The sequence below is a fragment of the Electrophorus electricus genome, chromosome 22 (assembly GCF_041902795.1).
Source record: "Electrophorus electricus isolate QZ-2024a chromosome 22, ASM4190279v1, whole genome shotgun sequence".
NCBI classification, from domain to species: domain Eukaryota; kingdom Metazoa; phylum Chordata; class Actinopteri; order Gymnotiformes; family Gymnotidae; genus Electrophorus; species Electrophorus electricus.
In genome coordinates, this window is record NC_137518.1 from 18,794,728 (window position 1) to 18,847,500 (window position 52,773).

General features: G+C 41.5%; 1 protein-coding gene, 1 long non-coding RNA gene and 1 pseudogene across 11 annotated transcripts; 1 reads left to right on the plus strand and 2 right to left on the minus strand.

Moving 5' to 3' along the window:
• Positions 1-221: 221 nt before the first annotated feature.
• On the minus strand, positions 222-2,152 carry LOC113590943 (RNA-binding protein 15 pseudogene; annotated as a pseudogene).
• A 9,794-nt stretch (positions 2,153-11,946) lies between these two features.
• LOC145653121 (uncharacterized) lies at positions 11,947-23,355 on the minus strand. Of its 7 annotated transcripts, XR_014119467.1 has the most exons (5): positions 20,164-23,355; positions 14,267-15,687; positions 14,114-14,182; positions 13,636-13,994; positions 12,611-13,447 (listed from the first exon to the last, which is right to left on the minus strand). It is a non-coding gene; the product is annotated as an uncharacterized LOC145653121 (long non-coding RNA). The 7 variants fall into 7 exon arrangements; XR_014119463.1 differs by adding an exon at positions 11,947-12,594 and having other exon boundaries at positions 12,772-12,815; positions 13,636-15,687; XR_014119465.1 differs by having other exon boundaries at positions 13,636-14,182.
• Positions 23,356-24,193: 838 nt separating this feature from the next.
• strip1 (striatin interacting protein 1) lies at positions 24,194-49,199 on the plus strand. 4 transcript variants are annotated; one of them, XM_081705386.1, is made up of 21 exons: positions 24,195-24,630; positions 25,741-25,810; positions 25,893-25,967; positions 28,899-29,033; positions 29,174-29,294; positions 32,621-32,689; positions 32,978-33,084; positions 33,673-33,800; positions 34,369-34,551; positions 34,949-35,169; positions 35,262-35,327; positions 35,619-35,682; positions 35,791-35,832; positions 35,961-36,035; positions 36,152-36,249; positions 36,330-36,456; positions 37,667-37,767; positions 43,014-43,080; positions 43,192-43,296; positions 43,824-44,028; positions 48,133-49,199. In XM_081705386.1, the coding sequence occupies exons 1-21, from the start codon at positions 24,520-24,522 to the stop codon at positions 48,381-48,383; spliced, it is 2,421 nt and encodes an 806-aa protein (XP_081561512.1). In that variant the 5' UTR covers positions 24,195-24,519; the 3' UTR covers positions 48,384-49,199. The 4 variants fall into 4 exon arrangements, with proteins under 4 accessions (XP_081561513.1, XP_081561512.1, XP_026887082.2 ...); XM_027031281.3 differs by having other exon boundaries at positions 24,196-24,630; positions 35,761-35,832; XM_027031282.3 differs by having other exon boundaries at positions 24,198-24,630; positions 35,761-35,832; positions 48,136-49,199.
• The last annotated feature ends 3,574 nt before the right edge of the window (positions 49,200-52,773 follow it).

A 52,773-nucleotide genomic window follows, 5' to 3' on the forward strand; every position in this document is an offset into this window, starting at 1 on the left:
TTATATGTACTGTATTTTAATTAGCAACAATGATTTCCAGTTTCTCACATTTGAGGAAAAAGGCGAGGCTAGGAAAACATATACATTCTGAAAACCAGGACAGCTTGTTCCAGTTCATCATGAAGACCAAGTAAGAATTGTAATAAAGGGGAACATAAACAAGCCATTTATTTCTACTGTATATCTTATGACCCAGTGCACTGTGGTATCAGACACTATAATTACAGGATGTTTTTGTCCTTGACATTTTTAGTGCACTGTGATGCTGCCCGCACAATCACCATGACCAGGAAGTCCTCTGATTTGGCAAGTGCTTTGGCTGTGGAGTCTAGAAACTGCTGGGAGAAATCGCATGGTGGAAATACATGCAGCACCAATACACTCTCCTTGTCTCTGCTGCCCCCTGCTGGTATATCGATAACTCCTGCAGCCTGTTTCTACTTCAGGTAGGACGCCAGGTTCCTGAGTGGCCGTTCAGTCAGGCCGCCTGCCACCTCCTCTCCGCTTGGCATGGCCAGCAACATAATATGGCCGGCAGGACTAGCCGCTGCCGTGTGCAGCAATACCTCATCCAGTTTGCGAGGGTCCAGGCACAGCCTCTGTGTGATGCACAGCTGCGGGGGATGTGTCTGGGCAAGGTTGTGCAGGCTGGCAGCTGCCTGCAGCTCCCCTTGCAGGAGGTGTATGTCTGTGGGAAAACAGCTATTCTTGAGTTGCAGAAGGCCATGCCACACCCTGTGCTGCTCATTTGTGATCAGCCTGAAGCAGGGAGACACCTGCTCTGGCCTTACCCCGTGTCATCACTGGTCCCGTGCTTGCCCTCACATGCCAGAACAAGGCTCAAGTGGAGGTGTCTGCCTGGAGACATCCTGTCCACATGAAGAAGCCACTCACAGTCTCTGGTTTGGCCACTGCTCCCAGAACTGTGCTCGGGCAAGTTGCGAGGGTGCCGACGCACACCCTCGTCTCTTTCTGGTAAGCGGTTTGCTGTCTGGTGCTTCTGGAGGGGGTCATGTACCTGCAGCTCATGCCGCAAAGTCCACGCCCTCTGAGTACTACATTCACGTTCCAACACGGCCCCACCCATTCCCCCAGCCCGAGGCATTGTGGGCCAATCTGCGGGGAACAGCAATGCATCACTGAGATGCAGAGATGGCGGTGTCCTGTCCCTCACTCCCCCGCAGGGCAGTAATGGTTCTGGCAGCAGTTCATAGTGAGGGAAGGGTTGCAAGTTCCGCTGTTCTGCGCCAGCAAAGTCCACTCTTAGGCACCGATTGGGGCCTCCTAGTGGGAAGCCACGCATGTGGACACAGGCTGCCTGCGCTGCATCCAGACTCTCATACTGAATGTAGGCCCAGGGCTCCGCCTTCCGATAGTGGACAGTCTTGACGGTGCCAAAACGGTCAAACTCACGGGCAAGGGTGGCCAGTGGGACCCATGGGCCTAGATCATCTGCCCACAGGCGCGTGGTGGATGTGGCCTTGCCGTAACCAATTTTTATAGGACTGCAGCCCACGACTCTGCCTGCAATGCTAACCTTCGCACGGTGAGCCATGTCTAGATTCTGAAACTTCAGGAAGCCATATGTGCTGTTCTGTACCCTGGTGGGCCATTTGATGTCCACTTCAGTGATTAAACTGAACCTATCAAAAGCCCGACACAGGTAATTTTCCATCACCATGGCATCCAGGTTGCCCAGAAACAGCGTTCTGTTTGCCCTGTGATCATCCTCAGGGGAAATAATGTCCTCCTCACAAAAAGCCATGCGCTCTAGGAGAAAAGGAAAATAGTCCTCATGTCAAACAGAGAGAAATCTCTCTCCCTTTCTGCAGGATGAGGGGGAGCCATGCCAGGGCTAACTGCTGGAGTCTGGAATCCCTGCAGCTAATTCCACTGCGTGACAGCGGTGTCTGGCCATATAACGGCCTCTGACCAGCAACGGCTGCATAGGTGCTACTATCCAAAGTAAGTCTGCCACGATTCCTGCTACCTGGGGCCAAGACGGTGTTATTCCCATGTCGGCATGCCATGGTTTTGTCGAGATCCTGCCCATCCCTCTTTTCACCTAGTAAACTCTTTTCGATACATTCACTTTTGGGTGAGTTATTCCCGCTGCGGGTTGCAGAGGAAACTCCTGTTTCACATGTAGCTCGGTGGCTTCCTCCCTCGTCTCGTTCATCTGGAGCGTTTCTTTATTGGTGAATGTTCCTTACCTTTCATTTTCTTTAAACGTAGCTAACTTAGTTATCCATAATGATTATTGCTAGCAATAATTATCAAAAACTCTAAAAGAAGGTTCCTGGCTTTAACGTTTTTTTTGCACTTTATGCTACACAGTAGCCATTTTGAAATTGGGCAACCTTGGTGTTGGAAGAATGGTACTCAAGATATTGCATGAAACCCTCGGAAATAAATGTACTTATTGTTTATAGCACTTATCATTGTTTAAGATAGACCTTATTTATTTTGCACTTCTAGCTATCAGCATTCATCCCTGTATTCTACAGTATTCTAGTTCATTGGTATGTTTAATTCTAACCTACTATACTGTACTTGGATATATTCTATGAGTAAATGACAAAGCACTTTTGTAAGTCGCTCTGGATAAGACCGTCTGCTAAATGCTGTAAATGTAAATGTAATGTAAATGTAAATGTAAAAAAATGTTTTTGTTGGTTCACCCCAAAATCAAATAAACCTTTTATGTCTAAATTGAATGCATCCACCTCATCTTCTGCTCGCTGATATAATCGAGTCAAAGTCATTTGTGACTATAAAGGTAAAATTGTCTTTTGTCGCTCTATGTAGCAGAGGCCTTCTTTTTAATATGATCAGATTAGACCAGCATTTACAGCTTTGTTATGCACATGATTGGGGAATGTTGAGAGTCAAAACTGGGAGACATTTCATTCCACATGTCTTTGTGCCTGAGCAAGCGACTATAACGTGTACCTTTTATACTGCATTTGGGTGGTAGTGGTACTATGTCATTCCAGCAAATGGTAGAATAGCACCATATAAAACAACATAATACAGTAAGAGCAAAGTCGAAATTTACTTATTAAGTATAAAATTTATAATGTCAAACTCACGAGCAAATGTAAGTTTCTATTGTCAACTACTGTATGCTGTGAGCCACTGGTAGACCAAAGACAACATCCTTGTATGTGCAAACGTACTTGGCCGATAAAGCCTGATTCTGGAAATAATCATTAATCCTGTCTTCGTTGAAGACACAGTTAATAGTGTTTGACATGCAGATATTACCCTTATGCACTATAAATTAAGCTTCAGGTAGTGCATCAATTTTCAAAGCAGTTTCAAAAAGATTGAAACGGTGGAGAAGGTCATTTTTTAGAAACCTCAACCTTCAGCAGTCCTTCCAAAGCCTCTCCCCCAAACACACGGATGTGCACTGCCTGACTACAGACTGGGGGAAGCGAGCTGGGGTCTGTGCTAGGCTAAAAGCTAATCCTAGCAGACCAGCTCTACCATCTCTATTCCTCTCAAATGTCTGCTCCTTGGATAATAAACTGGACTGTATCAAACTCCAGCACACTACACAGCGAGAGTTCAGAGACTGCTGTGTTTTAGTCCTTACTGAAACGTGGCTCAGCGACAGTATTCCAGACGCCACCATTCATCTGGAGGGATTAGTCTCAATCCATGCCAACAGAGACAATGCACTCTCCGGCAAAACATGCGGCGGAGGACTATGCATTTATAGCAATGAGTCCTGGTGTAATAACTCTGTGCTTGTCGTTAAGTACTGCTCACCACTGGTGGAGTTTGTTATTGTCAGATGCAGACCTTCATGTTTATAATCGCGCTGTACATTCACCCAGCACGAACACACGAGAGGCTCTCCAGGAGCTGTATGGAGCGATTAGTGAACTGCAGAACGTTCATCCAGACGGACTGTTTATTGTCGCCGGAGATTTCAACCACGCAGATCTCAAGTCAGTACTGCCTAAATTTCATTAAAATGTGAACTTTGCAACGAGAGGAGTGAACATGCTGGATCTTGTTTACACAAACATCTCCAGTGCGTACCGGACAGAGCCCACCTCGAATACTCTGATCACATGTCTGTAATGTTGATCCCTGCATAAAGACCGATCATCAGACGCTTCTGAAGCAGTTGAGAACCTGGCCAGCAGAAGCCATCTCTGCTCTTCAGGACTGTTTTGAGCAGACGACTTGGATCATATTCAAGGAGGCTGCAACTGATGGTGACACTGTTAACCTGGAGGGGTATACAGGAATCAGTGACTGGCTACATCAGCAAGTGCATTGATGATGTTACTGTCTCCAAGACCATCATCCACGCCCCAACCAGAAGCCATGGATGCTGAGGTGTGCATGCTACTGAGGACCCGTGATTCAGTCTTCAAAGTGGGTGACAGAGTGGCTCTCAGAAAAGCGAGAGCCAAACTGTCACGTGCGATCAGGGAAGCAAAGCATGCACACGCACAGAGGATCCATGGATATCTCAAAGACACTGGTGACACATGGCGCATGTGGAAGGGCATTGAGGCCATTACTAAATACAGGAAAACATCGCCTTCCTGTGACAGTGATGCACTGAATGACTTCTATGCACGGTTTGAAGCACAGAACAACATTACAGCAGAAAAGTCCATCCATCCGCAAAATAACCAGGTGCTGTGCCTGACTGCGGCTGATGTGAGGCATACTCTGCGTGGGGTTAACCCACGGAAAGCTGCTGGACTAGACAACATCCCAGGTAGTGTGCTCAGAGAATGTGCTGACCAGCTTGGAGATGTTCTGACAAACATCTTCAATATCTCTCTGAGTTGCACTGTTGTCCCAACATGCTTCAAGACTTCCACCATCGTCCCGTGCCTAAGAAGCCCACGGTGACTACTTTCCCGTCGCACTCACATCTATCATCATGAAGTGCTTCGAGAGGCTTGTCATGAGACACATCAAGACCCAGCTTCCCCCTTCTCTGGACCCCCTGCAGTTCGCATACTGCTCCAACCGCTCTACAGATGATGCCATCTCCACCACACTCCATCTGGCACTCTGGATAAAAAGAGCACCTACGTAAGAATGCTGTTCATAGACTTCAGTTCAGCATTCAACACCATTGATCTTCAGCATCTGATTGGAAAATTGAGCTTACTGGGCTTGAACACCTCCCTCTGCAACTGGATCCTGGATTTCTTGACTGGTAGACCTCAGTCAGTCCAGATCGGGCGCAACACTTCCAACACCCCCCATTGAGTACTGGTGCACCTCAGGGCAGCGTACTCAGCCCTCTGCTGTTCACACTGCTGACTCATGACTGTGCAGTAATGCACAGTTCGAATCATCAAGTTCGCTGATGACACGACCGAGGTGGATCTCATCAACAAGGACGACAAGTCAGCATATAGAGAAGAGGTGCAAGAACTGGTGAGCTGGTATAAGGTCAACAACTTGTATCTGAATGTTGACAAAAGAAAAGAAATGGTTGTTGACTTCAGGAGAACAAGGCGAGATCACTCCCCGCTTGCCATCAACGGCTCCTCAGTGGAGATCGTCAAGAACATCAAATTCCTTGGTGTTCACTTAGCGGAGAACCTCACCTGGACCCTGAACACCAGTTCCATCATCAAAAGAGCCCAGCAATGTCTTTACTTCCTTCAGAAGCTGAGGAAAGCCTATCTCCCATCACCCATCCTCACTACCTTCTATAGAGGTACTATAGAGAGCATCCTGAGCAGTTGCATCACTACCTGGTTTGGGAACTGCACCGCCTTTGACCACAAGACCCTCCAGAAAATAGTGAGAACAGCTGAGAAGATCATTGGGGTCTCTCTTCCCTCCATCACGGACATCTACACAACACACTGCATCCAAAAAGCCACCAACATTGTGAAAGACCCCTCACATGAACTGTTCACCTTTTTGCCATCTGGAAGAAGGTACCACAGCATCCGGTCCCTCACCTCCAGACTGTGCAACAGCTTCTTCCCAGACGCCATTAGACTCCTGAACTCTGGCTAACTTCAATCCAAATTCAGATTCCAAAAATGGACACTTTTATACACACACACATGCTCATACACAGTCACACACACATACATACATATCCATACACACACTCACACATTGTTTTGCATCGGACTAGAGCTGAAGTTGAACTTCACACAGAGAAAATATGCACTCCTGTTGCAGTCTTGCACATTATCCTACTTGCTACTAGAGTACTGTACTAAACCAGCACTGTACTCTGAACTGTTCTCACTGTTACCTGTGACAGTCATGTTCATTATAGCATGTCACTGACTCCTATGCACAACTCACTTTACATATTCCCAGTACTAAATAATTGCACTGTCTATTCATTTTGTATTGGTCGTGTATTTATTATTGTTTGACATTTTTGCACTTTATTGGATTGTTTGCACTTATGTAGCATGTTGTCTGTTGCACTGTTGTTTTGTGTTGCACCATGGTCCTGGAGCAACATTGTCTTGTTTTCACTGTGTACTTGTATATAGCTGAAATGACAATAAAGCCTCTTTGAACTTTGAACTGGAGTCCATGAGAGAGACTGGAGAGAGGAGCATAACATGCCATTTTCATCATTCTTTCCAAATAGCTAGCTATCTACCTCATATCTCATTCATATGTACTAAAACATCTAACAGCATCAGAATGGCTGTAAATAATAAACATTGCTATTGTTAGTAATCACATCTGTCAAGCTATACAGTATGTTAGCTAGCTAGTATTGGGAAATTTTATTTAAATTTGAGCTTGATATGGGTGCTGTCTTATTCCTTATTATTGGCTAGCTTGCAACAGTTGGTTGTGGTAACTGTAACAATGGTGGGGTGAAGGTAGAATGTACAGAATGACAAAAAGATTGCAGAGAAATCACTTCCCCAATATACCCCCCACCATGGCTTCATGGAGCACTATTCTCTGTCATTTATGTGCTTCACCCACACATAAACAGAGTCTAATAGGCTTGTTCAAGATAGGCCTAAGTTGTGACATGTGTCACGATTGGCCAGTCATCCAGCGCCCACTCCTGGTAGGGATCCCAACAATTACCCGCACCGCTCCCAGTCAGCTGCTTATTAATTGTCTTCACCTGTTCCCAATTGTCAGCTTCACCTATTTAAACCCACAGGTCCCAGAAGAGAGTGCTGCACATTAGCAGACTACAGATCTCAGAATCTAGATATGTCATCATGCTGTCTTCGTGAAGAAAGATTATTCTGGGGTTTTTTTTTTGTTTGTTTCATCAGTGCTTCCCATATTTATTCTCCTATGGATAATAAAGAGCACTTCTTTGCTCTGCTGCCACTGTCACAGAATGTGCAGCCACCTGGAAGCAAGGCGAGTAGCCCTGACTGGGCGCACCGGCTTGCTGCACAGATGGTGGCTCTGGAACAGCAAAATCAGGAAATTGGAGAGATTTGCTCTCTATTTCAGAGCCTCAATCTATGCATGGAACATCTAACCATGAGACCCAAGGATCAAGCCCCCTCTCCTGCTACTCTGCCAGTCTCAGAAGGGGTTAAGTGTTTGATTCCCACCACAAAGACTTCCAGAAGAGACCCGGAAAGCTGTGAGGGGTTCGTCGTTCAGTGCAAACTTTTTTTTGGTTTTCAACCCTGTCTGCCCGATCACGCCAAGGTTTCCGTCATGATCTCCAGACTTACCAGGAAAGCTTGTACCTGGGCAATCACTCTAGTCACCAACTCTTCCCCGCTGATGAACGATTACCGTGTTTTATACCGCATTTCATACAAGAAATTAAGGCCATGTTTTACCATTCACATCAGGGGCAACTCTGCAGCTTTGCTGTGCGTAAGACAGGGACCACAGTCGGCGGCAGAGTATGCCATGGAGTTCCGGATGCGCGCAGCGAGGTCAAGATGGAACGAACCGGCGTTAGTAGATGTGTTCCTAGGCAGCTTGATGGTGGAGCTGCAGGCAGATTTAGCCTGCAAACAGGAGGTGGCGACCCTAAATGAGGCAGTAAATCTTGCCATTACATAGGACCACCTTCTGCAGGAGTGATGTCATCACCTCGATCAAAGGGTGCCACATCAAGAAGGAATGCTGTCGAAGGAACTGGCTAAGCCCCTGAGGAACCAATGCAATTGGGCATGGCCAGAGTATGTCGCAAACCCAGAGAGCAGAGGAGAGGTGACAATTCGGTGAGTTGCTCCCTGGCCCTATGAATGGTTAAAATGCCTGTTAAGGTATCGCACTAGGGTCGTCTCCTTTCTGCCGCAGCCCTGATCGACTCCGGAGCAGTGGACAACGTGATGGACTGGGACTTCACAAGAAAGTTGAGGATAAGCGTGATTCCCCTGCCCTCTCCTCTAAGCGTGCAAGCACTTGATGGAGGACCTGTGGGTTCGGGCTACATCACTCCTCGTAACAAACTGGGAACACTTTGAGCACATTTCCTTTTATCTCCTTTCCTCTCTCTCACCCTCCACATTAGGTTTGCCCTGGCTACGTTTGCACAACCCACACCTGCCATGGACCAAGAATTGTATCCTCGAGTGGGTGGCCTCCTGCGAAGGAAAATGCCTTTCTACCTGTGCCTCTCTGGTCAACCACAATGCAGAGCCCCGAAGCTGACAAAAAAACTTACCGTTCCCCTAGAGTATAGTGACCTGGCACAGGCATTTAGTCCCACGAGGGCCACACAGCGTCCCCCTCACTGTGAGTGGGACGGCACCATCACTCTTAAGGAGGGCGCTGTTCCTCCCAGGTGTAGGATCTATCCTCTCTCACAGAAGGACAATGGGGCAATACATCAAGGAGGCATTGCAGCAGGATTACATTCGGCCCTCCACTTCTACAGTCTCTGCAAGCGTGTTTTATAGAGAAAAAGGATGGAGGATTGAGACCCTGTGTGGACTACAGAGGGCTCAATGAACTGTTTGTACCATATCCTTACCCTCTACCCTTAGTCTCAGCCATGCTTGAAAAGTTAAGGGAGCCAGGTTTTTTACTAAATTGGACTTGTGCATATAATCTAATAAGGATTAGGGAAGGCGACGAGTGGAAAACGGCCTCTGGGCATTATGAATATTTAGATCTGCTGTATGGTCTAGCCATGGCTCCCTCGATATTCCAAGCATACATAAATGAGGTCCTACAGGAGTTTCTGGGTAGAGCCATCGTCCATTATAACAACGACATCTTGCTCTATTGCTCCTCCTGGGACCAACATGTGCATGACATTAGGGCTGTCCTGTGTTCTCTTGCAGAATCACCTCTACTGTAAACTGGAAAAATGTGAACTGCACCACAGAGAGGTTTCTTAGGTTACATCATTCGCAAGGGTAGTGTGTGCATGCAATCATGTGAAGTGGAGGCTGTAATGGGATGGCCAAGACCACAGACGTGCAGGAAACTACAACGTTTCCTGCGGTTTGTTAATTTCTACAGTAGGTTTATTAGATCATTCAGCACTCTGGCCAGGCCCCTCATGGACCTACATCGAGGACAGGCCAAGAGGGTAAAATGGAACCCCGAGGCGGAAAAATCCTTTAAGGAGTTAAAGACCGCCTTCTTTACCGCTCCGGTTTTGCAGCAACTGGATCCCAAGAGGCCTTTTGTGGTAGAGGTGGATGTGTCAGACACGGGAGTAGGCACTGTATTGTCCCAACACAGGAAAAGTGGAAAAGCAGGACAACTAAAACCTATAGCCTATTTGTCAAAAAAAATTTTTAGCCCTGTTGAGAGGAACTACGGGGTGGGAGAGTGGGAACTGCTGCCAATGAAACTTGCATTCAAGGAGTGGAGACATTGGCTGGAGGGAATGCCTCACCCCTTTACATTCATCACCGATCCTAAGGACTTGGAGTACCTACAGAACTCAAAGAGATTGAACTCCAGGCAAGCCCGTTGGTCACTCTTCTTTTCCAGATTTAAATTCCGTGTCACCTATAGACCAGCAGAGAACATAAGGGTGGACGCACTCTCCAGGCAACATAATGTGGAAACCCAGTCAACCAGCCTGGAGCCGGTTCTCTCCCCCTCCTGCTTCTTGGCAACGCTGAAATGGGACCTAGATTGGGAGATGGAGGCAGCCAACCCAAATCCGCACTGCCCACCTCTGTCTCTTTGTCACCCAAATACTGCAGAGCCATTATCATGTGGGCACACACCTCAGTGGGAAAAGGCTGTCCAGGGTCTATGTGCACTGCACAATTGCTAAGTTCTCGCTATTGGTGGCCTGCCATGAATAAGGAGATCATTAGGTTTGTGGTGTTGTGCGAAGATTGTGCCCGTAGTAAAATCCCATGCACCCCACCTGCAGGTAAGCTGCTTTCCCTATCCACTCCTCTGCATCCCTGCTCTCGTATAGCTATTAATTTTGTTACAGATCTGCCTGTCTCTGAGGAAAACACCATAATACTGGTGATTGTAGATCGATTCTGTAAAATGGTATGGTTTACACCACTAAAAGGTCTACCCACTGCCTTGGAGGTGGCTGACCAACTCTTCCACCATTTATTTTGGCAATTCTGTTTGCCAGAAGATGTTATCTCTGACAGGGTCCTCAGTTCATGTCTAGACTCTGGAAATGTCAGCCTGACATCTGGATACCACCCCCAGGTTAACAGACAGGTTGAAAGGGTGAATCAAGAACTGGGCAAGTTTTTACGTTTATATAGCCAACAGCACCCCAAGACCTGGAAAGCATAGCTCCCCTGGGCAGAGTATGCCCAGAACTCAGTGCGCCATGCAGGGACCAGAGTAACACCTTTTGAATGTGTTCTAGGGTATCAGCCATCGCTTTATCTCTGGAATCCACCTACGTCTGACCAGCTGGCAGTGGAGACGTGGTGTCTCCGCAGTGAGTAGGTCTGGGAGGATATGCATCAAAGACTGTGGAAGGCATTTGTGAACTACAAGAGAAAGGTGGATAGGAAATGTGGGGAGACCCCTCACTATTAACTGGGACAAAAGGTGTGGGTTTCGATGAAGTACGGCTGAGCAGGCTCCACAGGGAAACTAACGGCCAAATATGAAGGTCCATACACCGTAACCTGGCGGATTAACGACGTTACTTACAAGATTTTACCTGGTTTGCCTGGAAGCAGCAGGTCATCTTGGGCCTTCCACATATCAGCCCTAAAACTGCTGATAGAGGGGGCCCCCTTGTGGAGGAAAGGAACCTCTCTGGTGCTCTGCCACCACCCCTGGAAATTGAGGGGGGACCAGCATACAAGGTACGTACCTTGCTGAATTCCAGGCGGAGAGGTACGCAGCTGCAGTACCTAGTGGACTGGGAGGGGTATGGCCCAGAGGAACGGTGCTGGACCCCAACCTCACAGCCTCCTTTCACAGGGAGCATCTGCGTTGGCCAGCTGACTGCGTTCCAGGAGACTGGTGGGGTCTTTGGAGGGGGTTTCCTGTCGATTCTTTCCAGAGTCTAGATGTAAACCGAGGACCTTTGCCTTGATGGTCAGTGAGAGTCGCCGGCTGCAGTCAGGTGAGAAACTGAGCAGAGAGCCATCAAACTGTAAAGATTAACCTGACCCACTCCATGTGAGAACAGTTTCACTCAGGATCCAAATCTTCCAAAAATCTCATGGATCAACTCATAGATATATTGGATATGACAGCTGTTCTGGATAAGAAGTATAGTCATCCATTACAGTTGATGACATGATGAAATAGGCCTACGTCTATGCCTTCAAATGGTTGGAGGTCAGTCATCATGCTGAACAGTTGTGAATCAGTCTTTCAACATTTGTTTGACCAAATTTACTTCTCAGGTAGCTTTTGAATTACACCCTAATATAGCTCCGGAGTTATGAATTATCATCAGTGCCTTTTTCTTGTTTTTTTAGCAGGTAACAATTTTGTGTCCTCACAGAATCAATGAAGTATGAACATTGTAAGTTGTTTTGGTAATGTAAAATTTATCCATATAGCACTTGTGACATTAGTGAGTAAAGGAGCGAGACATGTATGAAAGTCAACAAAAATTAATTTTAGTGAAAAAAGCATAAACAGTAGCAAACGGGTAAAAAATTTAAAAGGAAAGCAAGTACATAATAAAAGGTTAAAAAAAAAAAAGCAAACAAAAGATTGAGTAGTCTTGGAGACTGTAGGCTTGCAAGACACATTCTCATGAAGGAGAATGTCAATACAAAACACTGATGAGCTGGTCCTGTGGCCTTAAGTAAGGTGGATGGAATGAGGTGCAGGTGCACATGATAATTAATAAATAGTTGGGTGTGAGCGTGTGTGTGTGAGCGTGTGTGTGTGAGCGTGTGTGTGTGAGCGTGTGTGTGTGAGCGTGTGTGTGTGTGTGTGTGTGTGTGTGACAGTACAGCCCCAAAGTGCTCGCTGAGGACTGTTAGAAGTGGGGGCAGGACAACAATGTGGAGGCCTAGAAGTTTTGCATCATGAAACAATGCCACCAAGTTCAGGTCCATGATCTGGATGTCTGGCATCCAACTGTGCTGTTCATGTCCATACCCCTCCTAGTCCATTAAATATTGAAGGTGTCTCTGGGAGTCCAGCAGAGCCTTCACTTCATAAGCTGGTTCACCTCTGACCTCGAGAGGAGGAAGAGGTCGACTAGCAGACCTGCACCAAAGGATTTTAGGGTTGAGACATGAAAGGCAGTGAACACCTGGCTACATTTACATTTTACATTACATTTATGGCATTTAGCAGACGCTCTTATCCAGAGCGACTTACAAAAGTGCTTTGTCATTTACTAATATAATATATCCTAGTACAGTAGGTTAGAATCAAACATACCAATGAACTAGAATATTGTAGAATACAGGGATGAATGCTGATACCTAGAAGTACAAAATACATAAGGTCTCTCTTAATCAATGATAAGAGCTATAAACAATAAGTGCTACTTTGTTAAACAACGTAAACAATACCCTACAATAAGTATTAATTTAGTCATTCAATATGGGAGCAGTGTTAGTTGTCCTTTAAATATTTTGCAAATAGATGGGTCTTCAGTCGGCGTTTGGAAACTGCAAGAGACTATGCTGTCTGGACAGCAAGTGGGAGTACATTCCACCATCTTGGAGCCAGGACAGAAAATAGTCTCAATGCTTGTCGTCCATGAGACCTGAAGCAAGGTATTTCAAGCTGAGCCATACTTGAGGTTCGAAGTACTCGAGGTATAGATCAGGTTTTGACCATTGACCTCATGTATAAAGGGACTGGTCCATTTTTGGCTTTGCAGGCATGCATCAAGGTTTTAAATCTGATGCATGTAGCTACAGGGAACCAATGAAGGGAGCGCAGCAGTGGAGTAATGTGTGAGCTTGGGAAGATTGAAGACCAGTCATGCTGCTGCATTCTGGACAAGTTGTAGAGGTTTGATGGCTCTTAGAAGAAGACCAGCAAGTAGCGAGTTGCAGTAGTCTAGCTTTGAGATCACAAGAGACTGCACAAGCACCTGGGTAGCTTCCTGCGAAAGAAAGGGTCGAATCCTTTGTATATTACAAGGGAGGAATCTGCAAGACTGGGTTAGATTAGAAACATGAGTTGAGAACAACTGGTTGTCCAAAGTTACGCCCAGGATACGGGCAGCTTCGGATGGTGATGCCAGGGAGTTCTCAAAGGAAACGGTGAGGTCATGGTAAGGGTTGGGAGTACCTGGGATGAACAGAAGCTCAGTTTTACTGAGGTTGAGCTTCAAGTGGTGGGCTGTCATCCATGACGCAATGTCAGTCAAGCATGCTGAGATGCGTCTGGAGACCTATGTGTCAGAGGGTGGAAAAGAGAAATAATAAGTGTCATCGGCATAGCAGTGGTAGGAGAAACCATGAAAAGATATTACATCACCAACAGAACGAGTATACAAAGAGAAGAGAAGGGGGCCCAATACTGAGCCTTGTGGAACACCAATGGAGAGTCTACACGGTTTGGATGTGGATCCTCTCCATGTCACCTGATAGGACCATCCATCCAGATAGGACTGAAACCATCTCCAAGCAGAGCCAGTCACACCAAGCCTGGAAAGAACAGAGAGAAGAATGTTGTGGTTCACTGTGTCAAAGGTTGCTGAAAGGTCTATAAGAATCAAAACAGATGACTGTTTGGCAGCTTTAGCAACATGAAGTTTCTCAGTCACCGCTATGAGCACCGTTTCTGTAGAATGTGCCAGTTTGTAGCCAGACTGATTGGGGTCATGCAGCTGGTTCTGGGTGAGAAAGAGACAATTGATTTATAAACTGCTCATTCAAGAGCTTTTGAGAGGAAAGAGAGAAGTGATACCAGTCTGTACTTGGTAACACTGGAGCTGTCAAGTGTGGCCTTCTTGAGGATTGGTACCACCCTGGCAGTTTTGAATACAGTAGGCCCGTATCCAGAAGATAAGGAGTTGTTGATGATGCAGATGAAAGGAAGCAGATCTCTTGCAATTGTCTGGAACATAGCAGAAGTAATTGGATACAGTGGACATGTAGTTGGATTGCTGGAAGTCAGTAGTTGAAGAATTTTATCTGTGGAGAGAGGAGAAAAAGAAGTCAGAGAGTTGGATGTTGCGGAATGCACATTGGTTGGAGCATTGGAAACAGAGGAAAAGGACTGGCGGATTGCTGCAACCTTCTCCTCAAAGAAGGTGATAAAATCCTCCAGAGTAAGAGATGAGGAAGGAGGGGGAGGATAAGAAGAGTAGAAAATATAGTAAAGAGCTTGCGTGGATCAGATGATGATTTGAATTTCTCTCTGTAGTAGGATGACTTTGCAGATGTTACTTCCAGTGAGAACTTGGAAAGGAGAGACTTGTATGAGCTAAGGTCTGAATCTACGTGAGATTTCCTCCACCGCCTCTCTGCAGTCCTTAGTTCTCTCCTGTGGCAGCAAAGTGTTTCTGTTAGCCAGGGGGCAGGTGGGGAGGACTTAGCGGGTCTAGAGGAGAGGGGGCACAGATTCATTGATGAGGAGAATGTAGAAATTAAAGAATTTGTAACTGTATCCAAAGAGAGAGAGGATAGAGAGTCAGGGTGAGGAAGGGTGGACAAAATAGAAGTAAGGGAAGAGGGAGTTATGGAGTGCAGATTGCGACGGGGGAAGGAGGAACATGTTGGAGAGGACTGGATGGAAAGAGAAGGAAGGGAGAGAGAGAAGGAAAGAAAGTGATGGTCCAAGAGGTGGAGGGGGGTGACTGCGATGTCCGATGTTGTGGTGGTACGAGTGAAGAGCAGGTCCAGAATGGGTAAATGAAAAGGCAGAGGACAGGGCAGCTGGAGATGCCGAGTTCTCAGGGGTGATCCATGTTTCTGTCAGAGCCAGGAAGTGTAGGAAGTGGAGGGATGCTAATGCTGAGATGAAGTCAGCCTTCTGGACAGCAGATTGGCAGTTCCAGAGCCCTCCTGCCACCACGATATGTGATGGTGTAAAGCATTGTGAGTCAGTGAGGTTGCTGAGATTGCGACGTCTATGATTGTGTCAAGGAAACCTGTAGGATATGTGGACAGGAATTGTGAAGCACATTTCAGATGCTTGATTTGTGGATGTATGAGAAAGGATTGAGATAATATGAGAAGATACTTAGCTGAGTTTTTGAAGTCCTGTAGGTGAGATGTAGAGGAACTGATTGAGAACACCACCAAACCTCCTGCAGATGTTGATTACCACTACAGTAGCGGAGTCGTCCTAATTTAACTCGGTTCAATATTGCTGAGCCTGCCCCTCAATTCACACCTAAGGTCAGGGCGAGATTACACCTGTAGTGAATAACTACCACTACCAAGCAACTAACAACTAGGTTTAGACAACAAGTCTTGAATTTCACAGAATCTAAGACAAAAGTAAGTGAACTCAGAGCCTACCTTAACCAACCAGATGATAATCCAACGAGACAAACCAAAGCCCCCCAACAATGGGACAAGTGGTCCGCATGTAAACCCTTAAAGGATATGACCAGCTGGGAAAGGTGAGAAAGCCCTGTGAGTAACCATGTTCTTATGTCATTCAGTCCAATGGAAGAACATACAGAAGGAACCGCCAACACATCTTTTGTCACAAAGCCACCAACACAGCTCCACAAAGATTCCCACGACACCAGCTCACCTACAATGGACTGTCCTTAATCCCTCCCCCCCTTCATCTCGTACTCCTGAGGATTTGATCACCTTCTTTGAGGAGAAGGTTGCAGCAATCCTCCAGTCTTTTTCCTCTGTTCCCACTCTTCCAACCAGTGTGTATTCCCCAACATCCAACTCTGACAAAATTCTTAAACTCCTGACTTCTAGCAATATGACTACATGTCTATTGGATCCAATTCCTTCCACTCTATTCCAGATGATCTCAAGAGATCTGCTTCCTTTCATCTGTCATCATCAACAACTCCTTATCTTCTGGACATGTGCCAACTGTATTCATAACCGCCAGGGTGGTACTAATCCTCAAGAAGGCCACACTTGATGACCCCAACCTTACAGACCAGTGAATTATAGACCAGTATCACATCTCTCTTTCCTCTCAAAAGCCCTTGAACGAGCAATTGTCTCTTTTCCTCACCCAGAACAAGCTGCACGATCCCAATCAGTCTGGCTACAAACTGGCACATTCAGCAGAAACGGCCCTTATAGCAATGACGGAGAAGATTCATGCTGCTAAAGCTGCCAAATTGTCATCTGTTTTGATTCATCTAGACCTTTTGACAGCCTTTGACACAGTAAACAACATTCTACTCTCTGTCCTCTCCAGCCTTGATGTGACTGGCTTTGCTTTGGTTTCAGTCCTATCTGGAGGGACGGTCCTATCAGGTGACATGGAGAGAATCCACATCCAAACTATGTAGACTCTCCACCAGTGTTCCACAGGGCTCAGTAATAGGCCCACTTCTCTTCTCTTTGTATACTTGTTCTCTTGGTGATGTTATAGCTTCTCATGGTTGCTCCTACCACTGCTATGCTGATGACACACCATTTTTTCTTTCTTTTCCACCCTCTGACACGCAGGTCTCCAGATGCATCTCAGCATGCTTGACTGACCTCGTGCCATGGATGACAGCCCACCACTTGAAGCTCAACCCCAGCAAAACTGAGCAGATGTCTGAGGTGAGACAGTTCAATTTTACCAAATCAGTTTTTAATAAATTTAAATAAGGCATGATCTGTCTTCACTATACATTTTTTACATTACAATTTGGCATTTAGAAGATGCTCTTATCCAGAGTGCCCTGCACATACTTCACCTGCAACAGAGGTGGTGGATTTGTGTTCTGCTTTTCTCAGTATTCCTGTCCATCCTAGCATACAACCCATTTTTGTTTTTAAATTTAAAAATAAGCAATATACATGGACACATCTGCTTCAGTGGTTTGTGGACTCACCTGCTGTCCTTTCTACAATTGTAAGAGACTCCTGAGCTGGCCTCCATCTACCAAACAGCTTTGTGCTACTAGAACATTTTCTGACTGCAGAGACAGAAAATGTGTGTACCCAATGAGGGACCATGGACGTCTCTATTGAATCAACTGGCAGCCCTGGGATTCAAAGTCTCACTGCCCAAGCCACAGTGGGGGAAAATGCTACATGAGTGTTGACTCTGGTTTTCTTCCGATGGTATTTTTTTGGCAGAATTTCTTTTTTCTCAGTCTAATGTTATTTTCTTCAATGTCCACATGTATAGAATATCGATGTTCCTCCATGACTGTTCCTGCATTCAACCATCAACCACAAGCAGCTGGCATGTTAGTTAGGTAGAGCAGTAAATACATTAAGGGGCAGGAGAATAGCATTTACAGTAGAAGCATTAGCTAACCACCATACAGATCCTCTACAGCTCACTTCAATTACGGTCATATGACCTGGACATGGCCATCACCAGAGGAGCCGCCTGCACTATGGATTTTAAAGTGGTTTATTCAAAAGCTACAAGCTGATCAGGGTAGTGAATGTTATATAGGAAAGTTCATCACAATAAATAGTCACTTTTATATGGTGTTTGAACTGTTTTGGTCATAAACATTGTATAGTGGTCATTTTTAAACAGATAAACAAACATTAAGAAAAAAATTAATTATTAATAAAACCAATATTAAACATTGTTTACAAATTATACATTGACCAAAAAACCTATCCAACCACAAACTGTAAGGCGGAACTGTGGAAATGCAGTTTGCATACCGCCACAACCGCTCCACTGATGATGCAATTGCACATCTGCTTCACACCACACTGACCCACCTGGACAAAGGGAGGGGTAATTATGTTAAAATGCTGTTTGTCAACTACAGTTCAGCATTTAACACCATCATCCCCTCTTTACTCACTACGAAGTTGGAGGATCTAGGACTGCATACATCCCTGTGCGACTGGATCTCCAACTTCCTAACAGACAGACCACAATCAGTACGAATGGGCAACTGTGCCTCATCCACCCTCACCCTCAGCACTGGAGCTCCTCAGGGTTGTGTCATAAGCCCCCTGCTCTACTCACTGTACACCTACAACTGCACAGCCACTTCCAACTCCACCATCATTGTCAAGTTTGCTGACGACACCGTTGTCATGGGCCTGATCTCAGACAAGGATGAGAGGGCCTACCTGGAGGAGATTAAACACCTGGAAAACTGGTGTCAGGAAAATAATCTCCTCCTAAACGTCAGTAAGACAAAGGAGCTGATCGTGGATTGCCGCAGGAAGCAGGAGCGGCACTACCAACCTGTGAGGATCAGTGGAACCACGGTGGAGAGAGTAGATCGTTTCAGGTACCTTGGTGTTCACATCTCGCAGGACCTGTCCTGGTCCCGCCATACCAACTCCCTGGCAAAGAAGGCTCGTCAGCGTCTTTACCACCTCAGACACCTAAGAGACTTCAGACTGCCCTCCAAGGTATTGCAGAACTTCTACACCTGCACTATCGAGAGCATCCTCACGGGGAAAATCACAGTCTGGTTTGGGAACTGCACCAAGCAGGACAGATGAGCACTCCAGAGGGTGGTACGTTCATCAGAGTGCATCACTCACACAGAACTTCCTGACCTGCAGACCATCTACTACAAGCGGTGCCAGACCAAGGCCAGGAGGATTGTGAAGGACCCCACCCATCCCAACAATAGGCTCTTCTATCTGTTGAGGTCAGGGAAGCACTTTCGCTCCCTGAAGACCAAGACAGAGAGACTGAAGAAGAGCTTCTTCCCACAGGCCATTTGGGCCCTGAATCAGGGAAATTGATCAACTGTGGGGACCACCACCACCATGTAACATAACTGTAAATATGTCATTTACAAGATGGAACTGTATATTCTGTACATTATGTACATAACCATATACATTGTACATTGTGTATATAAACATAATATACATATATTGTACATACATTATTAATATATTTTTGTACATATATAGAATATATATTTCTCTATACACCCCTGTTTTTCTGTTTGGACAGAGCACTCTCAATCATTTCACTGTGAGTTATGCTGTGTATGACTATGTATGTGACAAATAAACCAAACTTGAAATGTCATGGTACACTTGGCACCAGAAGAAGGGACATGTCCACTCTCACACATACACATACACGCCCGCCCCATTCACTCACACACACACATACACACCTGCCCCACTCACTCACTCACACACACACACACACACACACACACACACACACACACACACACACACACACACACACACACCTGCCCCACTCTCAGTCACTCAATTATTAATCCTATGCATCTGTTCTCTGTTTCTTTGCCCCTCTATTTTAGCCCACAAGTTCTTTCCTCCAGTGCTCCCTGCTACAAGCACAAGAGTCACTGCTCGCTTGCTACAAGAGTCCCTGTGGCATCTACACATTGAGACTTACTAATTCTTCTATTCTATGAAAAGAGACTGCTGCTTTATTTGTTTTCTTTTTTTTTCCATTTTGCTTGCTGCTGTTTAAGTTGCTATGATGGAGAATAAATATACCTTGCATCTGCACACACCTCTTGCATCCTCATTGCCATTGTTACATTAAACTAAAACCTCAGACAAGTGTGGCTGGAAAATGCAGTTTTGCACTGGCATTTTATTGATGCTGTCAATACACATGAAACCTTATTTAAAGATGCCATTTTAAAGAAAATTATTTGTCACACCTTCCACTCGGACTCACCCCAAGACTCACTACACTTCCCAGAAGCCCCTAGTTCAGTCCAGATCATCTGACTACTAAGTTCACCTGTATCACATCCGCAGACCTGAGCGTTCCCCGGTGTCATGGCAACCGAGTCACTTCCGTGTTTTCGTCTGTTTCCATGGTTCCGTGTCTCTTTTTTTGCCCTTTCTGTCCAGCTGTTCCGAGTTTGTGCCTTATTGCATTCCTATGTAAACCCCGTTCCTGCGTCTCTTCTTTGTCATTCTTTGTCTCTCGTTGTTTCTGGTTAGATTCCGTTTGTCCTTTCGCCTCTGTGTTTAGTTAGATCCCGTTTGTTCTAGCTCATGTGTTTAGATATCTCCTGTTTATCTCGCATCTCCTTCCTCGCCCCGCGTTCATATGTTTTCTCCCCGCGCTCTTTGTTCTGTTACCTGTATCTTCCTCGTGGATATTGTTTGTTTATCTTACATAGTCCGGTTCTGTGTTACACCGGCTTGTCTAAGTCTTTATGCTCATCGTTGTATTTATTATTGTTGTTCTCCGTTGCTCTTCCCGAAGTGTACGCCCCTTTTCCCAGTTCCCGTACTCACTTGTCTGTTTTGCTGTGTTCTATGACTGTCTTTGTCTTTGTTTTTATACCTCTTATTTATTTATTCGATTCTATTTGTCACTAGCTTTATGGCATCCCTCGTTAGTTCCGTTCCGCGTAACGTCCAGCGCGTCGGCACTTCGCACGTGTGTTCGCCCCCCACTTCACCCTCGTTACAACCTGTTACTACTTATCTCTCAATAGCTCACCTACTTAATCTTTGCTTTTCCAGCCAGTCATTGCAAAGTCCTGTCTGCCTGCCTTAAAATTCAAGCATTAGTATTTATCGCTTTCATGGTTATTGATCTCTATTTGCCCATTACCTGGATTTAATATTTTGCCTGTTCCCTACTGGATTTGTTTGCTATTCACTTTTTTCTGCACATCACCTCTGCTTGTTATCTGACTATGCCTTTGGATTGCCTCTCTACATCATTTTAAACATTTACCTGCGTTTGACTCTGCCTCTTCTAATCCTACCTGACAAATAGGTTTTGGACAACTGGAAGCACATCATTTTTGGTGTATAGCCTCTAGTCATACCAGTGTAGTTGTGTATAGTGTTCGTCATTTTATTAGTACTTTTATAGTCAAGAGACATGGTTTATAGACATTTCAATGCATATACTACAGTTGTCATGGGCTGATGTACAGATATCACTTGCAGTTTACTGATTGTTGTAATGCCCTGGGCACCTAGCCAGAGGCACAAACAAACACAGCTCTCGCCTTTCCCATTCCCGATCCCCTGAATACGGAGTACCTTTGTGCCTATCCGTCACCTGTACCTTGTTCTGTTTCTCCTATTTCAAGCCCACAGGTATAATGCACATTGCTCTCAGTCCTTGTCTGAACTTATGCTGCTGCATTTCGAACTATTACTGCCAGCTGCGATCTACTGCTAATTGTTTAGGGTTTTTTGCCTTTTACCTTTTAAAAAGGCAAAAAAAAAAACTTTTGGTGGGGTTTTTTGTTTGTTTTTTTTAATGATAATTTTAGACTTGCGATCAAAGGAATTTGAATGTATACATCTTTAATTCATGAACAGATGAAAGCAAAATATCTTGGAAGTTCTTTTAAATTGAATTTTTTTTTATGTTTTCAGTATTACTGTAATGAATGTAGAACCCAAATTGACCTGTTAAAAATCTAACATGCATTAATTCAAAGTAATCAGTTTACTGGTACAGGCATTAATAATGATATTACATTTAAGATCACAATAAACAGAGCGCTTCTGTGTAATCATCTAGAAAAACACTTCACCAAAGATTTTAAATATTTTAATTTTCCACAAACCTTATTTTGGTGTGACAATCATTCTTATGGTATAGAAAAATTCATGGTTTCATCATCCTTGTTCAAAAAGAATAAGTGACTGCTGAGACATGAGAGAAAGAACGGTAAGAAATGATCAAATTTTTAAAAAATTAAATGTATTTATATAGTGCTTTTTACAGCAGCTGTTGTCACAAAGCAGCTTTACAAACGTCCAAGTCCAAGCCCCCAGTGAGCAACACAAGGGCGACAGTGGCAAGGAAAATCTCCCCAGAGCATGAGGAAGAAACCTGGAGAAGAACCAAGACTCAAAGGGAGGGGGGGAATCCTCCTCTGGCCGACAACGGTCACCACAATAATAACAATTTTAAGAAAAAGAAAAAATAAGCAATTAATATCTAGTCCAGATTTCTAGAGGTCTTAGTCTTGTCCTGATGGTGTGTGTGCATGTCCGAAACCCATCCCACAAGAGAACGTCCATCAAGGGCCATCAAATCTGTCTATCAAATTAATCTCAGTAGTTTAGTTTAATAAATTCCTTACTCATTTAATTATTGACCATTACATGTTACTACTAAGCAAACACAAAGGTAATCTTTTGGCAGTCCCAGCTACAATTGTTAGCCAGGACATAAATAACTCATATTATCAGAAAATAGAGGGTTCTTCCAAGAATGCCCCAAAATAAAAGGAACTTGTGTAATTACTAAGATGTCATTATCTCTATAATTCTGTATTCAATTCACTGGAAGTTAATCATTCTTCATTTAACTGCTCTCAGAGTCTAAATGACACCATATTTGTACAGGCTCAGTGTATGTGTTCACTAAAAATGTTTTAGACAGGATTTTAGAAAGAATATTACAAAGGTTATTTAACAGCTCAGTATTTTGCTTATAAAGGAAAATTAGCAACTGCTGCTTTTAATATTGAGCATGCATGCAGGTGTATTGTCTTTCCCAAACAAACAAATGGAATCAGTTGTGGTTTATATATTTGCATTTTGCCAAAAAAGCACTGTATGAGTTTAATAATTTATTTTTAAAACACTTGGAAAGAAAAGATTTTGGAATTGAAAACAAAACAGCTTTTCCTTTTCCTAATCCATGGCTCAATATTATTTGGTCTCAACCCCTGCTGCTTACGATTCCAGTACTTTTCCTGCTCTCCACACATGTGAACCAGGTATTCATGATTTCAAAAGTCTTGACTGCCTGGCTCAGGATTATTAGGATTATGCAGATAAAAAAAACGTATAACTATGCTTATAACTGACTTATAAAATATTGGAATGGATTGCAGTATATTGAAAATGATTTGTATGTAATTGTTAATTACTACCATTCTTAAGTTTAGTAATTACATTTAATATCCTTATATTTTCTTATTATGCTACTGTTTCCATTGGATTTTCCTGACTAGACTTCAATAAATTAATTCATTTTTGTGCTGTATTAATAAAATAATAGCAATAAATATGATTGATATAATAATAATAATTAGTAGTAGTAGTAGTAGTAGTAGTAGTAGTAGTCCTATGGTGTTATTTGTGTCACAAAATTAACATGAATCACCATTTGAGGCAAGCAAAGGTAGAAAGGGATAATTGTAAAGTAGCTTGCTGCTAAAATTCCAGTTATGATTCCCAAGTAAAACTATACTATTCTATAGTAAAACTATACAACTAAACTTTACTATAGTAAAACTATAGAATAACTCATCACTGTTTTCTCTTTACATGAAAGTGTAATTTATCTTCTAATATAAAAATGGGTCCAAAATGGTGGATTTCTTTCATGTTGTGTGTTAGTCCCACTAGTTTTGAGTATAGGTACACACCCATAATGACAGATATGCCTGCGTTTGCCTAGTAGATGTGCTCCCAGTTGTCCAAAAACCTATAATTCACTTAAAAATGGCATTTTTCTTAAAGTTTCATGTGTCTTAATTATGACGGTATCAAGTGACAGCGCAAAACTATTTCTCAGCCACACTAATTTGGTTTTAGTTCACGCCATTCCTCCTTACTGTTTATGAATGGATGTACTTTTGGTCAGTGTATGCTTTTAAAAACAATTTTAAATATGTTTTAAGAATTAAAATTCCATTTATCCTAATTTTTCTATTTTATTCTGACATAATTTTAATCGCTGTCGTCCCTAAGCGTCGCTAGAATGACGTTTCACCGATTTCTGAACGTCTGGTTCTGCGCGAGCCGAGAGACGGCTTGATGACGACAGAGCTTTAGCTGCACTGGCTGACGTCTCCGCCGCAAACATGTCCCCACAAACTGCGATAAAAAACAGTACACAGGATGTTCAGTATTTAAATGTAATCAAATGTTATTCAAAGAAAGGTTATGTCTGAATCCTGCGAGAGCTACCAGCTCACGATGGACGCGGTAGATGAAACTGTCTGGCTAGACGACGCTACCTCTAACCCTACTCTCGCGATAGTGCCGAGGGCTGGACGACTCTCAGCTGCTCCCCGTTCCGCTACCGCCTGTTCTCGCTGTCCGCCTTCACGTGAGAACTACTCTCGCGATAGTTCTGAGGGCGTCGAGGTAATCAAAGATGGACGTCGGTGGTAATGGCGGTGGAGTAACTGTGAATAATAAGCAAAAGGTTATGTTACCCGGCAAAAGTAGAGGTGAATTTGCTCGTAATCAGAGAAAGGATTCTGAGGTAAGGTCTGAGGTTGACTGTAGAGGACTAATAATGGATAATAAACTTGATGCATGTAGCTAGCTGGGCTAATGTGAGGATAGTTCTGCCCACTAGGGCTGTTGGCTACTAGCATCATCCAGGCTTTCGTTTGTCTGGGTTTGATCTTAGTCCTGCCTGGGTCTCTAACCAGCTCGGTAATATTTAATTGCTGCACTCTTCATGAATAGCTATTATCTTCGCCCCGAAGACGGTTTTAACGTTGTAATCCATCCGAATCGTAATCTGTTCACACTAGACTACAGCTAAATGAAACAGATTTAACATTAGAATTTATTCCAAATATGACCATATTATGGTATTTAGTTTTCTTTATATCTATCTTGGTTATCTTAAATTACTGTTCAAACAGAAGCAACTGAAGTTTATCTACCTATATCTAAATTGTACATAAGTAGATAAATCCCTTAATCTTCCTTATTTACACACAAGACATTAAATTCAGTTAGTTGGCTATATAGTAACAACGTTGTTGACGGTGTTGACACGCGCTTGCAGTGCTCTTAGAATATTTGGCCTAACTTGAGAATTTAATTCAGAATAAAATGTATAATTAAATGTTTTAATTGTATTCAAATTCTGGAAAAACATCACTTATAAAATAGAACTATTCCAAAAACAGAACGTTTTGTAAAACTAACAGATTGTTTCTTTTAAAGACTTTAACAATGAATAACAACTATATTAATTGATTACATATATCACTTGTACATGTAAATATATACTTATTGATCTCCAGTAGATTGTCAAGGTTGGTCCAAATTTGATTAAACTTAGTTATTATACTATCAGTTAATTATAAGAATATTTTGCATATGTTGCACATTTACATGAAGTTAACTTTTTCCCCTATTTATTAGAACATGTACATTTAATAGTACATTTAACACCACAATATACTTTCTTGTGTAATTATTTTTGAGATTTGTGATCTCAGAATTAGATAGTTTGATATGAAGTGTCAAAATAATCTGTTCACTGAGAGTTTTAGTGCTGTGAGTAGGCTGTTGGCTAGCGTGTCTTAACGTGTGACGAGTTTTATTGTGACAGTAGTATTTTATTGTGCTGCAGGGGTTGTCAGAGGCTCCTGACCTTGAGTTTGAATATGGTGACTCAGACAAATGGGCAGCTGAGCTGTCAGGTATGAAAATGCTTTTGATATATTTCAATATTGATGGCCAGGCATATAATGTTATAATGTGACATTTCACTTTTCATTAAAGAGCTGTACAGCTATACTGAGGGACCAGAGTTTCATCTCAACAGAAAATGCTTTGAAGAGGATTTCCAAACACATGGTAAGAGGAAAATAGATTTACATTTACAGCATTTAGCAGACACAGGCTTTATATTCAAACTGCATGAAAAAGCAGAAAGGCTGTTGAGTTTGCAGTTAGCCTGCTACTTTTTAAGGTGGACCAGAAAATTTGAATAAGAAGCTGAAAAATAAGCTAACATCAGGCTTTCTCCTTAGATTTCTTCCAGCTAGAAAGTTTAACCATGTTATCAGAGTACATTTCTGCGATTCTCAATTACACCAGATGGCTAGTCGTTGTATACAACTGAAGCTTATGTATGGATTGGGAAATGCAGAACTACATTCCTCAAAAACATATTTTTTAATGACACGTATACAGGAGTAAAGGTTGGAACGTTGTTGAGAGAAGCATGCGAGGAGTGGAATATACAAGACAACAAATACCACTCTTGCCAGCAACATGTTGATAGCGGAACACGAAGCTAATTTATCTTCACAATAAATGTTTTGTGCATTCCCTTAACTTTGCAATAAAAAAAAGTCCTGAAGTGTACTGTTGCAGTACAGCTCTTGGGGCGAGTGATGGCTCTTGACATTTTTTCATCACAGCACAGTAGCTACTACAGTTTTAAAAGAGAAGCAAAATTTCTTTGAGTTCCAGAACACATTCTAAAACAAGACACAATAACTTGCTGGAATGGTTCATTTGATGTACTGGTGTGATTTTTGGAAAAGCTGCAGTGTGTACTTCAGTCATGGACACAGCTAAGGAAAGGCACAAGTAACATGCATACTCAAAATCAAAATGACATCACTACCACTGAAGAAATGGTCAAGCTATTCAGACCAGTAAAAATGGCTACAACCATCATGTCTGAAGAAGAGCAGCCCACTCTGTTATTGTGCCACTTCAAGGTAAATTGTTCAATCATTTTCAAGTTGCAGAGGAAGATTGCACTTTGCACAGAAATGCACCAAACAAGGGCAAGAGTGGTATGAGAATGTGGAGCAAATCCTATATAAAGCATCTGCCAGATTCAAAAAGCTGCCTTTTTTAGATGTAGAGGAGAGAGATTCAACTTTCCAATGTCTCATTCAAGAGGCTAAAAGTAAGACTTTTTGTCTATTTGTAGTGATAGATTTAAAAGCTGCTTCTCCATTAGCAAAAATCTGTGCAGTATGACACAGTTGCACAGAGTGAGAGAACACGTCCTTGTGACCAGCATAATTTTGTCACTCTAGAATATGCTGAAATTGTGCATCTTAGAGAGACATCGTTGAACCTAGGTGGTTAGGTGTTTGAGTGGAGGAACACTTATCAGACTGAATTTCCTCTCCTTAGTAAGACATACGTTTGCATTCCTGATACTAGTGTACATTCTGAGCATGTTTTTAGAACTTTTAGGTGATGTCTCCTGAATGTTGATCAGCTGGTTTTTCTAAACAAATGCCTCTCAAAGGAGACTACTGAAAGACTTGCTGTACAGTCCCTCTCTATTAATCTTCATCCCGCATCTGCATTCATGCCACTTCATTTTAGTTTTTCACTTTGTTTTACTTACCTGTGTTATGGAGATGCAAGTAGGCCATAAAACAAATTTTCGATAATAATCTTGTTAAATGTCATTTAGCACTGCTAAACAATAGTAGTGAATGAAACAATTTTGCTGCTGTAGAGACTGCAGTAGGACAGCTCGTTGATTATCCTACTTTATTCCAGAATGTTACTTAATTGTGTGTAGTATTTTATTTTTAGAGTTGTTTACTATATTTGACATTTAGTAATAAAATTATATTAATTAATATTAATTCAAATTAAATTGTTTGCGTTTGTTACAAATCAGGTTGTGTGGAATATCTTTCATTGACCACATATTTCAACATATAATTTCAACGTATAATTTCATTGACTCCAAACTCCAGTATTGCACTGAGGTTTTATTCTGAGGTATTGAAAATAATCAAATCCTTGGCTAAAAGAGTAGCTGTAGGATCGGAGTGTGATGAAGTTTGAGATTTACACCCCAACTGGTTCTGTAACTTTAGAATTATTTACAATATCCTCATTGGAATATTCATGCACAGCTGCTCTGATCCAACCTCCCTGTGCCGTTATATTCGGCTCTGCTTGTGCAGCACTAGTGATTGCGAGACTGATAGAATGATTTATCAGGCTTGTAGGAATATTAGGACCACACCCAGACTGTTCTCAGCTAGGATAGATGAGCAATTTTGTTTGGGTTTTGAGTTGTATTTTAACTTCTTTTTTTTTTTTTTTTTTTTTTTTTTTTTTTTTAATCAAAAAATGTGCTGAATGTGTAATGTAATACTCCAGGTTAGTATGTTACTAACATTTTAAACGTTTTAAAGGATTTTAAGTCAAAAGTAAAATCTTTAAACTGGCACATTTGGGAAAGCACAAGGCTTTTCTTTTAATTTCAGTTTTGAAAGTGGTCTTTTTGACCAAGAAAGCAGGAAGTTACAGTGAGTTGTTTATTTATTTTAAGAGATGCTGCCTTATTACAGCCTTTCAATGCCCTCACATAGGATTCCATGTAAAATGGAAAAAGTTATGGAAAAGCACTACATGTGCATTCTGTCTACCATGTTCTTTTGACTAAACATTGGTTTAGTTTGTTTTTGTTTTGTTTTTTTTAAGTTTTCATTGGACTTAATAGAGCAGAATTTAAAAAGTAAAATTCTCTTATGGCATAGTCATTAAACACAGGCTATAATACATTGACTAGCTTGGTGCTTTAAGTTCGAATTGCTGCTAGGGTGACTGATGAAATGGTTTTCTCCATTTGTTTATTACTGTAACAGTGTAATGAAGCTTGTAGGTTAATTTGGTATTGCAAGTGTGTGTGTGTGCGTGAGACTATTTTGAGTCTGTGTATGTATTGTAGCTGCTTAACAGAGGTTCTTAGTCTTTTTTATTTAGGTGTAACACACTATTTCTTATCAATTTCAGTGTCTGATAAGAGGTGGGTTGACCTAGATGCTATGCAGCACCGGGCACATGCCATGCGTCTTCTGGATGGTCTGGATGTGACTGGTCGAGAGAGAAGACTAAAGCTTGCGAGGGCCATCCTGTACATGGCACAAGGTCTACACATTTTAGTTATTTTATTTGTTATTGAATAGAGGTGGTCATTGAAAGGGATTACTCACCTGTTTACATCACAATGTTTTTACTCCTAACCATGCCACTCCTGGGGGAGTTGACTGTAGGTGTTTGTTTTTCAGGGACATTTGGAGACTGTAGCTCAGAGGCTGAGGTGCAGCACTGGATGAGATACAATGTGTTCTTGCTGTTGGAAGTGGGAGCCTTCTCTGCGCTGGTGGAGCTGCTCAACATGGAGATAGAGTAAAAATGATACTTTTATAATCTCTCTCTGTCTCTCTCTCATGCACGCACGTGCCCTTGAGCGACAACAGCAAGATGAACCTTAAAAAGGGAGTGGGTTTGCAGTTGGTGGCTACAGACAGTTACACTCTCCTTATCCTTCCTGACTGAGTACTTCTCTGAAGTACTGTAATTTTGCATCTTTGTCACTACTGGTAGCAAGATGGCACATCCATATGTCCAAGATGGCACATCCATATGTCCCATTGCAAGAAGGTTTGCTGTGTCTCCCAGCACAGTATCAGTGGCATGGAGGAGATGCCAAAATACGGGCCATTATATGAGGAGAGCTGGATACAGTTGTAGAAGGGCATCGTACATACACCATATATAAATATATATATCTCGCAAGGGAAGAGTTCAATTTAGTGCCCCCATTGTTCAGTTAGCAAAAGTTTTGCCAAACATGTAATTTTTTCTCTCCTCATGGTTGAGAACACAGAAACTCCACATTGACATTTTCCTTTTGCAAGTGCACTAAATGGTTGTTTTGTAGCAAAGTGCTTAAGCAGTACACAGCCATTACCGCATCTAGCCCCAGTGAATTTCCCTGTTAGCCTTCCACAAATTTGACTACCTAGTCATGCAGTTGATATATTTGGATTTGGTCATGATGGAGAAATTCAGATAATAAGATAATTGCCCATAGTATGTTGGGCTGAGTATTTTTGTGGTAATAAAACCAATTGACGGGGGATATTTGTGTTTATTACTTTTATTCTTGTGTTAAGCAAAGTGACCACTAAGCAAATAGTTTTAGAAGTCATGCTAACGAGTGTTTTGTTTCTCATGACACCTTCAAACCATGAAATGTAAAATCAGTGGGGAGAATTGTGAAAAGACTTATCTATAATGTCCGTGTATGTTATTTTACCAAAGTGAGTTAGTTTGTTTGTAGCATTTACGTGTTGGCTAACATGCTCCAGAAGCCATATTTTTAATACAGAAAACCTCACTGTACTACTAATGCCTTGCTGAGAATGTTACAAAATGCTAATTGCGCTGTTGATCGTTCTTTCTTTGCGCTTTGATGGTGAGATGTATCAGTTTTGTTTTTGTTTGTTTTTATTTATTTTTTGGACAGAATTTGTTTGGGAGAGTCGAATTCGGTTCCACATCAATAGAGTGTCAATAGAGGGATATATTGAGACCCAGCCTTCAAGTAAGAGTCCCACCCCATCACAAGAACCATCGAGGGCTGGGTGTAGTACACACAGAGACGCAGTCGACTAGAGATGTGGCCATTAGCGGGCTAACAAGGTGCACAGCCTCCACTGAGGGAGCCTCCTGTGAATGCCTCCTTGATTCAGGTCCCAGGTGACCACAATTTCCCATGGCACTTGTCTAAAATCATTGCCAATCCTACCCTTGAATAATCTACTCCAGATAGAAGGTGCAGGAGGTAAGATTGTTCCATACCTTGTTTGTGTCAAACATACTGTCTAAATCCTGAGTCTGTTACTGGCAGAACTAAAGAAATAGCCACTCTAGTTCTAGTTGTGTCATATTGTAATGCAAGCTTTGAAAACCTTGCACTCATAGGAACAAATAAAATTGATGTTCTGTGTAGAGCCTGTGTAAGTAGCCAGAATGTAAAGCATCACCAAAGAACTGAGAATCATCCTTATATATTGCTGGTGAGAAATCTGTCAAAGGTGTAGAATGGACAGTGGGAGAGTTGGAAGGCTGAAACTGCAGGACAAGTCGAGCGTTACCATTCCAGCTGGTGAAGAGAGAGCATTAACAGATTTACAAAGAATATTCCCTCCTTCTCTGCAGAATCCCTACGTGTAGGCCCAACCACTAAACCCAGTCTACCCAGTCTACCTGGTGGACTTCCTCTGCAGTTACATACTCTCCTGCCCAGTCTAGTCTTCCCGTTCTTGTGCAGAATACACATGGCCACAGAATGGCCAAATCAAACTCCCTGTTAATAGAAATATTGCAGATATGTCAGTGCCTAAGTCTCGGTCTCCCTCACCCTTTATCTCCAGTCCTCACACTGCTCAGCTTCTCCTCCTACACCCATTCAGGATCATTCCCAAGACCTCGAATTCAACAGGATGCCATAGGTTGGTCACTAATGGTCCAAGCACATTTCAACGCATGATGAAGTGTGAAGTCCTGGTATTCTTGGATGATGATCTTGTATTCCCAAGCACCCCGGAAGAGCATGAGGATCACCTCGTCTGTGTCCTACAAAGGCTTAAAAATGATTGGATTGTAATTCTCTCCAGAGAAATGCCACTTTATCAATAAATCCCTCAACTACTTGGGTAATGTGTCTAAAAATGGAGTTCAAAGCTCTAAAGTGGGCAGTGATTGACAGATTCGTGGCCTATCGTTATGGTGCAAAGTTCACTGTCATGACGGACAATAATCCCCTGACCTATGTTTTGACATTTATGTTTTGGATGCTGCAGGACACATTTGGCTTGCAGCCCTTTCAAATTTTGGTTTTACTGTCCAGTACAGGGCAGGAAAGAAAAACCAGGATGCTGATGATCTATCTAGGAGGCCACGTGCACCTGACGGACAAGACAATAGTGTGACTGATGATGGCAATCGTGTCAAACAATTTGTTGCCCGATTTTCTGTTTCCTTGTGGGTTTCTACATACCCCTGCCATAGAACCTACTCAGCTAGGACCCCTGAGGAGCATGATGTGTCCTCTGACACTTGAGTTAGAAGAGGGGATTGAGCCACCAAATCAATGTCTGGAAGAGATGGAGGAGGGCATACACCCAGTTTCTGTATATGAGACAGTTGTGTACCCCTCCCCCCATACTACATCCTGGGTTGAGACTATGACTACTATATTTATGTGGGAAGAGAACAAGTACTTCCCACCATTGAGGATTGGTAAAGTTCAGAGGGCGAGTCAAGCACATCAGATATTCAGACTGCCATTGAGGTTGGGTCGAAGGAAGAGTCCTTCCCAAGAGATGAAAGATTCGTAAAGACTGACTTAAACCCAGAAGCACATGCATATCATCTTCGAGTATCACCTATACAAGATGATCAACTGGACAGTCTGGTTCAACAGTCAGTCAATGATTCAGCCAGTGTCATTCCCCCATTAGGGGGCATTGTTGTTGGCAAGTTATAACCCTAACCCTATTTAGTTACTTGTTCAAGTTCTTGTAGGAAAAGAAATTGAATTCATGCCTCCTTAATCTCAGAGGCTGGGCCTGGACCTCTAATGCACATGAAATGATGTTTGCATACAATCAGAATACCATATAGAAATGTATTAATGTATACGGAATACGGTCTGTCCTTGGCAGAAACAGCGCAGCCTGCAGCAGTGCAGTGAGGAAACCTGCTATCTCCCTGGCTGACAGCACAGACCTAAGGTACTCTACATTACATTACCTCATGCTAATTCCATCCTAATGTCATGTTAATCCCACACTAACATGCTAATACCACACTCCATGCTATTCCCACATGTTCTCATGTTAACACCACGCGGAGGTCTCACTTTCCATGCATATTTAACCTCCTCTTATTCCCAAACATTTCATCTTAATCCCACTCACCCAGCAGTCACAGCACACAACAAAACTTTAGTATGCTCCCTGTATCTCCTGTTCTGGTCATTGTGTATGTCCATGTCGCATACATGTGTGTGGTGTTATTAGGGTCCTACTCAACATCATGTACTTGATGGTGGAGATGATTCAACAGGATGACCTCGCAGACCCTCCAGAGTGGAGAGCAACAAGAGAGACCTTCAAAACTGAGCTGGGTATGTATTGTGTGCACAGGTGTCTGTGCCTGTGTATCCCAGAATTATGTCTTATTTTTCAAGTTTGTTTGCACATACAAGGAATTTGTCTTTGGTTACAGAGTAGCTAGTAGAATTTGCAGTCATTCATAATTAAACTGACATCCTTTTGTGGATATAGATATTACAGATCCTTAACTCAGGAAATAAGGAAGTAAAATGCATGTATAAACTAGGTCCACTGCAAAAAGTTTAATTTTCTTTTCTGTTCCTGAAGTTTAAATGTATAAAATTGTTTAAACCTTATACATCTCCAGAAGATGCTAACCAGACATGTAGAATGTGGCTCACCTATGCATATAGCATAGATTAGAAAAACTGGTATATGTCCTCAGGCAATGGTCTACCAAATTCAGGAAAACATGGCCACCCCTGTGGACATAAATAGAAAGATTTCGTAGTGATGTGGCTTTATTTACATTTACAGCATTTAGCTGACGCTTTTATCCAAAGCGACTTACAATTATGACTGAATACAACTTGAGCAATTGAGTGTTAAGGACCTTACTCTCTTATTTTTGTGTTTCTTTATAACCTATAATTGGTCAGGCTCCCCACTCTATAACAGTGAACCCGTGTCTGTAATGCTCTTTGGCATGGTAACGAAGTTCTGCAGTGGCCATGCCCCCCACTTCCCCATGAAGAAAGTTCTGCTTCTGCTCTGGAAAACTATTCTGGTAATACGCCTTTCTTTGTCTCTCCATCTCTCTTTCATCATGCTTTCTCTTTGATCTTGGTCTTTCCCATCTCTCTTTTTCTTTGCTATCTCTTTGTCGTCGTCCCCCATGTAACCCATAAACACTATGAACACAGACTGAATGAAGTAGAATATAAATATTAGGTCTATTTATCCAGCCAGATTTCATATTTACCTCATACTTTTTAAACATGTGCTATGTTCAGTGATCAAAAATGAAGATGTCAAGGCAGTGGCATGAGCAGTTCACAAAAATGAGATGAGGGAACCAAATTATAATATTCCAAAACATTGTTTTTCAACCTCATCTCTCTCTGTTGCCTTGGTAGCATATGTTCATTTAACATAGACAATCACTTCGGCTTGTTTCCCTGCAGTCACAATCCTGTTGAAATGTAGCATTGTATTGGAAGCCTACCAGCAGTTGTTAAAGCCTTGCAGCCTTTCACCATGTATTATGCTGCCTCAACATACCTCCTTGCATAGATCTCCCTTTTCTAAATTATCATGGCAGTGTGTGTAATGGTGGCGTATGTATGTTGTCTCAGTTCACGTTGGGTGGTTTTGAGCAGCTGCAGAGCTTAAAGGTGTGTAAGAGGGAGGAGCTAGGTTTGCCCCGCCTCCCAGAGGACAGCATCCGTGTGGTTAGGAACATGAGAGCCGCCTCCCCACCCGCCTCTGCCTCTGACCTCATCGAGCAGCAGCAGCGACGTGCACGCAGGGAGCATAAGGTCTCTGACACATTCGTGCACAAAAAACCAACATATGTGTGCACACACCCCTGACACAACCACATAACACAGAAGCCAAAACCAGAATGTCTCTCTTCTGTGCCAACATCACACACCAACAGAGTATGAGATGCACTAATATTTATTTTGCACATAGTTATGTAGCCTGTTTAGTGAGTCATAGCCATTTTGCTTCACACAGAACTTGATTCAGTGTTATACCACAAAGCTTGCCTTCATCTCTTAACATTTACTAAAACCAAAAGTGAGAAAAAGGTTTAGTCTGTACTTATTTTAAAAAACAAGCCTTGGACCATACATTTAGGTTGTTACACGTGCCCTGATTAACAGTACTCTCTGTGTCTGTATCTCTGTCCCTCTCTTTTATGCTGGTTAGGCTCTAATAAAGCAGGAAAATCTTGATGCGTTTAATGAGAAGGACCCCTATAAAGCGGACGACTCTCGGGAGGATGAGGAAGAGAATGATGATAATGATAACTCACTGGAAACTGAACCGTTCCCTCTGGAGCGTGATGAGGTCATGCCCCCACCTATTCCTCACCCGTCTTCTGAGCGGGTGTCGTTCCCCAAGGGACTACCCTGGGCTCCTAAAGTCAGGTAGTTCTGAAGTATAGTGGACATCTCTGTTCTGTGCCTGCAGGAACCCTAACACTATCTCTAAATCCAAAATGTACATTTGTTTTGAATAGGGAGAAAGATATAGAAAACTTCCTTGAGTGCAGCAGGAGCAAATTCATTGGGTACACACTGGGAAAGTAAGTGAAGCACCAACCCTACTATAATGCCTAGGGGTTTTAATAAACCAAATTAGAATGTATTTTCACTGCAGTCAATATACCTATTACAGATCTAGAATTCACTAGCAAAGTGACCAGTTCTTAGGTGGTGCTAGTTGTAAGAAAGATCTTCCTCAGTGAAATAAAAATTAAACACATTCAGAGCTCTGTGCGTGTGTGTGTATGTGTGTGTATGTGTGTGTATGTGTGTATGTGTGTGTGTGTGTGTGTGTGTGTGTGTGTGTGTGTGTGTGTGTGTGTGTGTTGCAGTGACACTGATACAGTGGTTGGCCTACCCAGGCCTATTCATGAAAGCATCAAAACACTGAAACAGGTACTGCTGTAATGGAAATGACATATGATTCAGTGTGTTGTAATGTATACATTCTAATTGTATCAAGTGTTTCTGCAGCATAAATATGTGTCCATTGCTGAGGTTCAGATTGCTAAAGAGGAGGAATATCAGAAGACTCCTCTGTCTGGGGTGGGTAGCAGTTGTAGCATTGGTGAACCTGCTTTAGGTGCCATTTAATTCACTACAAGTATATGTTTAAGAAAACAAAATAAAAACATATTGCATGTACCATGGTATGTGTATGCATGTACTGATAGGGTGAGGAAGATGTGGAAATGTGTGCTACTGAGTTGCTGTACCAGGGCATTCTCCCCAGCCTCCCTCAGTACATGGTGAGTATCCATTTAACAAAAAATCAGACAGTTAACTACATGTAAAAATAGCCAAAACCACCAGCCTGTGTGCACTCATATGTGCATGCACATGCGTGTTTGTGTGTGTTACTTAGATTGCTCTGCTGAAAATCCTGCTGGCAGCTGCTCCCACCTCTAAAGCAAAAACTGACTCCATTAATATCCTGGCAGACGTGCTTCCAGAGGAGATGCCGTAAGAGTCTATCACAGTGCAGTGTGATGTTTGTATCCCTGTGTGTGTGAATACTGGTCTGCTGTGCTGTTTCTCTACAGGACTACAGTATTACAGAGCATGAAACTGGGTGTGGATGTGAACCGGCATAAAGAAATCATTGTCAAAGCCATTTCAGCAATTCTGCTTCTCCTGCTTAAACACTTCAAACTCAACCATATTTATCAGGTATATCACTTACTCTGGTAGATGTTCAGTTTCAGTGAATATGCTTCAGACACCTCACACACACATTTTATATATATATATACACACACACACACACACACACGCGCGCGCACGCAGCAGCAGCAGCAACACAACACATGCCACAGGCACATAGTTATGCTAGTTATCAAATAGCAGTTAGTAATCATGAGTGGAAGCGATGAGAGAGACCCAGGAGCACCTTCAAACTCCAGCGTACAGGACAGTGGAGCATATTGTTGAAGGGATCAGATACAGTTGACTCAGCGGGATGATCTGTTATGCAACTCACAACAGTGACTGCTGCTACTTGGAGAGGAAGGGAAAATATGAAGACTGACCAACATACTGATGAGCTTAAATGCTAAACATTAAAAATACAGGTTTTAGAATAATTTTATACGGCTGGCTGTTATGCAGTCATACGCTTTCTGTTATCTACCCCCTGCTATGAAAGGGAGAAGAAAAATAATGAAAATGAAAGGGGGGGGAAACATTAAAAACGGACAGCATTAAATTATTGTTTGGATTCCTGAGTACAATAAAACGGTCATCAAAAAGCAACAACAGTTGACCAAAATGACAGTAGTGAGAATGCTGAAGGCTTGTTGTTAGCTAGTCATAATCTCATAGCTCATTTTACAGAAACTATTGTACTTTTTGGCTAAGATTTAAAATATGGAGATTTATATATGGAGATGGCTGAACTTGCTTAATTATTGTGAGATTTTCATTAAGGTGTAGCCTTGAAACAGGCTTTTCAATTAGGTATGCTACAATGTCTCTCAATTGTAGTCACCTTTAAAAGTTAGCTGACATGAACATAGACAATGTTTTATTAGTAATGTCATATCCCTTTCTTCACAACATTGACCACGGCCAGGCTGCTATAGTTTATCCCACGTAAATCATAAATAAATCATAAGTTGGTCAGTTGTCAGATTTCCTGTTATATTGTCTTGTATAGCATTTCAGAACCCTTCAAAATATCACCAGAAGGGGCACATAGACATGTACACAGCAATAAGTTGCTGCAGCCATACTAATGCGTTTTAATGAGTTTTTAGGTAGAAATGTGGCCAGCAGTAACAAAGAATATGTAAAATATCCTATATGATTAAGATTATTTTTTGAAATTTATGGAATATGTTCTATTTTGGAATATGGAATATTTCTCTTTTTCTTCCCTCAGTTTGAGTACATGGCTCAGCACCTTGTCTTTGCCAACTGCATCCCTCTCATCCTCAAGTTCTTTAACCAGAACATCATGTCTTACATCACTGCTAAGAACAGGTAACTGTAAATATAGCCGCAAGCAGCCATTGAGGCTTCAAGCACGTACAGGCCCTTTTGGGCTCATGAGGTACAAGGGCTGCACAAGGCAGAAGAATCAGCCCAGAACTCACTAGATCTGTATCAGCGTACAAAATTATAATTCACTGGTTCTATCTTTACCAGTACTGGTCAAATCTGAAGCAACTAATCATGGAGAAACAGTATTTTACATGTTATTGCAGGATATATTTATGCCGGCTTCCCATATTTGCGCAAGTTTATAAAGCTTCATTTATACTGACAGAACATTTAATGTGCAACTTATGTTTAAGAATATAATATCAATTCTTTTGTGGTTTTCGTGACACATGACAGTAGCGTGGTCTTTTAAGTCTCAAACATATGAGGGAGTTCGGCATACCTTAAAACACTAAAAGCTGCATGATTTTTAAAGGTTTAAATGCCACCCGGGGCCAAAACTGAAAAGATTCACAAGAGTGTGTCTAAAATTTAATGTTGATATGACTCACTGTTGCTGACGTCTGTACATGTAAGTTTAAATGTTATTTTAAAGGTGCTTGGAGTTTTTCGGCTAGATTCAGTTTTTTGCTGAACAAATTGTGAAACTATATTTAAAAGCAGTAAACAAGAATATTTGTAGTGTTTATACTTTCAAGTAATGTGTTGGTAAAGAAATAGGTGACATGTTGATTAATTCTTTGTTTTTAGTGATGTTTGCCAGTAACATGGTCTTTTAACCTCCAAACCTATGAGATAATTATATATGTACATTACTTATACATTAGGACCTAAGAAACACACCCCAATTGCATATTAATGGCTCCCAATTGCACAGGAATTTGATGAAAACCCTTGAAAGGATACATGTACTTAATTCTTCACATATTAACATTTTGTTGTGTGAAGAGTCACATATTTTAAAGAAATTATAATACTTACAAAGAGTTTTCCCCCTGACTTATATTTGCAAATCTACTTTGCTTTTCATTTCATTGGTAGTCACAGTAAAATAGTAAAAGCTATATAACTTTTAATGGTTGAAAAGCTGACTACATTGCAGGGTAATATTTCACATACTTTGAGCTTGAGTTATATTGTGTTTGATGCCAATTTTTTGGTGTTTGATTTAAGCACTGCTTTTCAGTCAGTTTCTGTATTTATCCACTAGATGGCACCAACGCACTACCATACAGAAATTACAATAAAGAAATAAGATATTTTTGAGAATTACATGGCTAATTTCTGGCCAGGCTGTACAAGTTTTGTTAGAATTTGTAATAGCAAAGTTATTCAGCTTGTAGATCCAATTACTTGATCTGCATTGTGCATTACATGATGGGGTGATTTTTTTTTTTAGATTTTTTTTTATTTATTTATTTTTTACATTTTAGAAGTGTTATTTGGACTAAACTTGGCAGATCCAACAAGAACCTCTATATATGAAAGATTTTCAAATTAGAAGATGATTAGGTTTGAGTTATATTGGTCATATATAGCAAGGCCACAATTATTTATCAGTAGGCGTGACCACCAGGGAGAATGAAAATTTTTTAGATTTTGCTAATTATTTACCTAGAGAGTGAATAGATTATTGTAGTACTGATTTTGACATGATTGGATCAGATCGCTAGGACTAGTTAGAAAAGTGCTATTTTTGAGCAATTAATGAATGCAAAAAAAAAAAAAAAAAAAAACTGCATTTTTAAAAGGACATGCAAGTTGCTAGGAGTACTGCAAGGAATCATATGAATCCAAGGTTATTTTTAAGTGGTAATATTTAACAGATATACTTGATCTTCATAAATAGCACTCCCTAGTGGCCAAATTATTTGAAAATCTACAGACTCACAGAGAGTGCTTACATGTATATGATGTTATGCTAAGAACAGAACTGTGCTGCGCTGTAGGCCTGTGCTGATTATATGATACTATGACTACAAGTAGTGCATGCATTGCGAATGTTTGTTAAAAATTTACAAACTAGCATGTTCAGCCCATAACCTTCTGAATCTGACATCAATGTACATCAGACTGTCTGTAAATTTCTGTCTGGGTTGGAACTACTTTTCCAGACTTCTGCCCATTTAGGTTTTTAAACATAAGGACTGTGAATAAGTGCAAAGTAGGTAATTGTGCACTGTAGAGTCTCCCAATGTCATAAATGGCATGAACTTTGCAGGCAACATCAGACTGTCATTACATGTGTCTGTAGATTTGTGTTGATGTGACATTGTTACTGACTTCTGTCCTTTTATGTTTGAAAACACAAGGCTTACGATTATAAGTAAAATAGGTAATTCTGCTCTGTAGAGCCTCCTGGCAATAATTTGCCTCAAAATTAGCTATTTTCCTCAGAATGGTAGTGAATATATTTTTGCATTTTGGTTAAAATCAGACAAACTATGACTGTGTATAAGTGATATGACTAAAACTAGTGATATTGGTACCTGTTTGATCAATGCGTTGCAGCAACATGGTCAAAAACTCAACTTTTTTTCCCCAATTATTTAGTTTCAGATTATTTCAAGACCTGATTTGATGTAATTGAATGAACATCCTAGGACTAGTTTGAAAAGTGCAAATTTTATAGTTAATGACTGTGACAAAACTAAACATTTTTGAAAAGCACTTGCAAATGCAAATCTGTTAGGACTACTGCAAGAAATAATTCGAATCCAGTTGTATGTTCCTAAGTGAAAATTTGTAGGAGATGTACTTGATTTTCTGGATTCCCCATAATGGCTAAATGTTTTGAAACTACAGAATCACAGAGAATCCTTACATATCTACAGCATTTAACTGTCATCATGATTGGTCAATGTTAAGGTTGTCAAATGCCTTCTGAATACTGATTGGCCAATAGCGATCACAATTTTTTGACATATCAGTTAATCTTTAATTATCCCTGTGTAATAATGATAAAGGATGCAGCTTGCAAAGCTTGGTCTGATGTTGGGATTATTGAGATTCAGACTCTACTGGGTATTTTGGCACCAAGATTGTGGTGACTGGGTGAAAAACTTAGGACTAGTTTACAAAACTAAGTTTCACATATGCAAATTAACAAAATATCTAAGTGGGCAGAGATAAGTGGTTCTTACTTTTTTTTGTTTGGTTTGAGTTAAGGAATTCACTGGAAGTGGAATTATGTTTCTTGGCCTTACAGTGTGCAAGTTAGGGTTAGGGCATCCTCCTCTGGCCGACAAGGGTCACCATAATAATAACAATTTTAAGAGAAAAACTAATAAATAATAATAAAATGAAAACATAAGCAAATAATGTGTAGTCCGGCTTTCTAGAAGTCCTGCTCTTTCCCGATGTTGTGCACATGTCCGAAACCCAGGGCAACAGAGAAATAGTAGGTGGCTGGGGTGGAGGTGTGGTGGGCTGCAGCAGTACTGGGAGTAGCCATGGCAGCTGAGATTAATTGAAACTCAGTAACATCATGACATGGGTGTACCTTGGGAGAAAGAGAGAATAGATTGTTAGGCAGGTCCAGGTATGTGGGTGTGTAAATTAGGGAACCATAATGTGCAATGATGGACTCTGGCAGATCTAGCTATGACAGCACAGCTAAAAGGAAAGAGCCAGAAGGTACCACACGCATGAGGACACCCAGAAACATCAGCACTCCACCTCTGTCAGCAAACTTGAGTGACTAAAGAGAAGTGAAGTGACAGTATCATAACACCCCAGTTGACCAGAACTCTCAATGCCCATGGACTCCCAGAGCTACACCTTTACCTAAGATGGGAAGTTGTTAATAAAATGACTGTCTGTGTCTTGAACAGGAAGGTATATTCCATAGTGTGAGAGCTTTCTAGTAAAAGCCTGTGTCCCCTGCTTTAGATTTTCTTATTCTTGGTGCTAGTAAAGAGCCTGCACCTTTTGATCTAAGCAGACGTGGTGGATTGTAATGCACTCGGAGTTCTCTAAGGTACTGTGGGGCAAGACCATTCAGTGCTTTGTATGTCACTAGAAGAACTTTTATAATCAATATGAAATTTTACTGGGAGCCAATGTAAAGTAGCCAAAATAGGATTGATGTGATCAAACACTGGCTGCTGCATTTTGAACTAGCTAATCCTTGTTTAGGTACTTAATTGTACAGCCAAATAGTAAGACATTACAGTAGTCCAATCTTGAAGTGATAAATGTGTGGACTAACCTTTCTGCATCATGTGAGGAGAGCATTTTCCTACTCCTTGAAATGTTCCTGAGGTGGAGAAAGGTGGTCCTAGAAATATTATTTACACGAGCTTCGAATGACAGGGATCCATAATAACTCCAAGATATTTAACTGTTAGAGAAGATGTGATTGGGAGCTCACTGAGGTTCATTGAGTAATTAGAGGGCAAAGACCTGTATCTGGGCCTAATAGAAACACCTCTGTTTTGTCAGGATTAAGTGAGGAAAAGGTTCAACAGCCAGTGTCTGACGTCCTTTATGCATTTGCCAGTAATACTAAGCTGATATACATCCCCTGGTTTTGCTGAGATATATAGCTTAGTATCTTCAGCACTGCAGTGGAAATTAGCACATATTACCTAGTGGTAGCATATATAAAAAAAAAAAAGCAAAGGCCCTAGAACAGATCCCTGTGGGACACCATAGCAAACCTCCTTGTATGATGAGAAGTCTCCATTTATATTAACAAACTGGTAGGTAAGATTTAAACCATGAAAGGGCTGTTCCCCTAATCCCAACATTTTTGAGTATATATAGTAAAAAGTTGTGATCTATAGTAATATAATAGGGTGATGGCTGGTTCAGTCCCTTTGATGCTAGAGCCTTCCTTGTGCAGAGTCCAAGAGAGTGTAATTGCCCTCTTTCTTTGGGAGGATTGGATGGCTTTTCCCACATCTCATCCCTCAACACAGTGCTAACCAATCTTTGCAATAGTTAAATAGTGGATGTAATTGGAAATGAAAAAAATTGAGTAAACTGCGGTAAACAAAAAAAATTTAAAACGTGCTACATGATCAAGATCATCGAGAAGTTTAGTTTTACTACCTTGTTGCATGCCAGACCTTAGCTCCACACATGATAAGGACTTCTGCTGTGTGTTGAGAGTGCTTGTATAAGAGATAAGAAAGAAGGGCATTGCTTCTTTAACTCATAACCCTGCAGTGTTAGGAAGTCTCTGATACACCTCTTTATAATCTTCATTATTATTCAGAATAATGTAAGCATGAGTGTTGTAATTTGCTATTTATGAATGACTGCACTGTTTCCATATACAGTATCTCAGTGTTGGACTTCCCCTACTGTGTACTGCACGAACTGCCTGAACTCACAGCAGAGAGCCTGGTGAGACATACTTGCACACTTTTTAACAGGTCAAATATCCGAAAGACTAATTAACATGTAAATGAGTGCATGTTTGTGCGTGTGTGTGTGTGTGTGTGTGTTTGGTTATAGGAAGCTGGAGATAATAACCAATTCTGTTGGAGGAACTTGTTCTCCTGCATCAACCTACTCCGAATCCTCAACAAGCTTACTAAGTGGAAGCATTCCAGAACTATGGTATACACATTTTCCTATGCATGATAAATTGCTATGCAGAATTCACTATATATAATATATTCCAGAACTATGGTACACACAATTCAGCATATATAATATACTCCAGAACTGTGGTACACACACCACCAAATATAATACACTACCTTTTGAGTATTTTGCCTATTAGAATGTGATTAAATCATTTGTGTTTGTTTAATTGTCTTTGTAATTGTTTTTTGCCCAAAGTATGAGAACTCAACATTAATTAGAGAGGCAGATCTAGGGAAAAGTTGTTCAAGTAAGCTGTGGCCATGGTGCTCAGTAGTAAAACAGTGTTCCGTTTGCTTCAGTTTGTCCTTTAGCCAGGGGAAAACCTAACATATACTAGTCTGTCATGGATTTGTATTTTATGTAATTTTACTTCTCACTCAGGGATATGCATGCCATTTGAGCGTATTCTTTATAAAAAATACATCTGTTTTTTGTGGCAAAACCTCTGTTTTTGTTGCAAACCTGTTTTTGTTTCTTTGTTTCTTTGTTTTAAATAGATGTTGGTGGTCTTTAAGTCAGCTCCCATCCTCAAGAGGGCACTGAAGGTGAAGCAGGCCATGATGCAACTTTATGTGCTCAAACTGCTCAAAGTGCAGACAAAATATCTTGGCCGCCAGTGGAGGAAGAGCAATATGAAGACAATGTCTGCCATCTACCAGAAAGTCCGGCACCGTCTCAATGATGACTGGGCTTATGGGAACGGTGAGGAGGCTTCATCATAGTAGTACAGAAAAGACCCTTTGGTACATTCTAGTACATTGTGTTACATCAGTGTACCACTACCTGTGCAATCTCTGTTACCTCTGCATCAGAGCTTACAGAGGTGTATGTCTTCACTACTTGCACTGAGAAACAAATGTGCAGAAGGTTAAAGGTACGCTGTAGTTTCCAGATTCAAAGGGAGAAATTCTTTACCCTTCCCATTTTCTATGTGTGCTGCAGTGGTTTGATAACTGGAACTGTACTAATCCAGTCCAGGCTCAAGACATTTTTTTTCTGTACTCTGATTTGTCTCAGTTTGATCCATTGGTCTCATGATATTTAGTCTTGGTTCTCGACAGAGACCAGCTGCCCTTTATTTATATATAAATTCTTGTCTCACCCTTCCAGTGAGTGATCCTTATGCTCAGGCTTTCTACCAGAGGCCTGGACTTTGAGGGTGTTGTAGTATTTTTGCTGTTCCTAGGATTGTGTTCTTCTACACAGAGGCTGATGTCATTCCTAGGATCTGTTGGAGCCACTTCTCCAACTTTGGGATCATAGTCCAAATCACCACTGGGACAACCTTGGTGTTAACATTCTCTTTATTCTTATGGACCATGGTATTTATCCCAACTTCTCATATTCCTTCCTTTGGATGTTTCCATCACTTGGGACCACCACATCAATTACCACTGCTGTTTTTGGCATCCTCCATCACAGTGTCTGGTTGGTTCACCACTACTTGTATCTCAGCATGCTTGGCTGACATTACTTCATGGATGACATCTCTTCTTGAATCTGAACTCCAGCAAGACCAAGCTTCCGTGCATCCAAGGAACTCCCAATCCCCACCATGACCTTACTGCTTATTCAAGAACTCACTGATCACTCCATCTGAAGCTGTACACAGCCTTGGTGTAACTTTGGATGACCAGTTCTTGTTCTCGAATCAATTTTCAAAACTATAAGTAGACTTCATAGACCAGAGTTTGGCAAATACACCTGACCTGGTCATGCAAGTTTCTCCTTTGCAACTTGTGAAGGATTTGACCCTTTCTGTCTCAGGAAAGCTACCCAGATGCTTGTTCAGTCTCTTGTCATGCTACTTCATCGCTAGGCCATCCGGCCTCTACAATTGATCCAGAAGACAGCAGCATGGCTGGTCTTAAATCTTCCAATATGATTGAATGTGACTGAAAATGTGATCGAAAATCAAATATTGATTTCTAAACTCATCCTAAGATAACACAGTATTTTGTTGTTTAAAAATGAATATGAACTTTTTATTTGCATTATTCAAGGTCTGAAAACCTTTATTATTTAGACCCGTTATTTAGAACAGTTGTCATTTTCTGCAAATCAATGGTCTAAATTAGAATACATTAAAATTTACATTGATGTATTTGGCATTTAGCAGATGCTCTTATTCATACAATGTATCCTAGCCAGTACAGTAGGTTAGAGTCAAAGATACTCTTGAACTAGAATGCTGCTAAAATACAAAAATCAATGCTGATGCCTAGAAGAAATGCAAATAAACAGTACCAAACAATATCAAAACAATATTTTATTTGGGCTAAATGTTGTCAGTAGTTTATGGAATAAACAAAACAATGTATATATATGTTTTGTTTGCCCAAAACATACCCAAATAGTATAAAAATTGTGGTCTCAATTTCTTTCTTTTTTTTTTTTTACACGTCATATCAAGGGTTCACATGAGCTTGTTTTTTTTTTTTTTACATATTGCATTATATTCCATATTGGACTTGCACTAATCAGTTCAGTCATCTTACCCTGACCACACCCTATTCATTGGTAGAGTATTTACAGCATTTGCTAAAAGTTTATTTAGATATTGACTAATTTTCTGTAATTCAAATATCCAAATTTTTATTTCAGGAACTTGACACACACACACGTTGCAATAGTTGGCACAATTAGCCACAGATTTTTAAAATATGATTTGTTTTATTTGTAATATGTGATTGAACATTCCAGTATCCTAGGGTCATAGCTGTACTAGGACAGTGTAAAAAGTATCGGAATTCAGAGTTAAATATTGATCATAAGGTTCATTTGAAACATATCCAATGACACATTTATTATAAATCGGTTGCTCTAAAAATTTAATGTTGACCTACCTAAGTGGTTTTAAATGGATTAACCGATGTACAAGGATGCTTGATTTTTGGAATTAATATTACATTAACGTAACAACGAAACTTTGAAAAGTTTCGAACCAAGGTTTATGAGCATTATGAGGTGCTGTCAAACGCAGGAGATTATTTGTATAATTAAAGAGACTTGTTGGCATGTTGTTACCGCCTCTCAATCTGGCTTCAGAAAGGGAAAACCCAATTTTTGGAAACACACCTAAATAGAATTCTAATTGTGATATTAATATTCCTTATGTTACATTTTAAAATAATTTTGTACATTTTGTACATTTCACCATGGCCTGTCAAGTGTGGGAAGGTTAGTGAGATCCCTTAAGATGATCACTGAGTGCCGCCACATTACTTCAGTAAGTTGCAGATCTGTACAAAACAGTAGACCGACATAATGAACGGGTTCATTTCCCGGCGTGGGACTCAAATTATGTTTATGAAAAGTAGCACGCAATATATCCTTTTCTCTAAGGCTCACATATCTATGTCTGAAATTGTTGCTCTTATTAATTTGAAAGAAAAATGTGGTCTGATATCAGTGATATTCAAAGAAAAAATTGCTATCTACGTAGCTATAAAAAACAAGCAGCAGAAAAATAAATGCAGCAGTTCAACTGAACTGGTGTACAGGAATGTATATCCCATATTGAGGCATATGTTTGAGATTATAAAGATTATTCATGTTTCAAGGTTATAAAAATTAAGGTTTCTTATTGATTTTCTGTATTGATATTTTCTTCAACCACATACAGGTGCAGTTGTTAGCTAGATGATGTAGTATATCTAGGTTGGCAGCAGGTCTGACTGATTGGTCTCCTAATTGCAATGTATATGTTATGAAAAGTTAAAATGTCTAAATGTCTAAAAAGATTATCTTGGAATATTTCCACAGATTGTAGCAACTAATCAAAAAGTGATCACCAAATCCAGTGTGATGCTTGTGACTTATGCACAATATTTAGCTGATATGAAAACCCTTTTGTTGTTCTAACATATAAACTAAGTAGAACAATGACCCAGAGCAAAGAAAAACACAGAATCCAAATGTTTTCAGAATTTCTCCATCAACCATAGGTTTTTTTGTTCTATTATACTTGCATCTAACTGTATGGCATGTAGCAGACATGGTCTACTAAAGTGCTTTTAGATGTTTACTTAGGACAAATAGTTTGCAACTGATTATACTTGCATGTTGTGTACATTTATGGCATTTAGCTGACGCTTTTGTCCAAAGCGACTTACAATTATGACTGAATACAACTTGAACGGATGAGGGTCTTGCTCAGGGGCCCAACAGTGGTAACTTGGCAGTGGTGGGGCTTGAACCAGCAACCTTCCGATTACATCTCAAGTACCTTAATCACTGGGACACCACTGCCCCATGTAAGCTATAGCAGGAAGACTTTTGTTAGGAAGTCGTTAACAAAAGTGGAGCCCCTCTATTATGGCAGACTATTACTGGACACTGAAAAGGGATGTTCAAGATTGTACATATTTTAGTTGTAATAACAGCCTTATTTATTAATGTTATATATACTTATTGTAAAATTCACTTAAAAACTATGCCTGAGAGAAACATCTTAAAAACATATTTGAATTTGAAAAAGAACAGGACCACATATTTTAGCTTATGCAATTAAAAATATATTTATATATTTTGTTTCCTGCTGTGGTTAAATGCGTTCCAATGAAGTAACTCGCTACTTGAGTAGTCTTTTTAATAGATGCTTTCTTACTTTTACTGAAGTAATAATTTAAATGACTACTTCTACTTAAGTATTATTTTAAAGTAACAATACTTTTATCTGAGTACAGATTTTTATTCTACCCAACTCTGTGTGTGTGTGTGTGTGTGTGTGTGTGTGTGTGTGTGTGTGTGTGTGTGTGTGTGTGTGTGTGTGTGTGTGTGTTTAATGTCTTTCATTTGTGGCAGCAGATCTGGATGCACGGCCATGGGACTTTCAAGCGGAGGAGTGTGCTCTTCGTGCCAGCATCGAGCGTTTCAATAACCGCCGTTACGACAAGAACCAGAGCAATCCAGAGTTCCTACCTGTGGACAACTGTCTGCAGAGTGTGCTGGGTCAGCGGGTCGAACTGCCTGAGGACTTCCAGATGAACTATGACCTCTGGCTGGAACGTGAGGTCTTCTCCAAACCCATCTGCTGGGAGGACCTGTTGCAGTAGGTGTAGTGAGCGATGGAGCAGCTGCTATGACAGTTGCAGCTTATTCACTGGGGCGAGATATCCTAGCAGCGTTAGCACTGTTGGTCAGTGCCCTGTGCATCTGTCATGCAGGACATTTATAGTGTTGTCACTTGCCATTCCTGACCCTTCCTTCCTTAGTACTAGTGTCGGTCTTCTCTGAGTCTTCTCGCTCTCTCTCTCTCTCTCTCTCTCTCTCTCTCTCTCTCTCTCTCTCTCTCTCATGGGTCTTTAGCAGGACCTTATTGTTTATACTGGTCTGAGTTTGTTTGTGGGGCCATGTTCTTATTATGTTACATTTATATAGCACCTTTCTTAATACCCAAGAACGCATTACAAACACTCTGCACAATGTTTTTACATCGAGTCACACAGGTGACAGATGTTGATTTGTTAAGTGCTTTGAACATCACACTAAGCTTTTCACACTCCAAGTTTCACTCATGTGAAGTCCAGTGACATGACATTGTTTTAAGGGCCTTTACCAGTAATGGCCACCTGTAAGTATAATATGGGCTTTCTGGAACAAAATACAAAGTGATTGGTATATCAGGTCACTTTCCTCTCCTTGTACAATTAATAACAAAATGAATGTGTGAGAGAGAGGGAGAGAGGCAGAGGGGTGTTTGTATTGCGGTAGATTTGCAAAATGTTTTTAACAGACAAATGTTTAAATGTTAAACCATGTTTGTTTAGATGACTAAAGTTCTTTCAAAGGGAATTGCTTGTATTTAATCTGAGTTTATGTTTGTGTGGCTTTATATAAAATACTGTATTAAATAATGTACATTGTCAGTATTGAAAGCTGTCATATAATTACTTTCATGATTCTTTTATAGTGTATCTGTTTAATCAGGGAGTTGGGGCACTTTGGACGCAGTTACCCAGTTATGTCGTACTGATGCTGATGACTTGATTTAATAACTTGCCGTATTATTTCAGTACAGCAATGCTGACAAAAACACACACACACACACACACACACACACACATCTACATAAAGGCTGTAAGCGAAAGAATACGAAGTGTTGAGTGAACAGGAAATTGAACTTGAGGAAGAAGTCAGTGATTGAGGTAGGTTTTAGGTGCAAGGGCCCTGTGCCTCCAAACCTCTGATCCTGACCTCCTGGACACATGAACTTAGCCCACATGCCTCACAAACTGTTGCTCATATGAAGCTTGCTGTCTTCATATTATACTTCATGCAGTTTATCTGCATGTCCAATAGAGCCCACAGGTAAAATCAAAGGCAAGTCAGTCAAATGTTTTATGGTATGTGATATTCTAACGTTATGACCCCGTCTAGGCTGGGAGGCTGTAACATAAGGTGAGTGCAATAGTGGTATTAATGTGTAATGGAATGCAAAACAGACAAACAGGTTGACGGCAAAGGTCAAGTGTATTTACAAGTTTTGGTGTTCAGAAATATCCAAGAAACTGGTACAATAGCTTCAGGTGTGTCCTAGGCCAACACAACAAACAAAAAGGCAACTGCACGCATGTGTGCATGCATGTGTTTACGTACGTGTGTGTGCGTGCCTGCCTGCATGAGTTTGTGTGTGTGCATTTGTGTGTTTGCGCGTGCGTGCGTGCGTGTGTGTAAGTACGAATGCGTGCGTGTGGGTGTGTGCATGTATGTGAGTGTATGTGTAAGTGTACAAATGAGTCTGGGTGTGCACGTGCACGCGCACACATACACGCGCACACATACACGCGCACACACACATAGACACACACATGCATACGTACACTTACAAATACACACGCACATATACACACACAAACACACAAATGCATACACACACACACACATTGACACAAACACGGATGCACGCACACGCACACAAATGTGCACACGCACACACAAGTACGTAAACACATTTATACACAAGTGCACTCACAAACACACACAAACGCATACACACACATTCATGCACACACACAAACGCACACATGAGCGTGCATACACACATGCACACATGAATGCACGTGCACAAACACCCGCACGTGTACATAAACACACGTGTACACACGCATAAACATACACGCACATATGCTCACACACCAAGCGCACACACACACACGCACAGACACACACACATGAACATACACAGGCACACACACTCAAGCACGTACATATACACATGCATGCACACAGGCACATGCATGCACACACGCACTTGCACACATACCCACATGCACATGCACAAACACACACACGCACAAAAACACATACATATACACACATACGCAAGCACGCACAAAAGCAAACGCACACACCACATACACACACAGACACATAAACAAACACACACACACACACATGCAAACACGTGCACACACATGCACATTCGTACACATGCATGCGAACATACACATACACGCATGCAAGCACGCACAAACACATTTGCACACACACACACACGCATGTACACACAAACACACACATTCGTAGGCACGCACGCACACACACATACACACATGCACTTACACGCACACACGCACGAACACATGCACACACAAACACATGCATACACATACACGCACATACACACGCGCACACACACACACGCAAACGGACACGCACACAAATACACATGCGTGCACACACACACACACACACATACACGCAGAAGGACACGCGCGCGCACACACACACACAAATACGCACACACAAACACAAATACACACGTATGCACACGCCCACACACACAAACACATGCGCATGCACCCACGTACACATGCACACATACGCACATACAGACACACACAAACACTCATGCACACACAAACACACAGATACATGCACACACTCGCACGCACACACATGCAAACGCGCGTCCACACACACATGCACACATGAAAACACACAGACACACACAAATGCACACACAAACACAAATACGCATGCACACAAAAACAAACATACGCGTGCGCACGCATATACATGTAAACATAAACATACACACATGCACATACAAACACGCACAAGCGAGTAGACGCGCACGCACACACATACACTTGCACACACACAAGTTAGGGGTTAGGGTTAGGGTTGGGTTTAGGGTTTAGGGTCAGGTTCAGGGTCAGAGTCAGGGTTAGGGTTAGGGTTTATGTATATATGTATACATTGTGGTTGTAACATTTTAGTAATTTGTATTGAGCTCCATTTCATTCCTAGTGAGAGTTTGAGAGTTTACCATTTTGCTGATAGATAGGCTGGGTTAGGGTTAAGTTAGGGTTTGGGTTGGGTTAGGGTTAGGTTTAGGGTTAGGTTTAGGGTTAGGTTTAGGGTTAGGGTTAGGTTAGGGTTTAGGGTTAGGGTTTAGGGTTAGGTTAGGGTTTAGGGTTAGGGTTTAGGGTTAGGGTTAGGGTTTAGGGTTTAGGGTTTGGGTTAGTAGGGTTAGGGTTAGGTTAGGGTTAGGGTTAGGTTAGGGTTAGGGTTAGGGTTAGTAGGGTTAGGGTCAGGGTTAGTAGGGTTAGGGTTAGTAGGGTTAAGGGTTAGGGTTAGGGTTAAGGGTTAGGGTTAAGGTTAGGTTAGAGTTAGGGTTTAGGTTTAGGGTTAGGGTTTAGGGTTAGGGTTAGGGTTGGGTTAGGGTTAGGGTTAGGGTTGGGTTAGGGTTGAGTCCGGTAACACAAACGGCTTGAGTTAAACGTTAAATGACGTGACACAAAGTTATTCAAATTATTTAATTATATACCACTGTAGTATTTAGTTCACATGCATTTGTTGTTTACACCCTCATAGAAACTCCCCTGGTCATGAATGATCAAACTTGATATTTGATTTTTTTTTAAATATATCAAATCAAGACTGTTTTAATCCTTTCTTTTCCAGATAACTATCACTTACATTTTCAATTCACAAGCATTTTTTCATGACCAGTTTAAATTTTCATGGATTTTTATCAGCTTCGATTTCATCATTTAGAATTTGCTAGTTCCTCCACTCATGTGCCTGAAATGTTACTAAACCGTGTTGTAAATTAGTAGATTCATTCCTGTTTGAGGAATTCTGGCTTGTGTTTATTGTCTGTGGGCAGAAAGGCTTTCCTAGATGCCAACTGGCAAAATGTTCCAAGATTTCTAAGAAATTATTGAACTTCCCTAAAAAAAACACACACACACACAAAACAAATAAGTAAGCTGAGAGAACTAAAACGAAAGCTATAAATACAACTTGACAGTTTTCAGCAGCAGGCGAATTTGTACGGTTACTGAGCTGCCAGCTAGCTAGCTAGCTAGCTACCGGAAGCACTTTTAACAGTGCAAAGTCAGTAGCTAGCTTGCTAGCTACAGTAGCTAGCTTGTAGGTAGCTTGGTAATGGCTTTGCACTGTTAACCGTGCAGCCGGTAACTAGCTGTATCTACT

Excerpts from the sequence above, each read along its gene's own strand:
- strip1 (XM_027031281.3), top strand. The coding sequence starts at position 24,520 with ATGGACGTCGGTGGTAATGGCGGTGGAGTAACTGTGAATAATAAGCAA. Across the intron at positions 35,683-35,760 it reads GCATCAAAACACTGAAACAG|CATAAATATGTGTCCATTGC; the intron begins GTACTGCTGTAA and ends GTGTTTCTGCAG. Across the intron at positions 37,768-43,013 it reads TACATCACTGCTAAGAACAG|TATCTCAGTGTTGGACTTCC; the intron begins GTAACTGTAAAT and ends TTCCATATACAG.